At 30.4% G+C, this 72,089-nt stretch overlaps 2 protein-coding genes, 1 long non-coding RNA gene and 1 pseudogene across 4 annotated transcripts; 1 reads left to right on the forward strand and 3 right to left on the reverse strand.

Moving 5' to 3' along the window:
• Positions 1-25,346: 25,346 nt before the first annotated feature.
• LOC111302767 (protein EMSY-LIKE 3-like) lies at positions 25,347-30,661 on the forward strand (annotated as a pseudogene). The gene is made up of 11 exons (XR_016327152.1): positions 25,347-25,856; positions 26,728-26,864; positions 27,375-27,580; positions 27,675-27,784; positions 27,893-28,127; positions 28,239-28,433; positions 28,511-28,579; positions 29,264-29,509; positions 29,595-29,663; positions 29,745-29,808; positions 30,360-30,661. The product of XR_016327152.1 is annotated as a protein EMSY-LIKE 3-like (transcript).
• Positions 29,867-30,888, reverse strand: LOC149515294 (uncharacterized). The gene is made up of 2 exons (XR_016327153.1): positions 30,752-30,888; positions 29,867-30,074 (listed from the first exon to the last, which is right to left on the reverse strand). It is a non-coding gene; the product is annotated as an uncharacterized LOC149515294 (long non-coding RNA).
• An 8-nt stretch (positions 30,889-30,896) lies between these two features.
• On the reverse strand, positions 30,897-34,445 carry LOC111302768 (uncharacterized). Its single transcript, XM_022898583.2, has 2 exons — positions 33,952-34,445; positions 30,897-31,339 (listed from the first exon to the last, which is right to left on the reverse strand). Exons 1-2 carry the CDS (start codon positions 34,295-34,297, stop codon positions 31,017-31,019), a joined length of 669 nt encoding a protein of 222 aa, XP_022754318.1. The 5' UTR covers positions 34,298-34,445; the 3' UTR covers positions 30,897-31,016.
• Positions 34,446-38,191: 3,746 nt separating this feature from the next.
• Positions 38,192-41,408, reverse strand: LOC111302769 (uncharacterized). Its single transcript, XM_089742836.1, has 3 exons — positions 40,946-41,408; positions 40,242-40,845; positions 38,192-39,262 (listed from the first exon to the last, which is right to left on the reverse strand). The coding sequence occupies exons 1-3, from the start codon at positions 41,260-41,262 to the stop codon at positions 38,327-38,329; spliced, it is 1,857 nt and encodes a 618-aa protein (XP_089598962.1). The 5' UTR covers positions 41,263-41,408; the 3' UTR covers positions 38,192-38,326.
• Positions 41,409-72,089: the final 30,681 nt, after the last annotated feature.

Consider the following 72,089-nt stretch of genomic DNA (forward strand, 5'->3'; position numbering starts at 1 on the left):
TTCCTGCATTGCATGTTTAAAATCATCCACAAGAGCTAATTTGCTACATGTCACCAAGAGATCATCAACATGCAATGACACATTCAATAGATCACTGCTGCCATTAACCTTAATGTACAATGTAGCTTCATTAAGGCACTTCTTGAATCCTAACTTCAGCAAATGATCATCAATTCTTGAATTCCAAGCTCTTGGAGCTTGTTTCAGTCCATACAAAGCCTCTTTGAGTGGCTAGACTTTGTCTTCATCTCCCTTGGCAACAAAACGTTGTTCAACGTAAATCTACTCCTCAAAATAATCATTCAATAAGGTAGATTTGACATCAATGTAGTATATTTTCCAACTTTTTGGAGCTGCTAAGGCTAATAGCAACCTTATGGCGCCCAGCCTTGCAACTGGAGCATTTCATTACTAAAATAACTAATCATGAATAACTCGCGTGCTTCATGTTGTTCTCCCAGGGCCTAACATTAAAAATTTGAAATAGTAAAACCATTTAAACTATTATTAGCTTATTTGAAATGAGTGCTGATTGCACTTCATTACCTTACTAGAAATAATTTAAAAAGCGAGGGAGAAAAAATGATGGCAGACCAATGGGGAAAACTCGGAACAATACCCATCAGATCCACAAAAGGGAAAATAAAGGGAAAAGTGAAAGACTGATTACTTGACCTGATGTCTCCTGCATGCAAAAGCTTTTTCCTTTATGCTTTTCTGGTCAATTTATTGGTCTGATTTCAACAGTTGTCACCTTCTTCAACTAACCACATGGTTCTTCTTCAGTAACTTGGCGGCATGGTGCAGCATTTTAATTTTTCAATGGGTAGCAAGACCATCCAATTTGGCAATTGGTTTCTTGAACCATGAAACGGTCATCAAAGTACAGACTATTTGGCGATGGGGGCGAGTAGACGTTGATGTAGGATCTGATAGTGAAGGAGGAAATGGAGGTCGACTGTTTCGAATTCTCATTTCTCAAATAAAATAACTGAGTCAGAGTAACATGTGAAGATTATAAATCAATTATGTTCCCTTGGAGGAAATTAACTTCGGAAAAATATATTTTTTAAAATGTTTATAATTTTTTGAAAAAGTAAAGATTTTTTATTATTGGTAGAGTCAAACAAAAGATTGATTTTTTTTTAAAATTTTATTTTTTAAATAATATTGATATAATTATTAAAGTACTAAAAATTATATATGATAAAAATCTATTGAAATTATTTAATATTAAATTTATTAATATCAAAAAATTATATTTTAATAAAAATGTTTAATATTAAAATAATATATTAATATAAAAACTTCTAAAACAAAGCTACTTATTATTTATATTAGTATTTTAAAATATTTAAAATAATATTACTATTCTTAAAATAATATTTTTATTAATACAATAATAAAATAGCAATATTTATTTAAATAGTTATATTTTATATTGAAAGTATTTATTATTAAATAATAAGAAAAAATATTATTTATTTATATTTATTATTAAAATAATAATATAAGTATATTAATAAATAATTTAAAATAATAATAAATTATTAAAAATATTCATTTTGTGATAATAATAATATTATAATACATTGCTTTATATTAATTATTAAGTAATAAAAATATTATTTAATATTTAATATTCATTATTAAATAATATTATAATATTATTTATTGTTAAAAATATTAAAAATATTTATGTTTAATAATATACCAAATAGAAATATTTAAAACTAAATTATTAAATGACTTTTAATATTATATATTTATTAAAATAATAATATTTTATATCGAATTAAATCAAATTTAAACTTAAAATGTCAAACTGAATATCTTAAGTGAGTATAATTATAAAAATATATTTTTAATTAAAATATTAAAAGATTTTTAATATTAATAGTTTAATTATTTTACAAAAAATTAAATAAAAATATTTTTATTAATATAATAATATTTTGAGTCAAGACGTATAAGTTTGAAAAAATTCATGTTTAAGATCTTACTTAAATAAAATTATATTTACAAGCTTGATAAGCAATCCTACCCATATAGACAACTCTTTTACCAAAATTTATCTTTTTCTTAAGGAGAAAACAAATTTCAAAAAAGTGACTTTATTTTTTATTTATTCTTAAATCATTTTTTGTTGATTAATTACTTAATTTTTTATCAAATAAATATAAAAAAATACAATAATTATTTTTCAAAAGTAATTTTTTACATAAAAAAGACTAACTCTTTAAACAAAATAGTAAATGATGCTATTATATTAAGACAAAATACTTAACCTATGAGCATTTTTTTAATTAAAAATATATCTTTTAATTAATTTAATATAAAATTAACTTTTTCAAATTGATTCAAAACAGAATTTCATGACAAGAGTACATTGCACATGCCGCTAAATCGTTTTGTCGTTAAAATCTTTTTTTTTTATCAGAAAAAACCTAATTACTTTAAGTTTTTTTAAAAAAAAAAAAAAAAGAGAAAGAAATTAGGGAAGAAAATAAGCAAAATCTTCATGAAAAAAAAAAAAAAACCCAAAAACTACTTTCTCATCTTTTAAAATCAACCCGTTACTTGCATCCTCCAGGTTATCATTTGTTTCCTGGGAAAAAAATTATTAGAAAATAAATATAATCCCACAAGATTATACCCAAATTTCAATGAGGGATAAAATCAGAAATTTTACAGTAGAAAGGGGAGTCAGAATAGTTTGTAAAATGGGAAATAAAGATAATATTTGCAGTTTGGTCGGATGCAACAAAAAATTAATTGTGATCAAGTTTGTATATTCTTCATGGGATGATGCCTATTTGAACTATTGTAATTTTTTTAATGTGATATTTAAACTAAAAAATTTTTTAATTACATACTTAAATTTTATTTTTGTATATCAAATTATTTCATTCTCTTAATACCATTAGATAATACTAATGTGGCTTTTAAATTTTGATGTAGATGACATGTAACTATTATGTGACAGTGATATAATTATTATGTATAACATTTAAAAATTAAAAATTTTTTAAAAAAAATTTATTTTAAAAATATTTTTTTATTTTTTAAAAATAGCATACAATACCACATCTTAAATCATATGATAATCACGTATAATTCATATTAATATTTAAATATCACATCAACCTTATCTTATGGTGTTAAAAAGTTTGAATAATTTTATATACGAAAATAAAATTTAAGTATTTGAATAAAAAAAATGTAATAATCCAAAAATCAAATATGCACGAGATTATTCATATTTAATTTTAATATTTTATACATATTAAATATTAAATAATAAATATTAAATTATCAAATCTACCAAAATGGCATTCGGTACTTAGAAACGTAAAAATAATGCTTAGAAGTTCTTTTTATATGTGATTAGAATTGCATTAAAAAATTATAAAATGGTAAATTTGTATAAAAAATAAAGTGATAAATATGAAATCTTAACCTAGTACAATAGTACATTTGACACATTTCCCAAACAAATATTAAATATCAGAAGTCATGGTATTATAAGCAGCACACTTCTAAATCTTTCCTAATGACTAAATACTTGAGATCTAGATGAAATTTTGCTGTATGCATTCTCCTTTTTTTTTTTTTTTTTCACAAAATTTAATTTATGATGATACTATTGTCTCATTTTATTCAAAATTTTATCATTCCATGATATGAGAAATTCTCTTCAGTTGTGTGATTATTTATCAGATTAGCACTTTCAATCCTTGGATGCTATTGTTCATTAAATGAAACTTCTACATCATAAATTTTGATACTCTGTGGTTATAGTTAAGTTATAATTACTCGTGATCAATTCAAGACGAACTTTGACTATATCAGATTACGCTCACAGTTCAAAAGAACAAAAACTTGGTACTTGACTCAGTTTATTAATTTGATTGATTCATATAATTATCTTGAAAAGATAATATTAAATTTAAATTCTAATATCTATAATATTTTTTCCTATTCTTAGGTGCAGCATGCATTTCATACCAAAAAAATCTTATGCGAAGAATCGGCAGGTTAGATCCTTTACAGCCTAGCCCTTTTTCCTTTAAAGTAGAAAGAATAACTACATTTCCCCTAGTGGCCAAAGCAGGAAAAACAGATCAACTCTTACTGCAGGGGCAGGAGACCTCCATCAAAAGATTGAACAGGGAGAAACAATAAATCGTAGCTGAGAGGATATTAATAAACTACTTGAGGAACCTGAACACAAGGGAAGTGGACAATAACTTGGAAAGAAATTCTCGTGTGTGTGTGCATGAGAGAGAGAATCCACATACACTTTTGGCTGTAAAGGTTCTATTCACTACCTAAAAGGATTTCTAGCAGCATTACTATTATTTGGAAGGTAACATGTTTAGCTGACTTTATATGAACTTTCTCGTGGATCATGCTACCTAGAAAAATAAACAAAAGAATATAGTACACCAATCTTGTTTTGTTCTTCACATGAAACCACATGTAAAGAAACTAGGAAGACCAAGAGAAAAGATGGTTCAAATTAGAATGTTGCGATTTCTGCAGAAAGAACCTAAATAATTCAGGCCAAAAGTATCAGTGGAAAAAAAAAAGAAAAGAAAACGAAACCATGATTAGCACAAATATCACCCGATAAGACACTGGTGATCTTTTGGAAGAAACTATACTATTTCGGATGTTATCTTACAGGGACTGGATTTTGTAAGTACACTCTAATATCATCTCTAAATCTACTGCAAAACAAGAATTGCAGAAAAAATAAATAAATATTGAATAATTCACTGATTCATAGCAAGAAAAAAAATAGAGATTCAACTTTCCTATATATGCAACAGTAAAAGTACGCAAACTCCAAAAACGTTGAAAGAGAATTGAGACTCAATATCTCTTTTTCCTCAAATCTCTAGACAAACATTGGAGTTACTTGTTTTGGGTGGGATTCGAAACAGTCGGTGGTGCTTTTATTAGACTTGTCTCCACAGCTTTCTTGGGATCTTGAATGGCTCCAGTCATCTTGTTTAGATTTGCAGAAATAGAAGCAAAAGAACCTAACAATCTCCTTGGCTGATTTCTAACTCTTGGATGAGTGTTTTTCCAACAGTGGAGGGACAGTGGAGAACATATGAGTAAATGAAGGAGTATCAAGGCAAAGACAGCAAACAAAGCTCTATGAACGAATTTCATATTGTTGTTCCGTTGGAGAAGAAATGGAATAGAGATGACTTTGGAGCTAAAACATTCAGAGATATCTTCAGGAGAAGTGACAGTGCACGTCTTACATGTTTCCACTAAAGTCTTAATGTAAGTGTAACATATATATATATATATATATATATATAACATTAAATGGACAATTACTTCTTTCCTAATAAAAACACTGTTTGGAAGTTGAATATTCCTATCCTGACTAGGTATCATGTGTTTAGACTAAATTCAATACCATAGCTAGTTAACCAAAGGTTATGGCATATATAACTTACCTGGTTTTGATCGACAGATCTAAACTATTTCCAATCAGGTTTTAAAATAACTGGAGCAAAGATAATCATAAGCACAATTTATTAGCAATCTGGTCATAATTAGATTTAAGAATTTAAAACATTATAAAAACCAATTAAAAAAAATGCGAAAGTGATATAATTCAAAATTTAAAAAAAATTATTTATGAATTTAGCAAAAATAAAAAATTATATTTCGTGTTTTACATGTTAACATGAATTATAGTATTATATTTTTGTGCAAAACACAATATAAATTATCAATATTTTATATGATATAAATACATAAATTATAAATCTAGTCATAATCAAACATTAGTTTAAATGAGAGAAAATTAATGACAACAAATTAAGTAGGCAAGGCCATAAATTAAACATAAAGTGCATGTAGGGTTTACACTAGTAATGCAGATTAGAATTTTATAGATGCACAACTTGGACTTCCTACAGTCACGATAACATCATCTTGATTAGATATATTCTTATTCATTTTCTTTGTTTCTTAATGGGTTGGAACTTGGAAGCAACTGATCATGTGATACTGAATTGAGTAGCATATTTCTCTGACTTCTCTGCAGTCCTCAAATATTAGATAACATGATGTCTTATGTGACCAATCAATCAGACCAAATCAGTTGCATCATTTGTCTGTCCTACCTAGTGTATCAAGTTTTGAAAATCTATGTGTGACAAAAACAGCTAAAGTTAGCTGGGTGTAATCCTGCTTTCTGCAAAACTATCACTCATCATTTTCTAGGAAAATGCCTTCCAATTGGGATCCTTTCTATTTTGACTGGGGTTCTACCAGGGTCTTCTCCTGTTTGATCTTTGCTATGTTTTTACACATAAACATATTTAATCATTTTTTTGGATTAAGTTTAATAGACTTGTCAGCCGCGATTAAGGACTGATACACTTATTTTAATCTGAAATTTCTTCAAGTCTATTTGCTTCCCTAAGATTTAAGAACTAATTGAACATAGAACAAGGATTTCAATTGGCACGTCACCTCCAAAGAAAAAAACCTATATCATGTCACATTTGTTGGGTCTAAAGTGACAAACTCAACAATGTAGAAATAATATATTGTAGTAATAGATAACAACCAACAATGCAAGAAAAATAAAGCACACCAAAATTTATGTAAAAAACCCTTTAGTGTAAAAGAAAAAAACTACATACTATCAGAAAAATCTCCACTATTAAATAATAGATATACAAAGTTCTCTTCTAAGTAAAATTAGAGATAGCCAACAACTAGAGAGATAATTGGAGAAATCTCACCAAATAGATAACTTAACAAATACATCCTAGATTTGATCCTAAAGAACTTCAAACCCGATTTTCACCATTCAAAATGTAGAACACTAAATCACAAACTTGCTGACAAAATTTCAGCTCAATCAAACCATGGATCAACATCCGTTCAACCAACTCTTCCTTCTCTCTTTTCTCTATATCTTTTCTAGTTTTCTTTTCTTTCCTTTTCAATGCCACCACTCTTTCACACCTTAAAACAGCCCCCAAACTCTTTTAATATGCAAGGCTCTTTATTTCTTGGTCAACGATAATAGGCAATTGGCTTTTAATTTGTGGAAACAATGAGGCAAGACCCCACATTCCTAATAATCTCACCTTCTAGCCCATTAGGAGGAAATTCATCACCACGGTAGTCTCATTTAGAACTTACCTTGGCCAAGGAATCTATTATAGCCAAGTTACTGTAAAGCATAAGCTTTTCTCTGAAAAGTGTCTTAATCAACATATTTGTTGCATTCTTATCAATATGAACCTTCTTTAACTGAATCTACTATTTCTCAATCCGAACGTGACTAGTGATATCTAATATCAATATACTTTGTTCAGCATGGTACATATCACAAAATACCATATACTCTTTTTTATTTAACCCCAATTCAAGAAGAAAATGCTTCATCCAAATCATTTCTTTACCTATTTCAGTTACTGCAATATACTCAACCTCTGTAGTTGACAAGATAACACACTTTTGCAACTTAAACTACCAAGACACAGCTTCTTTTGTAAAAGTGAACAAATACCCTAATGTAAATTTCCTACATCAAGATCACATGCTTTGTCAGTATCAGTAAACCATTTTAGAATTGGTTGTGAAACTCCATAACCCAAACACATTTTTGAAGTGCCCCTCAAATATCTGAAAGTCTATTTCTCTACTTCCTAGTGAACCTTTTTTGGAATATAAAGAAATTTGTTCACTACACCAACTACATGAGCAATTTCAAGCCATGTGTAAATCATAAGATACATCAAAAAATCGACTATAAAAGAATAAGGAATACAAGACATAGTTAGTTGTTCTTTTTTAGTCACTAGATAAGATTTCATACTCTAATGAAAATGGTTGACAAGTGGAGTGCTAATTGATTTAGTATGATGCATATTGAATCTACTAAGTACCGATTCAACATACTTTACTTGTGATAATCACACCTTTCTAGCTCTCATATCCTGGATAATGTCCATACCAAGAATCTACTTTGCTAGATATAAATCTTTCATGTCAAAAAATTTAGAAATTGTTATTTCAATTTACGAATCATACCAGTATCTTGTTCCGCAATTAATATATTATCAACATATAATAAGAGAATAATGAAGTTACCATTAAAAAATTGTCTAACATATACATAAGAATCCGTTGCCATTCTTTTATAGTTATGGCTTACCATAAAAGAATCAAACTTTTTGTACCATTGTCACCGAGCTTGTTTCAAGCCATACAAGCTTTTTTTCAGTTTGCAAACTAAGTGCTCTTTCTTTTTCATTTTAAAACCCTTAGGTTGATTTATATAAATATCCTCTTATAAGTTACCATGCAAGAATGCAGTCTTAACATCAAGTTCTTTAAGCTCAAGGTCCAAACTAGCTGCTAATCCTAGTACCACTCGAATGAAACTTATCTTCACAACTAGAGAGAAGATTTCATCAAAAGTGATACAAGGTTTCAGAGAAAAACCTTTCACCACCAATTGAGCTTTGTACCTTACTAGCTTGTTACCATATTTTTTTCATCTTAAACACCCATTTATTCTTTAATGGCTTTCTCCCTTTCAAAAATTTAACAAGATCATATGTACCATTTATTCACAATGACTCCATTTTTTCTTTCATTACTTTTAACTAATGCTTTTTATTCGAAGTAGTCTATACATCTTGAAAGCTCTCTGACTCTTCTTCACTGGTAACTAAATATAAAATCTAAACTTGGATATCTGGTGAATGGCCAATGCTCTCGAGTAGATCTCCTAGGTTAAGACTCGACATTACTTAATTTCGAAGGTAACTCCTCTTGGTCAACATTCTCTAGTGAAGATAGCTACTCCATTTGCTCAAAACTAATTACTTTTGGCTCATTATTAATTGTAGCTAACTCATTCATATTTTTAAAATTTTTCTCTTACTCATTTCCATCATTTGTTGCTTTTTTAGGTGAAAACCCTGTTGGTGTTGAAATATCACACTTAACAGTAACTCGTGTAATCTTTTTATTTTTCTTAAGGTATGATTTTTTTTATGAAAGACATATCTCTGCTTTTGACTATCTTTCTCTTCATTGGATCACATACCTTATAGCTAAATTTTTCATTACTATATCCTACAAACACACATTGTGTGACTTTACTATCAAGCTTTGACCTCTACTCTTTCAGCATATGTATGAATGCTTTTATACCTAAAAACTTTCAAGTGAGAGTATGAACATCTTTTTCTGTCTAAACTCTTTCTAAAATGTCAAAACTTAAAGGAACTGATAGTGATTTGTTAAGTAAATAACAAGTTATGTTAACTATTTCACCCCATAATGGCTTTGGTAAATTTGTCATCCTCAAAATATATTTAACTTTTTTCACAATGGTGTGGTTCATTATTTCAGCTACACCATTATATTACGGTGTTACAAGTTTTATCATCTTATGCTTGATCCCATGCTTTGAACAATATTCTTTAAAACTTTTAAATGTGTATTCTTTACCATTATCAGTTCGTATACACTTCAAGGGTAACCCTGTCATCCTTTCTATTATAACATAAAATTTTTAAAAATACTGCAATACTTAGCTTTTATTTTTCAACATATACACCCAAGTATTATATGAAGCATCATCAATAAAAGTAAAAAAAAAAATCCACTATCACCCAATGACTCAATCTCAATGAGACCACATACGTTAGAATAAATCAATTCTAATCTTTTTTTTCTCTAAGAACGCTTACAAAAAGAAACTTTATGATGCTTACCATACAAATAATGGTCACATGAATCGAGAGAGATATCTTTGGTCAAGAAAATAAGAGGCTATCTTACCAAAACTTGTAACCCTTTTCTCGTTTATGTGTGCTAGCCTTTTATGCCACATATTTACTGAAGCATCATCTTCAACAACATTTATCTAGTTGTCATTCAATTACATCAATGTCTTGTACATTGTGCAGCATAATTTTTTCTTTGTAACTACCATAGATCCTTTTAAAATTTTCTACTATCAATTTTTTTTCAACTCTTATATCCTTCATTATCAAGGACACTAATATTAAGCAAGTTCATTTTTATATCCAAAATGTGTTTGACATCTCTTAAAGTCAACATACAACCTATACTAGTTTCTATAATAATATCATCAATCCCAATAATCTGTGATACACTCTTATTTTTCATCTTGGTGTAACCAAAGTCTTTTGCTTTATAAGTTGTAAACAATTCTCTCTTAAGAACACAATGATATGTCGTTTCTATGTCAACTATCCACTTAATATTGGGATCACTAACATGATTACAATCATCATGTGTATAAATCAAAATAACTAAATCATTATTTGTATTCATTGCTATAACATTGCCATCATTTGCACTCTTGCCTTTATTAGTTTTTGCTTTTGCTTTAAGATTTTACAATATCGCTCTATATGACTTGATTTAACATAATGGAAGCACTTCACTTTATCTCTAAACTTGGATCTATGTTTAGATTTACTATGGCCTTTTGAGTTTTAACTTTTGTCGATATTTCTATCCTTATTCTCTATGATAAGAGCTTGATTTCTAGGGTCTAAATCTTTTTATCTTACTTTTTCATTAAGTATACTATCTTTTACCATTTTCAATGTTACCTTGTAATCAGAAGTTGAATTAAAAATAGTAACAACTAAAATATTCCAGTTATCTAGCAATGAACCCAAAAAAAAAAATAACATCTTTATTTTCTCATTCATATTAAACTCCATGATAGTCATCAATTAAATATAGCTTGAAACTCACTCAAGTGCTCTATAATCGATCGTCCATCTATGTACCATAAAGTTGCAAGCTTTTTAACAAGCATAACTTTATCCATGCCTATTTTTCTCTCATATAATGCTGTAAATTTTTTTCATATAATATGAACATTTATCTCTTGTGCTACATGATGGAACATGATGATATCAACTTATTTTTTAATTATGTCTAGCATCTTTCTACCTAACTTCTTTCATCTTTCATCTTTCGTATTTGCTAGTTTAGTCGAATCACTCAATACCGATTTATACAAATCTTTGCAGTATAAATAATATTCCACCATAAGCTTTCAAATTGAATAATTTGATGCTATCAATTTTATTATAAAGCCTGTATCACCTTCAATGATCTCAAACATAATTTACTTCTATCTTAGGCTACTTTTGTATCAATGTCTCATAATAACCAATGCTTTGATTCCACTTGTTTGGCCTAAAACGATAAACTCAACAACACAGAATTGCAATATAATCTATAGTAACAAACAACAATCAACACTCAACAACATAAGAAAAATAAAGCACACTAAGAATTATGTGAAAAACTTTCAAGTGTAGAGGAAAAAAATTACGGACCACCAGAAAAACCTCTATTATCAAATAATAGATATACAAAGTTCTCCAGCTAAAATTAGAAATAACTAACAACTAGAGAAATAATTGAAAAAATCTCACCAAATAAGTAACTCAACAAATACACCCTAGATTTATTCTTAAAAAGTTTCAAACACAATCTCTATTGTTTAGAATGCAAAATACTGAATCATAAATCTGTTGATAAAATTTTAGCTTAATCAAACCATAGATTGACTTTCATTCAACCAACTCTCCCTTCTCTTTTTTTTTTCTATCTTTGCTGGTTTTTTTCTTTCTTTTTCAATGCCACCACTCTTTCACGCCTTAAAATAGCCCCCACACTCTTTTAATATGTTGGGTTCTTTATTTCTTGGTCAACGATAATAAGCCTTTGAGCTTTTAATTGGTGGAAACTATGGGGCTGTAACTCAAATTCTTAACAACATCAATGATTAGGTAGCAATCAAATTCAATAGAAGTGAGGGAAATTTACATGTTTATTGTAATCACATCTCCTTATGAATGGTTATGAAGATAGAATAGGAAAACAATTAATATAAAAAAATTTGGCCAAATAATGTCGAATAGTTGTATTTAAAGGATATAATATATATATATACATGAAATTTGAAAAGCATATATGAATAGATTAAAAGAGCTTTTGTTCTGTAAGAAACCATGTTCATTTTGTCAAAACTAGAGTAGATGCCACAGTATAACCTTTTTATTGTTGATGTCAGACATTGTTATATTGGTCAAATGGTACTAAAATTACTTAAGTAGTTTTTCATGTGGGGAATAAAATTTTTCTAGGGTAAAACAACCTGGACCAAAAGGTAGAGTTACTTTTACTTAACAACCCTAATATGGTTATCAAAAATCATCAGTTTCCATCCATGTATAAAGTTTTCAACTACCTAATAACACACAATAGGGATGTATAAGGTTTGGTTTAGTTTTATATATAAAAAGGAAAAATATAATTTGTAGTTTTTTTATTCTTAAATAAAATAACATGAACAAAACCAAATTGAATTTCATCAAAATTTGAATATTGATTTAAAGATTTAGATTTGTTGGTATCGAGCTCCGATATGAAGATACCCTTAGAAGGATAAGAAAAGAAAAAAAATAATTAGGTGCAAAGGTAATGAGTGTTCTCTACCTTTTCACTCCAACGCACGAGTCAAAAATTAAAATGAAAAAAGGGTAAAAAAGGATAAGAGTAAAAGGTTGGGGGTAAGATGGAACTTGGATGATAATGCCTTTATGTCTATATATATAGATGAGAGACAGGGGACCAATAAGAGACAACGATGATGTGGTCAAGCTAATATGGCACTAAATGTGTTAGGTCAAGTTGGCTCAAATGTCTGAAATACCCATGGTTGTCTGCCAGAAGTCTTAATGAGAAAAAAGATCATTATGCTCTTTGGATCACTAAATACCTCTAACATTTTATTTTCTCACTGAGCAATTTGAGTATCAAACTGTTGGGTGTAAGGTTAATTCATTTAGCACAAGTTGGCCAACTAAAAGAGACCATGAGGAATTTGATCTCTTGAGGCTAAGATTGATATAAAGACTAGCATCAAAAGACTATTTGTCATTTATTTTGACCAAAAGTGCCATGTTGTATATCAATTTGATGTGAGTTTGATATTACGCATGTACTTTAGGTGAAATATATAGCTAGTTTAAAAGTTATCGAGGTGTTTTTTTATTTGGGATGATCTAAGGTCAATATGAAAGGTTAGAAAGAAAGTTTGTTTACTCGATGTGAGACTTAAACATTTTTTCAGAAGCTTAAACTTGAATCTTTGTTTAAACTTTAATGATGAGCCAAATACCAGTTTAATAGATCAGTTCGACCTAAAGACCCATCCAATCTAGTCAATTTGATCAAATTAAGTGGTTAAGGTCACATTAAATGATGTGAGAAGTAGTTTAGGTGACAAAATTTAGAGTGAGAAAGGTAAAAAGAAGCTTTCCAAAGGTGCTCTAACACGTGGCACAATATGGGTCATCCATCTTATCTAAGGCACAGCTATATAAAAGGATGTTGGGCCTTTATTTTTCATCTTTCTATTTTTTTGCTCTCCATCTGACCTAAATTTTTTACCTTAAAGGGTATTTGTCTTTTTCAACCTTATAGTTCTCTTATTTTCATCTGTTTTCTCCATTTTTCAGTACGTTCTCTCTTTATCATGTCTTTTAGTTTTAGCTCTGAGAAAGTAAAGAGTTTTAAGGTAGAGCCTAGATAGGTTAATTCGGGCAGAATGATGACGGCCCACTGCCACCAATCATTAAAGGTCGAGATTATCACAATATGTCTTACTAATTTAACCCTATGTTTAAGAAAGGGCAATGACAGATATATGAAAATGCTCGATAAAAAAAGAATAGATTTTGAGCATAAAAGAACTACATGTTCAAATAGATTTCAATTTAGAAAATTTACCTCTTTTTTTTTTTAAGATCAACATGTTTTCTACAACCAATCTTCTCTTATTTTCAGATGTTTTACCTTTTGGGGTCCAAGCTTATCAACTTTATTCTTCTTTTGTTCTTTTTCTTATAAATGCCCTTATTATTTTTTCTATTCTTTCTTGGTCAACCCTTGTTGATATCATTTTTTCTTTTAAAGAGTCCATTTTTTCTCTCTGTTCTTAAGGTCATAGTGCTATCTACTATTGCTCTAACTTGGAATTCTACTCCTATTCAAGAGTCTAAGTTTGAGTCTTCTGACGGTGAAGGCTCTAACAATGAGAAAGATTTCAAAAAAGAACAAAAAAGTGATGGCAAAATGATACCTTCATTGAAAAAGGTGATGGTAAAGAGAGGAGTTCCTCAAAACAAGATGAATTGATCAAGGTTTTTGTATATACCCCTTACAACCTAAGTATGATCCCTAAGGATCTAATGAGGGAAATAAAAGGTAGGGCTAATCTTAAAAACTACCCTAATATGTGTTTAGCTCATCATGTCCGTGCTTTAGGAATGAACTTTTCACTTGCTCGAAGAAGGGTATAGTGTAGTAATGCTAAACTCTTCATATCAGATCATAGATAAACTAGAGCAACATTGACTTTAGGTATATTAAAATTTATTTATGGCTAGTCTAAGGTCTTCATTCATTCATTATTTGTTTTAATTTTTAATTTTTATAATTTAACACTGACCCAACTCACCTCAAACTCTATATAATACATAATAGGTTTTATTATCCTTTATCAACATTTAGATATTCTTCTCGACCTCTCTTTATTTAGAAAATTCTTTTCTATTAAAAAATAAGCATCTAGTAATATGAGGTAATTTTACATCACAACTCAGTCCAATAAAAAACTATTCATCGATTGCCCAAGTTCCATAAAAAACTAGAAACTACTCTTCTTTTGCTTTTAAAAATAAAAAAAATAAATAAAGATAATTAGACCGAGGTCAAGGTCGAGGCTTGTGAGGTAAAAAAATGAGCTTGATAATTTTGTAGATGTACTTGTTGCTATCTTTATCCTGGACCTCTTTGATCAGAATAAAATAATGGAATACATTTGTAACGAGAGCTTGTTATAGATGCCTATAAGTTAACCTCTTTCGAAGTAATAAACGAGATGAAGTATTAAGATAAGTGTGAGGTAACCTCGTAGGATTTTTATTTTATCTAATTTTTTCTCTAACTCTTAGACTGATTTTTCAAAAATGTCTACCAATAAAAATTTTAACTTTCCCTATTCTAATAAAAGCCTAGGCCCAATAAGGGCCAAAATAAAAAGATTAAGCTTGTTGCCCCCTCTTAAGAGGGAATAAAATCATCAATCTAATAATAAATAAGCAATCGAGCTCCTCATCTTAACATTCTGCCACTAAAAAGCATAAAACAATTGTAGACTATAAGCATTCTTCAGTAGCTTTCCCTCTTACAAATAAATCGAGGATCAAGGCCTCTTCTTTTTTCTTTCCTAGAATCTTGAGTATAAGGTTTTAATGCCTAGCTTGAAAAAGGTTTGTACCAACCTAGAGTAAACTTTAGGTGACAACCCACTAGAGAACCCTAATGTAACTAAGAGGTTCTACAAAGTCGTAGTCCCTCCCACTAGTAAGTATTATCTAACTTTAGCTCAACTCTTCCCTTACTCTTTGTTCTTTTATTTTGTTAAGTTTGAGTTCATCATATGCAGTTTATCAAAAAACTTCTTTCTAAGCCCATTGACAACATCAGCCAAGCTCTTTATCATGCTTACTTAGCTATGGCCTATCTGTTTAAGGTCGAGAAAAACATGACTGTCTTAGGTGAGAAGCATAAGAAAAACTTAGATGCCTTAAAAAATGTGAAGTCCAGCCTTAATGCTTTTAAAAAAAAGGTTAAGTATAGAATGAAGATCGACAAGGTATCAAGCATGAAAGCATACACATCGAGAAAAGTTCAATAGAGTCTATAAAAGAATAGCCTGAGCTAAAACTTAATGATGTTTAGGTTGAAATTGCAAATCTGAAGTCCAAGCTTGAGATTGGGGATAAAGAGAAAGAAGAGCTAAAAAAAGAAAGTTGTCCAAGAGTTAAAAGTCTCTGATGAATTTTTCAAGCTCTAGGTGAAGTTCACTAAGAATAATATCTTTGATGCCTTAAGCTGGCCAAAGATAAAGTGCAATTCAAATTTGTTGACCTCAACATCGACTTTTTTGTTATTGACTTGAATAATATTATATCAAAACCCCTTACACACCATTTGATGAAAATGAAGAAGAGGGAGAAGATGAAGGTGAAGCACTAGACATTGAACTAGAGGCTACCCTGGGCCCCTAGGCTAAGAAGGAACCAGCTAATATTGCTATTAGATGTGCTAATGCTACTTCTACTGATGTTTAGAGTTTTTTTCTTTTATTCATTTTTGTTAATTTTTGTTTAATGTGTGAGGTAGGGTTTTTATTATGACCTCAATTTGAATCACTTTACATAACTTTTGTCATTTAACAATTTTTTGTACTGACCTAGTTGTTATCAATGAAAAGTTTAACATTTTGTTTCAAGTTTTAGTTTGATTTTACCTCATTTATTTAGCTTAAATTATCAAGTTTGAGGTTAGGTAATTGTTTAAAAGATGACTTTGTGGCTTAAGTTCTATGGACTTAACTCAGATAATTCAAAATAACTTAGCCAATAGTTGATTTAATTCAAAATAATCTAAAGTCAAGTTTTAGCTTGGTTCAAGTGAACTTAAAATTCACCTAAGTGTTTAAGAATATCTCAAATTAACTTGAAAATCCATCTTGATATAACTCTCAGGTTGGAATGCATTAGGTCAGTTAAGGCTTAAACCCAAATATTAAAACAAACATTATCATATTTTAACTTTAAGTTTTAGGTCAGACATATCAAGTCAAAGACACTATTTTAGGACTGGCAATAAACATGATCATTGTCAAGTAAACATAATCATTATGACTTTATTGATTTGTGAATTACAAGTATGAGCTCAATTTTGTTCGAGCTATTGATAATACACTTTTCAATTGTCTACGTATGCCTTCAGTAAGGGATTACTATTCATGTTTTATAATATATAAGTAACATCATGGATCACTTCCTTAACCACATAGGGTCTTTCTTAGGTTAAAGCTAGTTTACCACCTCAGCCCTCAACTCTTGAAGCTTTAATCTTCATAATTACTAGGTTACCCTTATTAATATTTTTATGTTAAACCTTATTGTTGTAATAATTAGGTACTCTCTGTTGATAAGCCATCTTTTTGCTACATCTCTTTGCTCTTTAACTAAATCTAAGTCGGCCTTTAAGGCATTTTTATTTTCTTTCTCTTACCCTAGTTTAACTCTCAAACTTAGGAGACTGATCTCAATAGGCACCATGGCTTCTATTGCTAATGCTAAGTAGAAAAAGGGTTTCTCTTATAGGGACTTATGTGGTTATCCTCAAGGCCTACAATACCACAAGGAGTTCATTGACCCATTTTCTCTTCACCTCATCTAACCTCTTTTTCAAGGCCTCTAATATTGTTTTATTTACAGCCTTTACTTGTCTATTGGATTGAGGGTAGATAACTGACGTGAATCTTATATCAATGTAAAGGTTCGAATATGATTTTTTGAATATTAATTTTTTAAATTATTTACCATTATTCATTACTATTTATCAAGGTAAGCTAAACTTATAAACTATATTTTTCTATATAAATTTCTCGACCTGGACCTTCGTTGTACTAGTTAGAGCTTTAGCTTCAAGCCACTTTGTGAAGTAACCTATTATTACTAAGATAAATCTCCTCTAGCTTATGGCCAAGATGAATGGTCTAAGGACATCTATCCACACTGTATAAAATGCCAAAGACTAATGATAAATATGAGCTTGATTTACGAAAGGTGTTGTAAACAGGTGAACCTTTGGCATTTGTCACATCTTTTCACCAAGTCAGTCACATCCCTTTTAATGGTGGGCCAATAATAGCCTTGCCTAAGTACTTTGTAAGTAAGCAGTTAAAGTCTAAGGTGATTCCCACATATCTCTTCATGAATTTCCCTTAGGACATAATTCACTTTTTCATCATCTATACATCTTATGTAGGGTAGGTTGAAAGAGTTTTTGTAAATTTTTTATTGATCATCATGTATCGAGAAGCTTTCCTTATTAAGGCTTTAGCACGGACCCTATCCTTTGATAGTTTTCCTATATTTAAATATGTCTTAATCAGAGTCATCCAATTTTTTTTTCCTCGATCTATCTTACTAGTTTCTCATCGATGCTTTTCAATTTCAATTTTTCCACTAGAACTTGGCTCAAGTTTCTGTTATTATCCTTGAATCCTATTTGAATAAGGAATCTGCTAATGAGTTTTCAAACCTTGGCTTTTTTTTCAACTTGATTTTTAGAAACCAATAACGAAGGCCAGTGCTTTATCTAAATATCTCTAGATTCTTTTATCTTAAGCTTTGAACTCACTATTTATCTAACCAACCATTAAGTAAGAGCCATTGTATATGATTATATATTTAACATTTAGCTCGATTACTAGACTTAATTTGGTTATTAGTGCTTCATACTCGACCTCATTGTTAGATATCTTAAATCTAAATTTTAGGGTATACTAATTTTACATGCTTTTCAGGCTGATCAAAATGAGGCTAGCTCTACCAGTGTGGCTGGTGGTTGATCCATTAACAAAAAGTTTTAACCTTTTTTTTCTTATAACTTTCTTATTCTTCTCGAACTGTTTATTAAGATGAGCCGATGTGAGCTCTACAATGAAATTTACCAGCACTTGGGATTTTAAAACTGATCTAAAGAGCATATGTAGGTTAAATTCACTAAGCTCTATCACTCACTTGATTAGTCTTCTTGTTTTGACTTTTATATGACCTGTCTTAATGGTTGGTCAGTCAATATGTGAATCATGTGAGCTAAAAAATATGGCCTAAGTTTTTTAGCTAACATGACAATCACATAGGCTAATTTTTCTATCTTAGTGTAGTTTATCTTTGACCCTGTCAGTACCTTGCTAACAAAGTAAACCAATCTCTACCTTTTTTCTTCTTTATAGGTCAAGATCGAGCTTATGGCCTAGTTAGTAATGGCTAGATATAGGTATAAGGTATCATCGAACCTTGATTTGAAAATGATGGTGAACAGGATATGAACTCTTTAAGTTCATCAAATGCTTTTGACATTAAGGGGTCCATATGAAATCAAAGATATTTCTGAAGATTTTAAAAAATGACAGGTATCGTTTTGTCGACTTACACATAAATCTATTCAGGGCGACTATTCTTTTAGTTAACCTCTGCACTTTTTTCATCAATATGGTGCTTTCATGCCTAAGATTGCTCGAACCTTCTCTAGGTTTGCTTTATCCCCCTCTTATTAATCACATAGTTAAGAAATTTACTTGATGTGACTCTAAAAGTGCATTTGCTTAGGTTAAGCCTCATTTTATGTTTTTTCAAGATGTCAAGATCTTCTCAAGATCCTTCAAGTACTTGGCTAGGCTCTTACTTTTTACTATCATGTCATCCACATATACCTTTCTATTACAATTTATTTAATTTTTTAAGATCTTGTTGACCAGTCTTTGGTAGATCACCCTTACATTTTTCAAGCCAAAAAGTATTATTTTATAGTAGTAAAAACCATTATCAGTGATAAAAGCCATTTTTTCTCATCTTTTTTCAATATTTTAATTTAGTTATAGCCAGAGTAGGTGTCCATAAAATTGAAGATGTCATGCTTTACACTATCATCCACTAGTTAATCTATGCTAGGAAAAGAAAAACTATCTTTTGGGCATGCTTTATTAAGGTCAGTAAAGTCAATGCATATATTTCATTTTTCATTGTGTTTATTGACCATGATCACACTGGCTATCCATTCTGGATAATAGACCTTTTTAATGAAACCTACTTATAGTAGTTTATCGATCTCCTTTTCAATAACCTTTTATCTTTTCAGGGTGAAGGTCTTCTTCTTTTACCAAACTAGTTTTATGTTTGGGTTAGTGTACAACCTATGGACCATTACCTTGGTGTCAATATCAGGCATGTCGGATGGTATCCTAGCAAATAGGCTAGCATTGTTCATCAAAAGTTGGATTAACTACTTTTTATGTTCGAATTTAATTCCAATATGTATATATTTTTCAAGGGTGTCATTTCAAAATAAGATTGATACAAGATCTTTTATTGGCTCAACTTAGTTATCATCTACCTCGGGTCTTTAATCAATTATTTTTTCTATTTAGTTAGGTTGATTCTCATTTGCCTTAGGTCTTTGATCAATTATTTCTTTCATTTAGTTAGGTCAAGATTACTTTCAGTGGAAATGGTCTCGATGTAATAGTTAATATATTATTGATAAAATGATCAGAATGTAAAATTAAACAAAATATGCATATATTTCATTTCAATTTTTCAAGTTTTTTTTGGCTAGCTTGTTAGCTCGATCCCAGTAACACATGAACATTTATGCCAACCAAAGAGCTCGATACTTTCAACATCTATTTAAAATTACAAAAAATTATTATGTATCTTTGGTTAGAATAGAGCTTAAGAATTCATGTGACTTAAAAGCACACTTTTATCGGGTTAATTTTCTATTGTAGTGGGTGCTTACTCTTGTTTTCCTGTTTCTCTTTGGTTTTTATTGCTTACTTCTTTTTTTTAACCTTTTTGGACTCAATCAAACGCCAATCAACTTTTCAACCCTTCATTTCATTGTTGTGACATAACATTATCATACCATGCATTAATCTCCCCTTACTTCTCTAATCCCATAAGGGGTTGGAAACTTTATTTTCAGATGGGGTGCTAAGCCTATAATCCATATAACAGACTGATTAGGTTAGTCCAGTATTATGTTATAAGTAAATGGGATGTTTATAATTGTAAAGTCTATAATTGATGTAACCGTCCTCGATTCTATCCCTAAAATGATTAGTAGTTTGATAGTCTCTTTAACTACTGCTTGTTCATTTCCAAATTTGATCAAGGTCGTGGTGATTGGCTATAGCTACTTTTCTCTTATTCTCATATTCTTCATAGTGGCTGGTACAAGACATCGATTGAACTTTCATTATCAAATAAGATTCTTCTGATCGCTTAATTTTACACCATAACCATGATCACTATAGCATTATTGTAAAGGTATTGGATTTCTTCCAAGTCTTTTAAACTTAATGAGATCTATTTATCCCTCTAGTCTCTTTTTTTATCAAAGAACCAATAACTATGACCATATCTTGGTCAAATTTTCTTTTGGCCAAAGTGAAGCTTTCCTTAGTGATCACATTGATTACCCTGACAATTGATCTATTATCTGTAGCTCGAACTTTCTTTTATCTTTGCTCATCTTTTCAAACTTCTCTTCTCTTTTTTTTTTGTTTTACCTTTTTCGTCTCTTGCATGTTCTCTTCGATCCCTTCTGTAGTCTGGCCTATTTTGCCCTTACTTTCATCGATCTATAAACCTCCTTAGCTAACCTCTTTTGATTAGAGCTTTAATCTTATTTTTCAAGTCGACACAGTCTTTGATGTTATGACCTATGTCTATATGAAAAGTACATTTTTTGGTTGGATCCCTCTTTATATTTTCCCTTAGTGGTTTCAGCCATCTAAGCTTTGAATTCTTTCAATTTGCATTAGAATCCTCTCTCATGAAATATTTGGTACTATTTAGTTTCTTTCTTCATTAGGGATCCTAGCCTTATGTCGTCTCTCTCTTAAAGGAAGATTGTAAAAATTTTTACCCTTTTTATGACCAAAAATAGGGGATGAGGCTCTTTCACCTCGACCGCTAAGGAAGAAGGATGAACTTTTTTCACTTTGACTATTTTTCATCGTACCTTCAGTATTTATGTATTTCTTAACTACAAGTAAGATGTTAACCAAAGTCTTGAGTGACTCTAAGGACAAGGTTAGCTTCAAATGGTACTCTCTATCATTGTATCCATTCGTTAAGGTGATAACAGCAATCATATATTCCAAGTTTTTCACTTGTAGAGTTTTTACGTTAAAACATGTGACATAATCCTTCAAAGACTGGATCAACATCAGGCTTAATGCCTTTTTCTTCATTTTACGCTACTCACAAATTGGAATAGGAAAAAGTGGTTAAGTTCTTTAAACATTATGATCGACCTCAACTTTAAGCTACTATGCCAAGATCGAGCGTGCCCTGGAGGGAAGTAGTAAGGCCTTTATATATTAAAGCTTCGTTTGCACTCTGCATCATCATATTAGTTTTATAAAGTTCTAGATGATCAAAGGGATCAAAAATACCATCATAAGTTTCTAAAGTCGACATTTTGAAACCTTTTGGAAGAATAGATCTATCAATTTCTTTAGTAAAGGGTGAAGTCTCCAAAAATTTGAGTTTGTCCTCAAAAGTTACCATTTTTGCTTTTAGTTCTTTCAACATAGCTTGCATTCGAGCTTACAAGTCTGTTTGTTTTAATCATTGGGCTATGACGTGTGTCAAGTTGTGACTCAAGTAGTGGTGAGTAGTTGGAATATCATTTTCTTTTTCCCTGGAAGCCGAAAAGGCTTCCACCTTTTCATAACTTTGTTGCCTTTTCATGACTTATCGACGAAGGGTGACTAGGTTAAGTACCTTTGAGACCTGTGGTGGGGTTATAGTTTGTAACATTTGCTTAAGGGCTTATATTTGCTCGGTTAGAGCCTAGAACTACTTAATGGTCGAACTAGCCTGTTGTGGGGTAGGTCGATCAAGTGTTGGCTATTGTATGTTTCTATCTCAATCAAGATGGCCGTCTCTCTTTCCTTCAAAGCTTTTTTCCTTGGCGGCATTATCTTATGCCTGGTTAATAAATAGAAAGCCCTTACCTAGCATACCAAATGTTGTTGCTAAGCTCCAACGTGAGGATACCCCTAGAAAGACATGAAAGGGAAGAGTAGTTAGATGCAAATGCAAAGAGTGTTTCCTACATTTGTATTTCGACGCGCAAGTTAGAAATCAAAATAAAAAAGGTTGAATGGAAAGAAGAGTAAAGGGTTGAGGCAAGATGGAACTTGGGATGATAATGTCTGGATGTCAATATTTATATATGAGAGACATAGGACTAATGGGAAATAATGATGACATGGCCAAGCTGATGTAACACTGAACATGTCAGGTAAACCTGAAAAATCAAGTCGGTTAATATGTTTGAAAGACACCAGGTTGTCTACCAAAAGTCTCTAATGAGAAAAAAAAACCATCATTCCTTTTAAACCATTAAATACCCCTAATAGGATTGATTTAGTTACCCATATTTACATACTATAAAGTTTATTATTTTTTAGCAACTATTTTGGTTTCTCTATACAAATTTACTAAAGTTAAAAATTTCATTGATTTAATGAAAATTTTGGTTATACTTTGTTTAGATTTTTAAAAATTTTCAAAGTCGGAATAGAAAATCAAACCTATTGGATATCCATGTATACATCATAATGAATTTTGTGACTAGTGATCTGTGCAATAAAATGTTAATGGACTAAAATTACTTGTTTAATTAAGGCAGGTATTAAAATATAATTCCTATTGGTCAATAAATACGCATCTTGAAATTGATAACACCAATTTAGATTACACGAACAATACTTTGAAAGAGAGAATTCTTAATTAGCGAATTTCGTTGATTAATTTTGGCTCAGAGTTTTCTTTCTAATACGTAAGATTTAGGCCGTAAAAACCAAACAACTGTTGAATATGATTTTGTTCTAAATCGATAAATCAAGTTCAAGGTTTCAATCATACACTTATAAGTATAATTTTTTTTAATTCGATAAAATTTTCGCTTCATGTTCTATATTTTATGTAAATATATATATGTTGTTTATTTCGAACATGGTATCAAATCGTTATTAAACTTGATTTCTAGTCTATATGTAATATATATGAAATACCTAAAATAAATGTGTTACAAGTTATATATTATTGATTTTATCTATGGTCACTAATAATATATTTTTTATTTACAATGATATATCATGAATTACTCATGAAAATTTAATGTTTATATTTTGCTCGACATAAATATGATATATGGACATTTTGTACCATGAAACTTATTTATTTTATCATAATGCCAAAACTTTGATCATTATTGGATTCATCATGATTAGTTCTTTATGAAATAAAATTGGTATGGTTGGGAAGATTTTTTCTTAAACTTTGTAACGGTATATCATATTAATTTTTTCATTAAGAATTGATGAAATGAACATAAAATCAAGAAATGAAAAAGTTATAGTTCTTGTTTGTTTTAATGTTCAAATTCGAGAACTTGACCGTTTAAAGGCTGAAATTTGTTTTGTTTGAAAAAATAATTTTTATTTTTATTTATTTTATTTTGTAGAAAATAATTTTTACTTTTTATCTTTTGTTTTTTAAAATATTTATTTGGTAATTGAAAACAAAATTCTTTTAAAAGTACAAAATAAGAAAAATAAATAATTATGGAAATAATTATTATTAATGATATCTAATTATAAATACATAATATGTATTTATTAATTAATAACTTTCAAAAGTGTTCAAATATGAGCCAATTTTTTTAACTTGCAAAGCATAAGATGATGAGTATTTCTTATTTTTATAATTGAAAATATCTTCTTTTATTTTCATATTTGAGCTTATTTTCATTTTTGTTTCATTTTTCATTACCAAACACGTCTTCATTTTTATTTTTATTTTTAAAAAAATAAAAAATAAAAAATACTTTTATTTTAAAAACAAATACTACCTAAAATTTTTAAAATTAAACACCTTAATTTTATTTTTACAATAAATAAATTCTTTCACAAATGGAACCAAACATTGGACTCGACAATGCCTTCTTAATAAGGTTTAGAAGTCCGCAAATAAGGCAAAGATGGTGTAAGCTTAGGGTGCTTATTCGATCAATTTTATTAATTTTTAATTAATTTATCAAAAATTAAATTAATTAAATTAAATTATTTTATTTTCGTTAATTAAATCAAATATGTTAGTTTTAAAAATTAATCGACTAAATTAAATTTGATCGGTTTGATTAATTTTTTCGATTAATCAAATAATAAATATATTAAAATTAAATTATATTTTAAACTCTTAAATTTTTATTTAAAACAAATTAAATAAAATAATCTAACAAAATATCTAAATACTAAAACATTAAATTAAAAATTTTAATAATTTATTTCATATATTTTTAATTAAAATTTTAATTAATTTAATTTTTAAATCTAATTAATAAAATATTAAAAAAATTTTAAATTATAATAAATTAAAATTAATTTAATAATTAACCAATCAAATAAATTAAATCAATTCAATCAACCAACTCAACTAAATTTCAAACACCCGTGCGTGAGCTTCAATGCAAAACGTATGACGCAGCGTCTTTACAACAACAAACAAATTAAACAAAACGACGTTACATTATGGGCGTCGAGGGCGGAACTCAAACTTAATTATTAAATGAACAAAAAAAAGCGCCATAAAACAGATTTCAAGTCCGCCTTATTCTCTCTCCTCTCTCAAACACACACTCTGTGTCTCTCGCAATCGAAACCAAACCTCTTCACACAAAATTCACTCTTTAAACCTTAATTTTATCCTAATTTGCATTTCCAAATCTATGCTTAATTCCTCGAAATCCCAATCTTTGCTCAAATTTCAAGCAGAATTCGAAAGTTTGAAACAGAAATTTTCTCCATAATTGAACGAATTTGTTTATCAAAATTTGACTTTTTTCCCAGCTTATTTGATTCAATTTTTCTTGGGATTCGAAGAATTTTGGGCGAAAGTTTCGTTCTTTTTCATCGTTGGAGCTGCTCGGAGTTAGTTTTTGGAAAGAGTTTCGTTGAATTTTATTGCTCCCGAAGCTGATTGGAAGTGTATTTTGGGTGAAATTTGAAGAATGTTCGGTGAAATAATTGGATTTCGATCCTCAGAGTAGGAGGGCTTTGGACGGGCAAGGTGAGCTTGTTAGATTTTGTGATTTTCTTTTAGTAATTTTAGGAGCCTAATTTTGCGAAGTTAGGGTTTCTATTTGATGAACTTGACTTAAAGTTGATTGTTAATATATTTTTTTTGTTTGGTTTTAAGACGGCGAGACTGGTTAAAAGATTGGGAAGCTTAATTTAGAATAGAAAATTTGTATCTTCGCATTATCTTCTTAGTTAAGATCTTACTTTTAGGAATTAGGGTTTTGTTTTATCGAATTTGTTTGAATTCTTTTTTCTTTTTTTTTTACTATTTGCTTTCAGCCTCATGAAAGCAAAATAATAAAAGCAAAATCGTAGTTGTGCTAAAAATTAACACATGAGTAAAATACAATGCCCATTCTAATATAATTGTTTTATATAAAAGTAAAAATCATGTATTTTCTTTTTCAAAAATAGTTAAATTTTTTAATTTTTCAAAATATTATTTGCTTTTGTATTCAAATGTGCTTATGCAAGAAAAAAGCAAGTAACAAAAGCAACAACCAATAAATACCTCAATAATTGGCGTTTTGATGCATATAATTAGGAGCAGTAACTAAGGCAAATTCATTAAGCAAAATCCTAAATTACAAAATCTAACTTGTAAAACACCAAAAACGCTATCGCATTGTTTCGATCTTACTGATTTCATAGCTAGTTTGAAGCAATAAATTACAAGTGAAATTTCCATGCTTAATATTTTAATTTAAAGGCATTTTTTTAAGGTTATTGGGTTCTGCTACGGTTTATTTTGATAATTTATTGTTGTCCATTCTTCTAATGCAAAAAATTAGAATAGCAAGTTTATAGCTAGTTGGGTTAAATTGAGGTTTATGACTTCATTGGATTTTTATTCTTTCCAGGTATTTGTACCTCGTCTTTCTCAACAACTTGGCAGCTAGCTTCTGGTGTTTGTCTTGGTTCAAAGTGTCTTCATAGAGTTTAGTGAAGATTAAATTTCAGGAACCTGTCATGGAATATGGGCTTTCTGATAGCAGTGGTGAGTTGAGTTAAATAGTTTTGTTTCAGTTTGTCTTTTCTTCTCCCCCCCCCCCCCCCCCCCTAAATTTGATGATTTTGAGATGGAAAAAACTTGGTTTCTTCAGCTTGGTTATTTGATGCACACATTATGTTGCTTTTCTTGGTTAATTTGAGTGAATATTTAGGGTTCATGAACCCTTGCTATTCAGTCTAATTATTGCTTGTATTCACAAAAGGTTCAAGCACCCTTTTGTCACACCCCTTTCTTTCTTTCTTGATGTTGCAATTTCTACATTGTCTAGAAGTGTTCTGTAAGGTTTTAGATGGGTGATTTGAAGAAACAATATAACTGATGGTAACTTTATTAAAGGTTCTGTATCTAATCAGATTTATTTATTTATTTATTTATTTTGGTAATAAGGGGTACAGAAATGTTAAAAAGATTTCATTATTACTTCTGAACCAGATAGATTTTCCACATCCTAGAAACTTAACTCAAATAATGAATCTTTCTGATCTGAAACTACAGGAACAGATGATGACCTCCCTCCACATCAGAATAGGTTTCAACGAGGGGGTCGAGCTGCTGCGGGCAATGGAAGATCAGCAGTTGTAGGTTCTGCTCCTTTGCCTAGGATGCATGGCGACATGGAAACTCAAATCCATCTCATTGAGCAGGAAGCATACAGTGCAGTCTTGCGGGCCTTCAAAGCTCAATCAGATGCTTTAACTTGGGTATTTGTCAAAATTTTATTCGATAATTTATCCCATAAAGATTATGTCAAGTAGGTTTTAAAGCTATTTAAACCAAATGTGTTTTCCCTCTCAGGAGAAGGAAAGTTTAATTACTGAACTCAGAAAGGAGTTGAGAGTATCAGATGAGGAACATCGGGAGCTTCTATTGAGGGTTAATGCTGATGACATCATTCGGAGGATAAGGTCTGTTTATATCATGCCATGCTCTGCTGGGCAGCTTTTATTAATTATCTAATGACTTATTGTCAACTCTGCATTTTAATGGGAACTATGATCAATTGTTGCTGTTAGGGAATGGAGAACAGCAAATGGGATCCAGCCTGGAATGCTCAGTACCAGTCAGCCTGTTCAGGACCCTGTACCTAGTCCTACAGTATCAGCATCACGCAAGAAGCAAAAACCGTCACATTCTGTAGCTTCATTATCTATGGGTGCACCGTCTCCTGCATTGCATCCATCTATGCAACCATCTTCATCGGCCCTGAGACGAGGTCCTTCTGCAGCAAAGAGCAAGAAGTCAAAATCAGTGAGTTAATTCGTTTCAAGAGACATGAGAAAATTTGATGAATGGACTATGCGTATTCTATTTTCATTATTTATTGATGATTTATGTTATTTTGCTGCATCCTCAATGAAGTCGATGCAGTACCCTTCTGCAGGTCTTCCTGGCAGACCACAAGCTCCTAATCATACATCTTCAGGGGCCTTTGTGACAAATGAACCTGCTGAAGCAGCATCACATGTTCCATTACTTGGAAGGAAAGTTTGGACAAGGTGGCCTGAAGACAACCATTTCTATGAGGCCGTTATAACAGACTATAACCCAGTTGAGGTATATTTTGCAGTTGTTTATACAGTAAGCTGTTAATTAATGGAGCTCTTTATAATCCTATATTTCCATATTGATAGGGGCGGCATGCTTTGGTTTATGACATTAATACAGCAGATGAAACCTGGGAATGGGTCAATCTCAAAGAGGTATCATTTTAATGCTATTTCATGCAATGTATTATTGCTTTTTTTTTTAACTGATTTACCTTCAGTTAGTATTTTATGTAGAATTTTTAACAAAATCAACTTTTAATTTTGTTGCACATGTTTCGTGGGAACTTTTATGCCATTCATCAGACATTGCAGAATTTATATGCATTTCTATCCTTGTAACTTGAACCATATTTTTCCATATATCTGGTTTATACCTCATAGAATTACGGACTTAACAGTATATTGTCAAGCTTACCAGTTAGCCAATGATCAATATGACTTTGTGAATTTGTGTGCGGTTAGTCTGGGAATAATAAATTTAGGCGGTTCCAAGTTACTCTTGCATGTATTTTGGTATATCTGTTAATACAAGCAAGGATCATGTGAGGCAGTAATATATTTCATAGTTGTTGATATAACTATTACTAAATTCAAGTTACATTACCAACCGATTTCATCAACTGTCTGCATATCTTGACAATTTGCTATTGTCATTCTCGCTCAAACTTATTAAGAGTTGTGTATTATATTCCAAGCATAGATCTATGATCACCATGCATTATACATAGCTTTGTGCTAAGTTTGTAATATTTCATGCTGAAGCGGTAATTTTTTCAATTATAATGTTTTCAATTATGCTTTCTTGCCACTCGCTGATTGTTATATATATAATGGTAGATATCTCCTAAAGATATTAGATGGGAAGGTGATAATCCTGGAATATCCCGTAGAAGTGGTCGCCCTGGACCAGGCCGTGGGATTAAGAAGTCCATGGCTCGTGGTGGCGGGGTTGCCGTAGCAGGAAGAGGTAGAGGCAGCTTAAAGGGTCAGTCCAAAAAAGATTTCCCTCTGGCACAAAATGGTGTTGGTAAAAAGGTTTTGGGTGATATTGAGATACTTCATACAGATACTCTAATTAAGGAGGTATAATTGCTACTCAAAGATCATCTACTATACCGCAATTGTCAAATATGGTGTGTACTTCACTAATTGTGGAAATTTTGAACAGGTGGAAAAAGTTTTTAGTGCAAGCCATTCTGATCCCAGAGAGATTGAGAAAGCAAAGAAAGTGTTGAAAGTAATTACGTCTAATAATTTTCTTGTGATGTTCTATATCAGATATTGCAGCAATCATGATGGGTATTCGTTGTCATTGCAGGAGCATGAACAAGCCCTGCTTGATGCAATTGCAAGGCTTGAAGATGCATCTGACGGTGAAAGTGGTAACAACTAATTACATATAATTATGTTATCTAATAGTTAAAATAAGGATGCACCATCTTCTGTTGTATAATCTAATTGTAGCTTTTGGATATTCAGTTCACCCGTGGCAAAGGCATACAAATTTCCAATTAATTATTGTTTTCCTCATTATCATTCTCATAAGAATGAATGAAATGATACAAAGTTGTGAGAATGCAGCATGTATAGCATAGCTTCTGTCTTGAGCCTGCCTCATTATTTAGCTTGTCCGTTTTAACTGCGGTTCCTGCAACTTCAACAGTAGCAAGATGAAAACATACTGTTAAAAAAAAAAAAGGGGGGAAAAGCTTATTACATGTTTCCAAGGGAGTTTTCATTACCTAAATTTTTGGGGTATTATATGACTATAAGCAGTTCAAGAGGTTTTATAGCTTTATTTGTGAAGAATGCCATTTTGTTATCTCAAGTATTGATCGGAATGACACCTGCCATTTTTATTTTGCAATAGATGTCTGAACCACATCGTTTTGGGTAGTTTTAGTTTTTATTTATTTGTTTGGCTTCAAAGCAGATGGAGAGCATCCATTATCGCAAGGACAATCAATGGATCAAGAAAGAGCATGGAGAAAACGGCAGTATAATGAAATGGGTGAAGGTCGAATGACTGAAGGATCTGATGGCAATAAAACGACGAGAGATGCACAACAAGATGTGGGTAATGACATGCGATTTTAGCCACCTTTGTATATCCAGTAGCAGTAGTAGTACCAGTAGCGTCTGCCTGTAGTGTTCTTGTATCTTGTTTTATCCTTGAATTTCTACCAACTAGGCTAGTGACCATTTCTTGGTTCATAATCATTTTAGTTTGCAGCCTATTCGGATTTAGTCTTACTATTGTAACTTTAAGTTGAATGTAAGCTATGAAAATGCTTGTATAAATTTTTTTAAATGCTAGTGAAATACCTGACCATGTAAAAATTTATTTTCATTTGTGTTTTCTTTATCCTCTCTCTCCATATTCATTTGGTTGCGGCTAAACTTAGCAATTCCTGTATTCATAGATTGTTGTCATCAGCAGGACCCATGGTCACTTTGATCAGACAGCACGGAAACCAAAGGTCTAATTTCCTGCAAATTACACGTGTATATACAAAACAATAACAGACCTTAAGGAAGCAAATGTCAAAGCAATTCATCAAGCAGCTGGTCTAAGAACTGGCTGCGTGTCCTACAATGAGGAAATAAATTCAAGGATACGATTCACCATCTGAGCATCATAAGCAGGGCCTTCCATTTCAAAGTGGCTTGCTCCTTCAATTAAATGTGTTTCATTGCGTCCTGTTGCAGAATTCAACTTGTTATTGAGCTGTTTCACGCTTGTAAATCCATCCCGAGTTCCCATGACAAAGAGTTTCGGTTTGGGGGATTGCAGGATGGCTTTGTGGTGTCGTCCGAAAAGGATCGAGGCCATCATGCCAAAAGGGTACCCCAGACTTACATAGGCCACAACTTGCTCAACTTGATCAACAGCAGAACCAGCAATTGCTGCCCCTATAACAAATTATGAGTTTAACTGCCATTATATATACTTTTGAAGTCCCCAAACTATGCTAACTGGGAAAATATCAGACTGAAAATTTCATGCTGGTGTATAAATCCTATCAATTGACATAAGATGTGATGCAATAACGTATAATGGTTTTACATGCTTAATACAAATAGCGATCATATGGCTCAAGAATGATAGAGAGAAACTATGAATCCTTCAGCATATTCAATTGAACATAGCCACTGAAAAACAGCATGTTTAGAACATCTTGATTAGTCCCCATTGCAAAACCCAATGTTGAGCATATAGAACAAGTTTAGCAGTCGAGTCATTTCTTCTGCTCCACAACACACATTTTTCAGTTTCTTTCTTCTGTGAACCTAATGTTTTCATTTTTGACCCAGCTCAAGAAATCACTAACCAGCACTAAACATATTTCATGACTATCAACCTTATAAGAAGGATGAAAAATGAATATTGACCCGTAAACAAGCTTCCATTTATCTCTGACCAGCAAGACAAAATGTGAAAAAAACAAAACATATTTATTTTCAGCACATCAGTTTTATGGATCCCTACACACTCTGGCTAAGTGATTTACCAGGATACACCAAGCAATTCATGCACACAAAAAATATATATATATAAGACCATGTGATACATCAAAATGATCATTTCTAATATCTAAAAAGCATGAGACAAACTCAATGGCATGATTATCAGACTGATTCTAAAACAAATCTGCTTTTCAAAAACTAAGGGGTTGTTAGTTTTTGTTTCCGTTTTCTGTTTTCGTTTTCAGTTTTTTTGAAAATTGAAAACAAAAACATGTTTGGTAGGTCGTTCTTGTTTTCTATTTTTGAAAACTGAAAATAATACTTTGGAAAGTTTTGGAAATTGTTGAAAACAGAAAAATGATGTTTTCAGTTTTATGGAAACAATTTGGCACTGTTACCACATGTGTGTTGTTTACAAAAATTACAATTACACCGCTAAAATGACGTTACAATTATTATATTAATAAAATAATATTTTTATTATATAAATATTATATTAATAAATAATATATTATTTATTTACTTATTAATATACTATATTATTTATTAATATAATATATTAACAAATAATATATTAATAAATATTATTATATTATTAATAATAAATGGAGTCTAAAAACTTTAACCATTTTATCTTACATGTTTTTGTTTTCATATTTCTAAAACAAAAACATTTTATCCAAATATGTTTTCAAATTCAATAAATTGAAAATAAAACAAAAATAAAATAACACAAAATTTTCAAAAACATAAAATATAAAGCACAGGACAATTCCAAATGACCCCTAACTGAATCTATCACCTAAAGCTTCTCCCCCAACATCATTAATGGAATTATCTCCAACATAAACAGTCGATAACTAAGACCAATACTTTTCAGTGGACTTGCACCAGCAGCAAGCACAAATACCACACAAAGCCATAACACATCAGAACTTGTCTTTACTGAAGAAAAACTGCTTATCTAATTGTTCATTTACCACTCAAGGAAAAACATTAGTCAAACTTATCCAATAAACAAGTAATTTTTCAGCTATTTGAAGCATGGAGGGGAAACAAACTCACTAATTAGCCTTCAACTTAGCCTGTAATAAGAATCTAGGCAATCGTTCACTTGTACATATAAAGCAGAGCATAGTGGGGAAAACAAAACTCGTCAATTTGGGTTAGAACTAGCCAAAAATAAAAACTCAAGTAACCTTCACCTTTAAAATAAATTGAAGCATATAAGAAATAGAGCTCCTCAAATTGCCTTAGGCTTAGCCAAAATAAAAATCCAGCCCCCGTCCCCCCACCCCTCTACCTTATAAAGCTAGTGCTGATACTACTCTTCATACTTCAATATATCTGAGGGACTAGGCCTTTGATCATTGACAGTTGTTTTTACATCCACATCATACTCAGCGAAGGGGAGATGAATTTAAAAACTAATTTTTGATGGTGATGGGAATAACTTCGGAGAGGCATGCTTTTTCAAAATTTGAGGAAAAAATCAAAGTTCCCAACAAATCATTTCCTAAAACAACTGTAAACCAACCTCTAACATCTACTATGCTCATCTACACATCCGTTGATTTTTCCAAATTCAGAAAGTGCTGATCATAAAATCAGGAACCATTACTAAGCAAAACAAGAAGATAACAAGTGACTCTGAATTCATCCATAGATTTTAATAAAAAAAAAAAAGGCAAGTAAAAGTTTTTATCAACAAATAACGCTGAAATCATTGATAAGCCTGAAACAAAAATATCCATTTTAATCAAATTACTTGATTAGCACTTGACCAACAAGTTAGACTTAAATCTGCATATAAATCAAGAAATAGAACTTCTCCAATCAACTTTCCCTTCAATGCTAGAAAGAAGTTAACTTTATTTTTTTCTTCCTTTTTAAAAGTAAATTATGCACATAAGAATCTAATACCTATTTAATGGGATCTAAATATAAACAAACAATCTAATCACTACCCAAAACCCAACAATAATTGTCCCTACCAAAATCGAGATATCTGCAAAAAAAAAAAAAAAGAAAAACCTAAGAGAATAATTATATTATACCTGCAGAAGAACCCACCAACAAGATCTTGTCAGAAGAAAGATTTTGAGAAACCCAATTGCAGACAGCAACAACATCCTTGACTTCAGCAAAACCTGTAAGAGAAGCTCTTCCAGTTGACCTTCCAACTCCTCTCATGTCAAAAGTAACAGCCCTGTAACCTTTGCCGGCCAACCCAGAAGAAATCCCCCTCAAAAGAGCCTGACAACCACCCAAGATGGAGTATGGATGGACAAGAACTATTACTATGTTATCTTTAATCTCTTCTTTTGGTTTGAAAACTCTTGTCCTCAGGTTGACTCCATCGGGAGTTTCAGCTGTGCATGACTCCACTGTGCAGTTCGACATTTTTTGAGAGAGCTAAAGGGAAGGAGTGAGAATGGAATCAGGGGGAAAAAAAAAGTGTTTGTGTTTCGAGAGAAAGTTAACAAAGAAAAAAAAAATCATGAGATTTACATGTTGGGAGAAGTTGGAAGTTCAGTGTTGTTAGTTGGACAACTCAATACCTATCTGGGGGCCACGAGAGTTTTACTTGTTGGGTGGGTTTTTTCGGTGAATTAAGAGTGGACAAACTGTTTTTTTTTTTTTTCCTCTTATTTTTTATATGAATACTAAACACCTCAATTTTAAATATAACACAAAAATTAAAAATATACGAAAGAATATATAAAATTAATATGATTTAAATTTTTAGCATAAATTATAATAAATTTATTAAAAATAAAAAAATATATTTTATATTTTATATTATCATATGAATTTGATACAATAAATTTTTATATTTTACACATCAAATAAACACAATATAAATTATTAAATTATTAAATTCAATTAAATACTTTTCAAAGCACAAATAAAAAACAAAGTAATAAATAAATTGAAATTATACTTCAATAATTTTTTGGATTATTATTCAACATAAAATTTTTTGAATTCATAATAAAAAAAAAAATTGCCCTTTAATGCTATAAATTCTCTCTTTAAAATGAGAGCTTTTCTACAAGACAAGTCCTTTTAGGTTTTTAATCAAATAATACAATTTATATACTTAAATTTTATAAAGAAGGGGAAGGAGAGGTTGTGCATGTGGTACCTATCCTTCCTTCAAATTTTTTATTTTTTATTTTAATTTTTAACTAAATAAAATTTGTAAAAAAAATTGATGAAAGTATGAATGATAATATAATTCATATTTAATTTGCAATGATTTAATATAAGTATATTTAAGAAAAAAAAAAAAAAAGCAGATCAAGGTTAAGGTTTTTTTTTTATTTTTAAATAGAGTCAAATTGAGATAAATTTAAAGTATTCAACTTGTCTCGGGTGTCCATGTGGCACATCCGTTTTTTTATTTTTTTTCATTTTTTTAAAGCTTTTATATTTTTTGGGTTTTCTTTTTTTTTTATTTTTTTTATATTAGATAAATTTTGTAATAAAAAAATCAATTTAAGATAAAAATAACAAAATAATATATATTTAATAAGTTTCAAATCGTTCAGATTCAATTCGTATGTTTTCTCTAATTCAAAATAATTTGAGTTGAGTTTGTTTTTTTAATCGGATTTGGATAAAAGTAAAATTTTGGGTGAGCGTTACATTTTGACCTTAATATATATATATATATATTATTTAATTATATATTTATATATATTATTAAAATATATTATTTAATATTTTAATTTAATAAATTTACGTGTTATCTTATTTGACTTCTTTTTTTGTAATTTTTTTTAATTTTTAAAAATTTATATATTAGATAAATCTTGTAAAGAAAAAATCAATAAATATAGGAATAACAAAATAATTTATATCTAGTTTTGATTCGTCGTGATCTACTTGATACAATATTTTTTTAATTAAGTTAAGTTTTACCATTTTAAATAATTTAAATTAAACCATTTGAAATATTCTACTCATCTCTCTTCCTCATATATTTTTTGACTACAAAATGCTTCTTTCAAGGACCTCATTTCCTCCCTTTTCTTATATCGGAGATTTATTCCCTCATCTGCATCAACTAACCTTTTCTTTTCGTCATCAAGAATTCAGGTTTATTTGGTCCTTCGTTTATGATACAGATCACCGCTTCACTTGAGTGAGGTAAGTTCTATGTTGGTCTCGCCAAATCTAATCCTATCAAAATTAGGATTGGCAATGTGGCAAATATTCATTATTTTTGAAGTATTTTTATTTGAATTTATTTAATTTTTATGATATTTAAATTTGTTTAAATATTTAATTAAATTTAATATTATTATCCGAATTTGAATCGATTTAAAAACGCATTATCCTTTAAATATTCGAATCCATTTAAATATTCAATCACTTAAATATTTTTGTGAAAGCATAAAATAAATAAAAAATAAATTTAAAATTCAAGTTTATTTTTAATTAATAATAAATAAAAGTTGTTTATGAAGGTTTAAACAACAAGCATAAAATTTTATATATTTTACATTTGTAAATAGGTAATGGATTTGAATATTAGAAACTATCTATTAAAAATTAAACAGATTTAAGTATTAAATCTTCAAATAATACTATTCAAATTCTATTTGAATTTGTCATAGATAATAAATTTATTATCCAAATTTATTAATTATCTATTTATAAATATTCAAATTCTACATAAACGAATCGTATAATATCAAATATCCGATTATTTACTACCAATTGTCATCACTAATCAAAATAAACCTTAATAAAATAGTAAATTGTAACCAAGCTTTCCTCTTTGTCATCAAGGATTAAGGTTTATTTGGTTTTTAGTTTACGATGCAGATCACCGTTTGATTTTTCTCCCTTCGATGGAGTAAGTTCTATATTGGTCTTGCCATATCTAATCTTATCGAAATAGACCTTATATAATAAAATAGTAAATTCTATAATTAGAAATTTAAAATAGTAAAATTTATGATTAAAAATTAAGGTTCATGAGGTCAAGTTTTCACTTAATTCAATAGCTGACCAAATTAATCAATGTAATTAATCAATAGCCGGCTGAATTAATTAGTTATGACAATTTCAATTAATTCAATTAATTAAAAAATTAATTTCATTAATAGAAGTGTTCAATTGATTCAATTAATTTCGAATCAAATTATCTTAAAATCGAATTAATTAAATTAGTTTATTTATTTTATTAAATGAACCAAATTTATTAATTTAAAAAGTTAATTGATTGAATTTAATTTGGTCAGTTTTGTTAATTTTTTAATTAATTGAATAATAAAAATATTCAAATTAAATTATATTTTAAATTCTTAATTTATCGTATTTAAAACAAATTAAATAAAATTGTTTAAAAAAGTATTCAAATATCAAAATATTAAATTAAAAACTCTAACATGAAATAGGTTTTTTTTTTTTTTTTTTAGTTTTATGTAAGCTTTGTTATACTTAGTTATTTGATTATCGAATTAAATTAATTGAAAATCAAAATGTTTTAAAAATTATTTTTCATAATAAATTAATTAACGGAATTAATTTGATTCGATTGAATAATTCAATTTTAATTGAATTAAAAGTACTTGTATAGATAATAGATTAATTCAATTTTAAAATTTTTTAATTGAATTAATCAAACTATAGATTACTCAACCTTAAGTCCAATCTAATGAAGTTGAGTTAAGCTTGCGAGTTTGGACGAGTTCACCAAATCTTAGAGACCTTTAGGTAATAGCTAATCACTCAATTTAAAAATAAAAAAAAAATTGCTAGGTAATTTTTTAAGGTATCATTTGATCATTATAAAAACTTGGGCGAGGGAACCCTAGCTTTGCAGGATTTTGCTTCTTTAAAATGGAAGATGACGAACCATTTAAGTCAAGCCTAAGTTCAATCACGCCTAAAAACTCCTCATTAAAACCTTCCCACAAAAAATCCTTTATTGTTTTAGAATTCAATTGGAAATTTTTTATTATCTTTTTCAAATAATAATAATAATAATAAGATTATTTTTTTTTATTTATAAATGGAATGGTGTTTCCGATAATCTAAAATTTTTTCCATTTTTCCCATATATAGTGGATGGAATATCAAATTGCTGAAGTGTAAAATGAGTGTTTATTGTATGCCAATTCTAAGATGAGTTCATCATTGATTCAGTCAAAAATCAAAGGAAACAAACAAAATTCAAAACCCTACGATTCATTTGCACATGTGCGTATACCAAATGGCTGGCAACCATAAAAACATTCTACGAAATTGCCACAACATTTTCTTTACTCTTTTTAGTTTTCTCCGTTGATTCTTTCCTCCCTCTAGTTAAGTAAAAACACTAGAGTCTAGAGACTTAGAAAGCAAAAAGCCAAAACAAAAACACAATCAATACTATACTATATACATATATAAATTATACAACATAAATAATCAGTATCACTTTGTAGACCGTTTCCTAGATCTTCCAGTACCCCCCACTCCCTCCTTATTCTCAATCTTTCTCTTTACCCGAGACTCTGCTGCAGCCCTCTTCGGTGGCCTCCCAACCCCTCTCTTCATCCTCCCACTCTCCTCCCACGCCCCTCTTCCTCCTGAACTCCGGGTAACCCTCTTGACATCATCTCGCTTCCTACCGCTCCCTGTCTCGTCTTTACCATCTTTACTCTCTTCCTCCGAATCATCATCGTCTTTCTCTGTCACTTCACTTGGTGAATTTTGCCTCATTCTTTTCAAGAAACTTGCCGCGTATTGTTTCTTTCTCGCCATGTTTTCTTTCTTGTCAACCTTGAGCTCCATAGCATCATGAGAGCTAAGCTCATTACCACCATACTCATGCTTCGTCTCCCCACTCTTTTTGCTTGTTCTTAATGAGTTTCTACGGCCTGAAACCGGTCTTTCTGTACTTCTCTTCTTCCTTAAGTCTTTTTCATCGATCCCAACAAAAGAACTAGTATCAACCCTCTTCACATTTGCCTTTGGTTTCTCTCCAACCTCTCTTTCCTTTCTGTCTTCTCTCCTAGTAGCATTCCCGCTTAATGCCTTGATAGAACTGCGTTTACCACATGCAGCTATAGTAGAATATTTGTTGGGTTTCGAGAGAGATACGGGGGGCTGGTCAGTTTGGGGTTTCAATGTCACAGGTTGAGGAGGTTGTTTTGGAATCATTTCCTTCAAGACCAAAGCCCGAAGTTCTTGAGCAGCAATATATTCTGGAGAAGTTTTTGGGTGGAAAACAATGATATTGTTGAACAAGAGAAGGAGATCCCTGAAGAACTTTGTGGTGCAATCAGAGTAGACTCCTTTATCAAGCCTGTATTGAATTCTTTGGAGGTCCATGTGTTGCCTGATCAGGCTTTTGTACCTTTCTGGTTCCTGCAATCATAGTTAAAAGGTATAAATAATTAATTAATAACGATTGTACAATAATATAGCAGAGCTTAAAAAGGTTAATTTGACGGAAACCAGGATATGCTACTTAATACTACTATGTTAATTAATTAAATAAATAATTCGTATTAAAACATGACAGATTAGGTTAAAAATAAAAATAAAACTAAAAACCCTTCTTGAGATTGTAATTTTTCTATTTTCTTTTAGTGCCAAAAAATACTACCTTATGAATATATCTTATAAAAATTCCAATTTTATATATATGAAAAAAAAAATGAAACTAGAAAATATACTGTCTCAAGCAACACTTATCAATAAGAAGTAAAAATCGAATTTTATTCAAAAAATACAAAAAAAAAAAAAACAGTTCTAGTGAGAGATTTTCAGAAGAAAAATTAATTTTATTAAACACCTCAGCGAACATATATATTAATGTATTATATTAATCCACAATAAAAGAAAATAGAAAAGAACTTTTAATTGAGTGAAAAAACCAATCAAGGAACGCTTAAACCAACGAAAGTGTCCAAATGAACAGTACCAAAAATTAGTTATTTAGGATTTAGGATTTTGTCCACATTTTCATTAAATTAAAATTTGTAGACCACATTTCCAGTCCACATTCAATAAAAGAAGCCTAATCTAGTAAACCGAAATGCCCTGTTGGTATTCTAGAACCGTCCACAACGCGCCACGTCAATCCAAAGACTGGTCTAAATTACTTAAAACCCCTCAACGTTTTTGTCATTCTACCATTGAGATTTCAGACAAGTGACGTGGCAGGTTATTTGGCTCTAGCCTCTTTGCGGAACCGTACAGGCGACAAGCGTCATTTTCCCTTGATCGCGTTTTCAATTTTCTTATTAATCTTTTTTCCTATTTTTTTAATCATAAACTTTTTCTTTTTCTTTTTATTTTTTAGATAAAAATATTCCTTATTAGTTATTAGTTAAAAATTTACCTGGCTCCGTTGGCTGCGGTCGAAAGCCGAGCCGAGCCGATGAGAGCGGATGATCCCGAGAAGCCTAAGCAAGGACTCAAGCTTCACCGCCGAGGCTCTCTTCTTGGCGGGAGAAACCTCATCTCCCTCACGCTCCTCTCCGCTGCTACTGCCGGCCCTGCCATTACCACTACAACGTTTCTTCTTCGACAAACTTGCCGAACTTTGTACGTCACTCATCTGCTTCTTATTATCACGCTCTTCGCCATTTACTAGTTCATTTGCCGGCCCTTTCCCGGTTCGAACCGGATCAGTCTCATTTTCAGTTTCCGGTTCGACCGTCTTTGTTATAACTCGTGCCCTTTTTTCTCCTATTACTTCCCCGGCATCGTTTTGTTCGTCTTTAATGATAATCGTCGTCGTCGTGGCCTCCTCATGTTTTTGACTCGTGGAGTTGGACTCGTTGAAGGATGGGTCATCAAGATCACCGTACGCATCACCGGCGGCGGATTTACCGGCGATGACCACCGGCCAAAGCTTATTCCTTCGGTTGTCCAGATCTGTCTCCTCGTTCAAACGCCTCTCTCTTTCTTCAACCAATCTCTTGACCTTCAATTCCAGAGACCTGTAATCACAGAAAAAACCACCTCTCAGATCTCACAACCAGGCGAGGAAACCATGTAATCATTGGAGAAAGGGATCGTCAATTGAATTCATTTATTTACACAATCGAAACGTCACGCCGTTGAACCTCCCGACGAAGCTCTTCCACGCGAATCCTCCGCAGCTGGTCAACCAAACTAGATTCAGAAGCGGCGTCGTTGGGGGACATGAAGCGTCGTTTAAGATCAAAAAACTTGTCTTTACAGAGTTGAGGAGTGAATGAAGGAGGAAGGGAAGAAGAAGAAGAGATTCTCCGGTTTTGCAGTTCCAAGGCGATGGAGTCCCAGCTCTTAGTGCCGTGACGGTTGACGGCACAGGCTAGGAGGAGCTCCTCTAACGTACCCCAAGGTTGCGCGTTTGTTTCGTGTTCCCTAGCCATGGTACGCTCATGTCGTCGTCATCATCATCATCGTCAATATCATTTTGTTTTGAAAAACTAGGGTTTTATTTTTATTTTTTTTAACCTTTTTAAATTTTCTGCTTTGCCGTTTTGATTGGGATCCTTCTATATTCTCATCGTCGTATTTTTCTTGCTCAGTAGTAGATTTATTACTAGTGGCTTGTGTTGTTTTCTAAAATTCTTTTTATTTTCCTTTTTTCGTGTGAGTATTTATACTAACTAGTAGCGTTGGGGTGGGCTCTGTGTTTACGCTTTTGCCCCATGGAATTTCTGACTTCTTCGGCTTTTTGGTTTCACACATCAAGTTTGGGCTGCTGGATCTTCTTCTTCGGCTGGTCTAAAGGACTGATAACTTGTTTTTATTTTATATTCCCCTTTTTCTTTTGAAAAGGCGGCTCTAAATGCATTCTATTTTTTTTCTTCACACTTTATTTTTTTCAAAATTTTTTAATTTTTTTAAAAAATAAAATTTTAAGAAGTTATATAATTTTTTGAAAATAAATGTTTGAAAAGTAAAAAAAATAAAATTTTAAGAAAGATTTTAAAAAATTTAGTAAGAACTTTTAATAATTATTATAATTAAAAAATTATTATTAAAAAAATAATAAATTTTAAATTAATAAAAAAAATTAATTTTACCATTTTGACCTTTGTTTATGCCTAGTTACCTGGTCAACGATCGAAACTTAATCAACATAGTTATATTCTTGAGTCGTCTAAAAAAAAACATCTGACACATTATCTGTTCCCAAAGAAACAGAGGCAAGGATTCGCCTAACATCTCATTCACGTCCCATCAAGATAATTATTTCAAAACTGACCATTTAGTCTCCAATTTGTTTGGGCTTATTAAATGCAATCCACGCTTGTCTGGGATTATTAAATGCGATTCATAGCTACCCACATTGACTATTCTCGAGCTCTACGTATACATCTCATTAATTATCAATTGTTCTGGTCATATCACCATCAATTATCTCATACATAAAATAGTGAAAAAGTTTAAGTACGCAAGACAATCCCGTATTTCAAACTTAAGCTTTCCTTCCCTAAAGCTTCATACACACATCTTTACTTTCTTTTTCGCTCCTCCTTGGACACTCTATTGACTTGAGCATTGGAGTGTGTCTTGAAGAAATAACTCCAACACTCCCAAACCGCACTTTCTGACTACATGTTCAAGCTTTATAACCTTCAATAACCTCATAATAGTTCCCTCTAGCTAAGACACCAGAAACACCATCAACAATTGGCACCTCTATGGGAATGACAATTATGTCTCACCAACCTCATTTTTCTGAAACATTAACTCCCACCATTAATGTAACAAACCAACTTGCAACTATTATTGATATAAAAACAATGATAACAACTCTCTCACAAATCCCATCACTAAACATTCTTTCCTATAACTCATTACTTCCTAACAACTCTCTCTCATTAAATGCTTAGACCTCATATGCACTGGGTTTTTACCAAAATATGATGGGAGTTTTATCTCTGAAACAACATTAAACCCACCATTGGTCTACATTACTGCAGCTAGTTCCTCAAGCCTAGTATCCCAACCACCCATTTCATAAAACCCAGTCTCTGTAGCCCATAAATGCCACTCATTGGCAAAACATTCTTCCTGCAACTTTCATCATGCATGTCTCCTTCCCTATATCGCAGATCCTAATATATCCACCCAACATGCAACTACTTTCCTTAAACTTTTATTAGCCATTGATGGCCCAGATACAACTCTTGAATGTCCATGTAGCCACACAACAAAGGCTATTTCAGCAATACTAGTAAGCCACCCAACAACAATAAAAAAAACTTGACCTTAAGGAAAGCTTAGTTTCATTTTTCAGGGAACCATTATCGCCAAAAAACCTTACCCACCATAAAGAAACTTACCTTGCACCTAAACAAAATAACATCTACCACTATGACCTTACTACACAAAACCAAACCTACACAAACCCTAATTCTAAAAATAAGGTTTTCATGCAAATAATTGCCTTGCACAAGGAATTGGCTAACCTCAATAAAGAGAAAAACAAGGACCTCCAGTGACTTAAAGACGACCATAACCCTTTTACCCCTACCATTAGATAAGCAAAAATCCTTAGCTACCTAAAACTTTTAAAAGACACATACAACAAAACCATAGATCCAGAGAACCACTTAGATCATTTTAAAACTTTTATGGATCTATATAATGCACTAATGTAGTTAAGTGCTAGGTTTTCCCCATCACCTTATAAAGGAGAGCTAGAACATTGTTTTACTACACTGCCTTAGCTATCATAGGTAGTTTTGATACCCGCAACAAGCAATTTTTGACCCATTTCCTAAGCAACAAGACCATAGTACGCTCTTTTGTAAGCTTACTTACCATAAAATAAAAGCCAGACAAAACTTTTTGATAATATTTAAAAAGATTCAATGCCACAACACTAAAGATCAATGACCTTAACACTGAATAAGCCATTCAAGCTTTTACTTTTAGAGTCAGACACGACCATCTCAGATATTTTATAATTGAGAATAAACCAGAATAGCTGTATTAACTCTATGAAAAAGCCAAAAATTTACTAAGGCAGAGGAGATCATGACAGCAGATAGAGTTGAAAGACATGAACGATGCTTAAAATGTCCTCAAGGTGCTAGTAGGCAAACTGATTCTTCAAGCTAGCGGTTCCATGATAATCGCCAGGCTTATAACTAGCAAAGAAGAAAAGATTGGCAAATCATAAAACTCGTAGTTCCCAAACATAGCCCAACTATCACCTAAACCAAAGTAAAACCCTTAATGCTATATCCTAGTGCCATGCTCAAAGACCTAACCAAGCAAGACCCTCACCAAGAAGTTCAAATAATAAACCTCTACCAAAGAGACTTTGCAACTACCATTCACCTAGGAGATAGTCCACTGATGAATGCATTGTCATTTTCTGTAAGCGCATAGGTCGTTTAAGTAATAATAGAGACTTAAAGTCTAGATATTGTTTCTATAAGGGTTAGCTAAAGAAATTTTTAGCCTAAGTACCTTTGATCCCCACATTTCCTCTAAAGTTTATTCAATTGAAAAGTTTACACAAGAGTAAGCTAACATCAACAATTAAAGAAAATCATAAGTAATGCGTGTAACTTACAAAAAGTAAATCTACAACATGTGAAGTAAGTAAATTAAAAAAAAATCTTCAAAACAATAGTTAAAGTAACTTGATTGAAATTTAACATGCTTTGAATATAAATCTAAATTAAGAAACTGAAAATAACAAGCTTAATTAACAACAAAATAGTAGCTTACAAGTGAAAACTAAAAATAACTACCTTAACCACTTTTTAGTTACCTTTTAACTTCCAATAAGAGAATATCTAGAAATTTCTTAAAAATGGATCCAAATAACTTGTAAATTGCAAGAACAAAAAGTAAACTAAGATCAAAATGCAATTAAAGTGCAAGTAATGAAGAGAAATCACAAGAACTATAAAAAAAAGTGAAAATCGAAAACTAAAATTTAAATCTAAAAAATAACCAAACTTGGAGAAAAAAATTAGATCTATAACTCTATAGATCAAATGAACTAAAATTGAGCTAAAATAATCTAGATCTACAAGTTTACTATCTAAATCAATAAAGAAATCATAAGAAACAATGAAAAAATCTAGCTTAATGAACTAAATAAAAAACTGAGTGCAATTAAGAACAAAACAGAGCATTTAATAGAAAACCATCCAAACAGAATTGAAAAACATGGAATTAAAGGCAAGAAAGTGAATCTAAATAAGCAAACACATGGATTAACAATAACAAAGTGAGAAAAGAGTAAACCAATTGTAAACACCTAATTTTAACCTAGTAAAATCCTGACCATTTGTAAAGTGCTTAAAATCTTATCCAGTTCAAATCAACATCTCTCTAATTTTAATAAGTTTTTAAAATAAAAATTAAGACCCATTTGACCCAAATGTCCCAAAGTCAACTTTGATAAAATCTGATCAAAACTGGTCAAACAAAGTCAAATTTAGTCCAAATTGATCAAACTTAGTCAAAATGAATAGAACACGAGTCAACTTTCAAATTTCATAACCAAGTTGGAATCAATGTAGTTTAAAATTAAAATTTTTAATTTTTAAAGCACTAAAAAGTTTAATTGCATTTTGAAAAGTACAAAATTACTGAAATGCCTTTAGATGTATTTTTGTAATTTAGTTTTTTCGAAGTTAAATTTTTGTGAAAACTTTCAAAGCATAATTGAATATATTTAATGATTTTTTATGCATTGAAAACCTAGATCATACCCTGAGAGATGTGAAATTACCAAATGCCCCATAGAGATAATTTCGTAATTTGACCTTTTTAAGGTCGATTTTTGTGAAACTTTTCAAATCATGATTTTATAATATTTTATGATTTTTAGTGCATCAAAAACTACGATAGTACTTTGGAAAGTGTGAAATTACCAAAATACCTCTTAAGGGTAATTTCGTAATTTGACCTTTTCGAGGTTAGATTTTCACAAAAATTTTCAAGTCTTAATTTCATATTATTTAATGATTTTTGGTGCTTTAAAATCATAAAAATGAATGTGGGATCAGTGATTTCAAAGAAAATGGCATAAAGATTGAAAATTTTGTATTAGAGGCAAAATGGTCTTTTTACTTGGTTTAATGATTGTAAAACTCCAACCTTTGTAATGAACAATATGGACCGTTGGATCCAATGAAGAATCTTGATTCAATGGCTACAATTTGCTTCTTGAAACAACAACAAGAGAGAAATTTGAGCCTTTGGATGAACTTTTGATCCTAAGGTCGAGATTTATTTTTAATGGGATATTTTTCCATCTTCTTCAAGAGTAAGGGGGACTTTTTTCATGAGAAAACCAGATAAGAGCTCGAAAAAATAGAGGAGAAAAGAAAAAAAAAAAGAAAAATCATGAGAAAAAAAAAAGAAAAAAAATCTTTATGCTTAAAAAACTTGAAGGTAGATTTTTTCAACATCCATTTTTTGCATCCTCATCACATTTTCCATTATGTTTTCATTTTGTTTCATCCATTTCTTTGTTGTTTTTCTTGAAAGTTTCTAGTTTTTATCTTGCTTAAAGTTTGAATCAAACTTCATTCAACTAATCAATATTTGGAATGAAGCTAGAAAACAAAGAAACAAAACACAAATCTACCATAGAAAAACCAAGTTGAGCTTCTACCATGGTGTCCCTCTTGTTGGCTAAACCTCTTATTGGTCCTTTTCATGTTTTCTTTGTCTTTAAATAATGCTATTGATAAATATATGTATATATATATATATATTAGGTTTGTTAGTGTTTTGTATGATTTTTTAATGGTTGGATATATATATTGTTGTTTGGTTGATATTTTTGTTCATGTGAATTCTTTGCCATTTTTGGATCATTACATGTTTGTTAAAGTTATTTTAATGCCATGAATCTCTTTATAAGATAAGTTACAATTGAATAATGCATGTTTGGCTTGAATGAAGTGAAGATTACATGATAGAAGTCTTAGTAAGGTTTGGCCATGGTGATTCATTGTTTGGCCAAACCATGTTTCTATGATTGATGATTGATAGTTCTTTGATTCATGTATGGGATTATGTTTTTGTGATGATTGGCAAGTTTTGAAGTGTTAAAACAAATTTTCAATGGAAAAAATATTAGTTTACTAGGTTGTTTAGGTTGATTTTTTAAATTGTTTGATTAGGTTTAGTGATGAACAAATGGTGGAACATTCAAACTAAATTCAAATTTTTTTTTTCATGTTTGATCCATTTTGTTCTTGAATTTTCATGCACAACATGTTTGTAATTTAATTTTGTAAATACCTTGGCTTATAATTATTTTTCAATGTCATGCTTTTGTCACATGCATTCATTAATGACATTTTTGTAATTTGCTTTTGTCATATGTCCATTTCCATGAAACCCCAAATTTCAAACCCTAAACTTTAAATCATAAACATTAAAACCTAAGCCCTGAACCAAAAACCAAAACACTAAACCATAAACCTTAAACCCTAAATCCTAACCTTAAATGCTAAATCCTAAATCAAACCCTAAACTAAACCCCAAACCAAAACTCAAAAACCAAATTAACCCTTAAACCCAAAAACCAATCATGCATTTGCATTTTGTTTTACCTGGTCATAAAATGCATTTTTATATTATCATGCATTCGTACTTTATCATTCAAGTTATATTATCATGTGTTCATCATATTTTATTATGTTCATGCATCTTATGTATTTTATTTTCAAAAAATATGTTTTCTTTTTTAAAAAATATTTTAAAATAAGATAATATCTCAATTAAATATAGTCATCGAGACCTAATCTAATTATAAAAGGACTCTCGGTGATTATTATTTATGGGAGATGTTATCTAGATTTTAGTAGGGCAATTTGAAAACCCTTAAATCAAAAATATTTTTAAAGCTCTACTTAATTATAAGAGAGTGAAAAAGGTGTTTTGATATTTAAGGAGTTTTCATCTTGATAAAAAAAAGGTTTTGTTTTTAAAATTTGATTTGTTTTTATTTCAAAAAAAAAAAGAAAAAAAGGAAAAAAAGTAATTAATTTTTAAACATTAAGAAAAATATGACCATTTTAACCAAAATTCAAGTATAACATGCAATCAATTGGTACCGTTTTTAATAGGCACTGTAGGGGTGCTAATCCTTCCCTACATGTAATCAACTCTCAAATCTAACTCTGATTTTGCAAACCATAAAATTATTCTTTTCATAAAACTTTTAAACCTGTTTTAAATGTTTTATTGAAGGGACAAAATTTTTGGATGGCTAATCACACCCTAAAAAAGATTGGTGATGACTTTTTATTTTGTTTTTATCAAAAAATTTTCAGCCCCCATTTTTCAAATTTCCTTATTCATTTAGCTTTCAGGTCACTTATCCCTGGGTCCCAAGACGTCATGATAGCTTGGTGACTCCATTGAAAATACATTTTAATAGTTAGGCCAAAGATTGATTGCATGTTAGCCTAAATTTTGGTTGAATGATCTTAATTAGAGTTTAATCTTAATTCCTTAATTTTGATTTTCTTGTTTTCTTAACAAAGTGGACATTTTGAAAAAAAAAATTTAAATAAAAAAAATTTTTAAAAATAAATAAGTGTCTTGATTTTAATTTTATTGTTTTCAAAAAAATAAAAAAATTGAAAAGAATGAAAAAAAATGTTTTGATTTTAATTTCTTTGTTTCTAAAAAAAAATTCAAAAAAAAGTGTATGTGTGGTTTACATTTCATTCATAGTTTAATTATGTCATTTTATGCATATTTTATTTATGTCATTTATTGTATATTGTTGTTCTTTATTTTGTTTGTAATATTTATGGGCATTTAGGATAAGGGTTGTTTTTAGGAAAATGTAAAAGGTTTATTCCTTTGGAAACACTTATATATGCATATCATGTATAAGCTTTATACCCATATTTTAACTCTAATTAGGAAGAAGTAAAGTAGCTACGCCCTTGTGAGGTGTAAACCTTTGCAATGGCTAGTGAAACACTCTCATTCAAATTGAACCCTTTTCGTTTGTGTCCTATAATTGGTGAGGATCGAGATACCACACTAATTTGTGATGGAAGATAATGTGAAGAACAATTTGAAAACCTTTAGATGTGTTAGTTCCTTAACCCAGCATATAATGAACTTTAGGGTGCCAACTTAGGTAAAGCCATGCTGCACCCTCTCTATAAAAATTACCCTAGTTAAGGCACTTAAAGGAGCGTTTCTCACCTTTCTCATTTTCGTGTTGCTATTAATTTGATAATTCTATAATTGTTGCTTTTAATAAAAGACATAGGAAATCATCATAAATGAAAAAAAAAAGGAAAAAAAATCAAAATCACTAAAAAATGAAATAAAAGAAACTACTTGTTAATTTAATCTTTTTGCATTGAATTCTCTAAGTATTTTCATACTAATTTTTCTATTTTTTTTTTTGTGTTTTCTTTGTTTGTTTGATTGTTGCATTGATCATTCTTTAAAACAAAACATCAGGGATATACATTCTAGATAATTTGTCAAGAGAGGTTCTCATGGCATCTCAAGAGTTTCAATTAGGGTCTTTAGCAAACAAGACATTATAGGAAGTGAATGATCAATTAGAAAACAAGCAATAAATAGAGGGGGATTGTTTGACAGATGGGTATGTTTCAAAATTGCCAAAGTTAATTTATTTGGATTTAAGAATAAATAACATGATAGATTTAAAAGGTATTCAGAATTAGTGGCATCTGAAAAAGAAGTCAGCCTTCACAACAAAGTATGGAGATATTGCTTTGTTGGTGCTATTAAAACTGAATGATTAGACGCTGAAAGCCACTATAAGGTTCTACAATTCAGTATACTGGCGCTTCACATTCAATAAAGAATACTTGACACCTATTATAGAATAATACTCTGCTTTATTATCCTTAGAGCTCCCCTAGCCCAATAGAGTATATTGGAAGGCACAAAAGTTGATTGGGTATAAGAAAAAGTTGGCAAAGATAATAGAGGTTGAGGTTCAAGTGATTGAGAAGAAAAAAGAGTCCGATGAACGGGTACCATGGATTTTTCTATGAAATGTCATGTTTTAGAGTTCGAATGAAGATCGCATTATGGATATGTTTGCTTTGGTTGTTTATGTTTTGGTGCTTTTCCAAGAGCCTTAGGACATATAAAGGCCTTTGTGGTGGACTTCTTTTTGTAGTTGGGACAGAATATTATCCCTTCACTGATAATTTTGGCAAAAACCATTAGATCCTTGAACTATTATCGAAAGAAAAGAGAAAGAAGATTGATATGTTGTATTCAGCTATTGCATATGTGGATTTAGAGCCATTTTTGAAGTACTGATCAAAATCTATTGTTGATTTAAACAAAATCTTTAACACAGTTAGTTGAGTTCAACATAAAAGAGTGGCCTAGGAATCTTTCAAAGGAATAGTGGATGGTTTTCTTCTTAAGCTTAAAAAGAGACGAGGTGACTTGGAAAACACCATGGATACCTTAAGTTTCTATTTTGTAAAGTTATGGAGATCACCATTAGGTTCCATTGCTTGCTATTTGGAGAGCCGTCAATTATGTGCCATTAATGGTTAGACAACAATATGGGTCCTAGCAATTTATTTCGATGACTCAAGGATTGGATCAGGTAGAGTTTGACTATGACATAAAAGGCTGCATGGCTAAAGCACACATCATCGATAAAGCTTGAAGGCATACATTTAGGTCAAAATTGGAAAGAAATACAATTGATGTGACTCTCGGATACCTAGTTTGGATAGCCAAGCGAGTTAATGATTTGGTGCTATCGATAGATAAAGAGATAATATAGCTAGTGAACTTATGGGTTAAACCACCACCGTACATTAGAGATTGTTATAAGGGAATTCAAGATTGAAAGAGAAAAGTTAGAGACAAAAAACTAAAGACTGCAAGAGAAAATAGGTCAGGTGAAGTATGAAAAAAATGTGCAAAAAGGATATGTTAGAAAAGATAACAAAAGAGAGTGATTTGGCTAGGAGTGACCTCAAAGAGTTACATTTGGAAAACCAAAGGCTAAAGGCTCAGTTAAAGAACAAAGCAAAAGAAAGTAAGTGTCAGGATGAGATAGAATAACTTAGATAAGAAGTTCATTTTTAAAGGCATATAGCTTGAGATAATGATGAAAAAGTCATCGTAATACTGCAAGAAAAGAAAGATTCATACAAAGCCCTCATAGCACACAAAAGGGAATTAAGTAAGACACAAGAAAAGAAAAAAAATTGAAAGAAGAGTTAAAAAGTGAAAAAAAAGAGGCGTATGGATACTTAAGGGGAAAAAGATGCACTTGGAATAGAAATCAAGGCCATGGAGATACAGTTGCAAGAAAACAAGAATTACATTGCTTGTTTGGATAGAGAATGGCAAGAAAAATAAGTTGAATGGAAGCAAGTGTGTAACCAAGAGGTAGAAGCCCTCAAGTATTGAAAGATTGATAGTCAGGAGAGACAAATGTATATCAACCACCTTAGTACTCAAATCCGAAAGCAATCAGGCAAGCAAGGTGATAATGGAAAAGGCAAAAACTTTAAAGTAAAAGGTTATCCCTACTAGCAATCACAGTAAACTTCTATTACACATTTTTCATGAGGTAATGGAATAATACAAGTAAATTCAACACTTTTATGATTCTAGTTATAGAAAAGTCCATGATGTATAGGACTTGGAACTTTTGGAATGAATGAGAACTTCTATTGATTTAAATTATCTTGAAAATAATATTTATACTTATATTTAAAAGTATGATTAAAAGTGCTAATGAGAAAAGAATGATGATCATAAATATGCTTTAATCAAAGTTTTTAAGGCGAAAGAAATGTCTTTAAATAACCTTGCCTAAATATAAGAGGGAATTTAAGATCTTTCTTAACAATCAAATAGACAAAATGGAAGGGGCCTAAGAAAAGATTAGGGAAATAGTTATAAAAATGCAACAAAATATGGACAGACATATATGAAAGTTGAAACAGATGTTGGCTGGTCTGGTTAAAGGAAAATGCATTGTTGAGACAAATGATATGAAGGAAAAAACTGTAGTAGAAGAGCCAATGTATGCTAGGTTTACATATCCTTATCCATATGTTACTCAAGCACCGCCAGCCACTTATCAATCACATGTTGGTAATTCTATCAGGCCATCAATAGTTCAAATGAATATCAATCCTAAATCCATTCCATTTGATCCCATTATCCTGCCAAACCTTGATTACCCAAAAGAGCAAGAAAAGCTAAAAATGGGTATCTGATCATGTAAAAAGTACTAAAATGAAAAATAAGTATGATTTGTTGAAAAAAAGATTGAAAGTCATAGAAGGATATAATATGTATGGAAATATGGATGTCCAAGAGTTGAGTTTAGTGCCTGATTTGATAATTCTATCAAAGTTCAAAGTTTCAAATTTTGAGAAATATGATGAAACGAAGTGTCTTTCTGTGCATATCACAATGTTTTGAAAGAAGATAACTGGTCATACACACAATGATAAGCTGCTAATATAATATTTTTAAGACAGTCTTACTAGATCTATTGTAAGATTGTATGTCCAACTAGACTGTAACAAGATACATTCTTGGAAGGATCTGGTTATGACCTTCATAGAACAATATAAGTATGTTGAAGATATGACCCAAATAGGTTGTCATTGCAAAATATAAAAAAAAAAGGTAATCAAAACCTTCAAAAAATATACACGCAGATGAAGAGATATGGTTGTACAGATCTAACCACCATTGATAAAAAAAACCATTGTTTTCTTTATCAACACCTTGAAAGCCCTTTACTGTGACAAGTTAATGGGTAATGCTACTAAAAATTTACCTGATATGATGATATCAGGTGAGATGATTGAGAATATTATAAAAAATGATAAAATTGATGGTTAAAAGGCTTCAGGCACCAAAAAACCCCAGCAACTAAAGAAAGAAAGAATTTAAAACCTATGAAGTGATAGTTTCTAGCCTACTGTTCATTCCCTACCATCCATAACCCATATATACACCTTACTACCCATTTGTCAACCAAGTATCCTAGACATCATACCTATATACACCACCACCACCATCAATATATCAACCTAACTTTTGACCCCGAGCACCCCAATTGATTCTTACCCTAATTATGCGACCTTTATCCCCATCAAGCAATTCCAACCTTGAACAAAAAATTCTCATAACACTAACACCTGAGAAAGAACTCCCATCAACCTAATTCTCATGTCTTATACTTATCTTTACCTTCAACTCTTAAAAGGCCACCTCATAGCTTTGGCCTCATTGAACCTTTTAAATCATCATACCCTAAATGTTATAACCTTAATGCTCGATGTAAATATCATTTTGGTGTTGTGGGCTAATCTTTAGAAGATTGCACTATTTTGAAGTATAGAGTACAAACTTTGGTAAAAGATTGGTAATTAAATTTTAATACTTATACAAGGCCCAATATTGGAGAAAACCCATTGCCTAACCATGTTAGGGGTACAACCAATGCGATAGAGAAAGGTAAAGAAGTCAAAAGGTGGATAAGAGAGGTGAAAACTCTTTTGAAAGTAATATATGACTGCTTGGTCAAAACTGATATAATCCAAATAATGGTTTTTGAGATTGATGACAATTGTCTAGATTTGATTACATTTAATCTAGGATTGTGAGAAGTTTAAGCAAATAGTTCAAAGATTAATGGATGTTGGAATCATTGAATTCTACAATAAAGAAGAAAAGGATGAAGTAAGCATGATAGCAAATTATGGATCTGGTGGTTTGTTTATCCCTGAGCCTTTAACCATTTTCTATGATGAATTAGAATCGACAAACAATTTCATTCCCTATTCCTAAGCAATTGCCACTATATATACACCTAGTGCTTTTCCTTATAAGGATGACAAAACGGTCCCTTAGAAATATGACTGTGACTTAATGATCCAGGCATCAAATAATACAAATATTGGTGATGCAACTAATATATTAGGCATTGGAGGAATAACCTAGAGTGGTCAAATTTATACTCCTAAAGTATTAGAGCAAACAAAAAGAGAAAAAAGATAAGAGGTGGAAGGAAACATAAATGAAGAAAGAGTCTTTGTTGCAATGAACTCGATAGTACAGTACAAAATGTTGGTAATAGAAAAAAAAACTTGTGAATTTCTAAAGATAATTAGGCACAATGAATACAATGTGGTGGATCAACTCAACAAAGTGCCAGCCAAAATTTCATTGTTATCTCTATTGTTAAACTCTGAGCCCTACAGGAATGCACTATTAAAGGTACTGAATCAGGTTTTATGTAGATCATGACATTTCTATTAAAATGCTTGACCATTTGGTAGGAAGTATAGTGGCTCCCAATTATATTACCTTTATGATAATGAGATTCCACCAGAAGGACAAGAAAGTGTGAAAGCCTTACATATTACAATAAAGTGTAAGAAAGCCATCATGGCAAAAATATTGATTGATAATGGATCTTTTATTAATGTGATGCCAATGACCATGCTCTCCAAGTTATCGATCGATCCTTCTTACATGAAAAATAGCCACAAAATAGTCAGAACCTTTGATGGATTAAGGAAAGAAGTGATTGGAGATAGAGATTCTATTATAAATAAGACCCTGCATATTTAATGTTGAATTCCAAGTTAAAGAGACCATAGATTTATACCATTGAGGCAATGCCATCATATTTGCATCAAAAAGTAAAGTTTATGGTTGATGAAAGATAAGTATTTATTGATGAAGAGAAAAATCCATTGGTTATCAAGACTTTCACGACCCTTTATGTGAAAGCTGTAAAAGAAGTGCTTGAATGCTCTTTTCGTGCCTTCAAGGTTGTTAACACCAGATATGTAGGAGAAGGCTTAATTATACCTACTTCTCATTTATCAAAGACTATTGTCATGATGGTTAAATAGATGTTGGGAAAAAGATGGTAGCATGGTCTAGGTCTGGGGTTAGCACTATAAGGAATGAAAAAAATGCTAGAGATTATAGAGAACAAAGAGAGGTTTGGTTGGGATACAAGCCAACTGTTGCTAATAAAAAGAGAGCAATGCAAAAAAAAAAAGGAGAAGAGAATGGCCTACCTTAAAGGGTAGAAGACAGATAGGGGAAAATGGAGTTTCCAAAACTTTACGACCTTTTTCATTTAGAATGGTATGTTTACCCAAAAGTTTTAAAGGTAGGAATGCTAACTAAAAAAATTGAGGTGGCTTTCTCGATATTGAATTTGAAAATGAAAGAGATGGATAAAGTGATGATAACAAAGGAAGAGATATTTTTATTTCTTTTCAATAGTGGAGTTTAGAAACCAATTTATTTACTATAGTTATCCTTAAACCAAATCCAATTACCTTTGCCCAAGGGCATGTGGATAATTTGCATGGGCTTATTTTTCAGCATCATCAATAAAATGTTGAATGTAACACATTTTTCATGTGTCAAGATAAAGGGTGAAAGTAAGGCTATTCCATGGAGTTTTCTACGAGATTTCATCCAAGGGCATATAGATGATGATTAAGGATTAGTGGCTATAGCTATAGCTTTATATGGATTGGTGATCTTTCTGAAAGTCATCAGATATATTGATGTCGCAATGATGGATTTTGTTGATTAGTTAGCATATCAAGTCAATGCACACCAACCATTTTGGTAGAAACCATCCGATCTCTAAACTTTTGTCACAGAAATGGTAAAGGTCGATTTAATGGATGTTTACAATTACTTTATGTATGGATCAAGAGTCACATGGAATGTAGAGAAAGTTAATTTCGTAAATCATACCTTCGTTCCAGTATCCCCATCAAGAAATTCTGTTACAGCATATGGCCTTAAGTAAAATTAAAAGAAAAATAGGTTTTCTATTTTCGAGCCTTTGATAGTCAAAGATAGTTTGAAAAGCACCTTGGATGTGTCATGATACAGTATTATATAGTTGTGGAAATCAGCCATGGGTGTTCTTATTAGGCTTATGGGGTGTTGTTACTTATGTCCCAACTTTGGTGAGAAGACAATCCAAATGTGAGCAATTCATTCTGAAAACTTATGGACTTAACCAGTGAGAGTTCTCATTCACTAATAAAGAGGCATATGGAATGGTTGAAAAGATCAAGAAGACATCGAAGTAAACCACCAGGTTTAACCAAGGGAGGTTTACTTACGACGTCACCCCAGAATATGGTGTGTGGCATGCAAAGAGGGGAAAAGACATTGTGTTTCCTAGTGAACAAATAGGGCATTCCCCAAAACCCATTCTTCAGGATCCTTTGCTTAAAATGAAAACAGCTAAGAGAAAACTCCAATCTGAGAAAGATGAGTTGGAACAAGAAAATAAGCGATTGAAATTAGAAATGAAAGAGAGTCTATGACTTTAATAACTGAAAATCCAGAGCTTGACAGAGCAAAAAAATCAATGAAGAGCTTTATTTAATGATCTAGATATGACACATTCATCAGTCACACCTGAGCTTGCTCGACTTTTAAAAGAAACTGAATTGTTAAAGCAAGGGTGGAAGAAAAACAAAAGGCCATTGCAAGAACACATAGACATAGCCAGATGTTACAAGAAATAGTGGATCGATGCACAGCACAAGTAAAAGCCTTGTCTGATGAGTGCAGAAGACAAACTCAACAGAGTGGGCTATGGAAAGATATGTGCACAAAAAAACAAGTGCATTTAAGGCATTTGTTTGATCAATTATGCGTTGTCGCAAATAAATCATCAAAAATGGAAGAAAAAGTAAAAGATTTGAAGGCTGTGGTGCAATCAGTGGGAGTCCATAGACAACAATTGCTTGATTTCCTAGATGAGGCACAAAATCATTATCAGCAAGCTAGAAAGTTTATAAAGAGCCATTAGAAACAAATGATGATGTTTAGGACTTTAGAATATTGCTTTGACTTTATTAGGATATAATTTTGAAATTTTATTTAATAAAGTTTTGAATGGAGTTTTTTTTATCAATATTGGTGATGTGGCAAATATTAGTATATTTCATGCATATATTTGCATATCATACATAGAATACATAGTTTTTAATAATCCTATGATTATGGTATTCAAAGTTCAAGGATAGCTTCATCCAGTAGAAACCCTACCCATCGATATAACACCAGAGCTAGAGCCAGAAAAATAGAGCAAAAAAATTCTCACTGATTTGAAAAATTGGAAAAAACTCAAGAAAAGATTGAGAGTGAGTTGGCTAAGATTCTGGATGCTCTCAACAAATTGAACAAGGGGAATGGGGTAAAAGAGAGCACAAGCCAACAAGGCCCTCCATCATAAGAAGTGATTGACCCCTTATATCCACCTGATTTTGGTCCACCTCAAGCTCAGTCCACACAAGAGGTTCCACCACAATAATTCACATACCCTACATATCTTGGAATGCCATCAGCCTCTAATCCAGGGTATTTCTATAGCTATGTGAATCATGTCTTTATTGAAAAGGTAGTAGAACTAATCCATGTCCCTGATCTGGATGAACTGAAAGAAAAAGACAAGGAAAAGATAAAAGTGGAAGCTCATGAAGACTCTAAAATTAGTATACTAGAACAAAGGCTACGGGTTGTGGAAGGAATTGGTTTCTATGGTTCAGTTGATGCTACTGAGTTTTACTTAGTCTCTGATGTAGTCATTTCTCCTAAGTTCAAAGTATCAAAATTTAAAAAATATGATGCTACAAAGTGCCCAAAAATTCATATTATCATGTACTGTCGGAAGATGACAGCTCATGCTCATAATGAAAAGCTACTAATGCATGTTTTCTAAGATAACCTTACTAGTTCTGCTATTAGGTGGTATGTCCAATTAGACAAAACTCGCATCCGTTCCTGAAGTGACATGGCTCATGATTTTATCAGTCAATACCGACATATCATGGATTTGGCCCCAGATCATTTATCTTTACAAAATATGGAGAAAAAGGTAAATGAATCATTCAAAAAATATGTTCAGAGATGGAGAGATGTAGCTTCTCAGGTGCAACCTCCTCTAACTGAAAAAGAAACTACAGTGTTATTTGTTAGCACTCTAAAATCTCTTTATTCTGAAAAAATGATAGGGAATGCAACAAAGAATTCCACCAACATGGTGATCTCAGGTGAAATTATTGAAAGTACCATAAAAAATGGTAAGTTAGAATGAGGGGAAGCATCTACTAAAAATGCCTCAAAAAAGAAATAGACTGAAGCTCAGGCTGTGAGCTTTGATAGACAATAGTTCAAGGGTTATCAACCTTACGCACTATAGAGCTACTCTCAAAATTATTTCACTGTGAATAATGCTTACCAATACCAACCAAATCCATAGCCACTTTATTCTTTAACCCATCGATCCCTTTTTAGACCATAGACTGCCATACATGGTTCTAATGCTCAACCTTCTCCTAGACCTCAAATTCATCTGACTGGTCTTATGAGTGGTTCACGAGAGCAACGAATTATTCGTGAAAAACTCACATTCGATCCAATTCTCACGATATATATAAAATTGTATCAAGAGCTCTACAATAATCATCTAGTTGCTCCTAATCGAGTAAACCACCTAAGCCACCATATCCCAAATGGTACTATCTCACAGCTCATTGTGAATATCACTATAGGGTTGTTGGTCATTTCACTAAAAATTACGCTGTCTTGAAACATAAAGTACAAAGATTAATCAACGACAGAATGGTCAATTTTGATACAGAAAGTGAAACTCCACCAAATGTTAGTGGCAATCCTTTGTCTAATCATCATGTGAATGCTCTAAGTGACGAACGATGGCATTATTTGAAGGAAAAAGTGGCAAAGGTTAAGACCCCTCTTAGTCAGTTGTTTGATATTTTATGGAAAGCTAACATGATACAACTAGTCAGTCCATATATTTCTCATGAAGCATGTATAGCTGATGAAGGCTGTAAGTACCATAGTAGGGTATCTGGTCACTCTATTGAAACTTGTGTGTAATTTTACCAATAAGTGCAAAAACTAATGGACTCACACCAGATTAAATTCTATGAAGAAGATTGAGATTCAAAAAATGTTGAAGTCTTCATGACTGACCAGCCACTAAAACTATTTTTAAAACCATTAACAATTTATTATGGGAATAAGCCAAGGTCGACTGTAAACAAGTTCACCCCTAGACGAGTAACTTTCAAAGTCTTTGCTTTATTCCCTTACTAGAACAATAGAGCCATGCCATGGAAATATGGTTGTGACATAATAATTTAGGGGTAAGAAGAGAATGTTTCTAAGCCTGATACTGCCAATATAACTGGTGTGAGAGGTATGACCCAAAGTGAAAGATGCTATACTCCAAAAATGTTGGAAAGGGCTAGAAAAGAAAAGGTCAAGGTAAGTGAAGAAAGGAATAACCTTGAAGTGGTGCCTGAAGAGGATTGTCCAAAATCGTTGTCGAAAAAAAAAGCTTGTGAATTCTTGAAACTGATAAAACATAGTGAATACTCAATGGTGGAATAGTTAAATAAGATGTCGGCATGTATCTCATTATTATCACTGTTATTGAATTCAAAACCACATCGAAATACCCTACTAAAAGTGTTGAATCAGGTATATGTAGCACATAATGTGTCTTTGAATATGTGAACCATTTAGTTGAAAATCTGGTCAGGCCAAATTACATATCATTCGGTGATGATGAGATTCTTCCAGAAGGAAGAAGAAGCACAAAGGCTCTGTATATCACTGTTAAGTGCAAGAGCCATATTATAGCCAAAGTCCTAATCGACAACGGTTCTGCTATCAATGTTATATCTATGTTAACTTTGGTAAGGCTACCTATTGATTATTCTCATATGAAAGATAGTCAAATGATTGTTAGAGCATTTGATGAAACTAAATGAGAAGTTTTGAAAGATATAGAGATACCCTTACAAATTGGGCCATACACCTTTAATGTAAAATTTCAAGTGATGGATATCTCTCTGTTTTATAGCTATTTGTTGAGAAGGCCATGGATTCACATGGTCAGTGATATTCCTTCTACCTTACACCAAAAGATCAAGTTTAATGTGGAGGGGTAATTAGTAATAGTGTTTAGAGAAGAAGACATGCTGGTAACTCAGCCTTTGAATGCTCCAAATGTAGAAGCTATTGAAGAAGCAATGGAATGCTCTTACCAGTCATTTGAGTTAGTCAACTCTGTGAGTGAGGGACCTAAAAGTCAACATTATTCAAAGATAGTGAGGTGTCAAGTCATCAATAAAGGCTGGTATCCTGGAATGGGATTGGGTAAAATTTTATAAGGGATAAGGGAGCCTCCGACAACAATGGACAACAAGGAGAGATTGGGCTTTGGTTATGAAATGAAAGACTGAAAAATTGAGGGAAGACAAGCTAGCAAGATAGCAATGACTATCCCATATTTATATAAGACTTTCAAGCCTGGAGGGTTCCTATACCCAGCTGCAGAGGAAGATTTAGAATGAAACATGGAAGAAACATTTGCTGATTTGTTCATCCATGTAATTGAAAACAAAAGTGGGAATGAAAATGAAACATGGGTTCGTCCTTGTCTACCAAATTACGAGCTGAACAACTGAAACGTTATTAAGATGCCTGCTATCTTTGATACATGTTCAATGTAATTAAACATCTCCATAGCTTATGCCCAAGGCTTTGGGATGGTCTTTCTTGTTTGGGCCTTTTATCTATTATTATTTTAATAAAATTAAAAAAGATGCATTTTCATTCATTTCTTCTAGTACTTTCATTTTTTTTTGTTTTTCCATTTTCCCATACATTTTACCAACACATCCCATTTCGTTCGATTTCAGGTTCTTGAATGAACAGGAAAATAATCATGATAACGATCAAGGGGTTAATTTTAAAAAATCAAATAATATAGATGCACTTGATAATGAAGATGATTCTGAAGAATATGTTATTCCTCTAGACCTAATGAGATTGATTGAGCAAGAAAGTAAACCAATTGAGCCCCATCAAGAGATGACTGAATTGGTGAATTTGAGAGATGAAGAGAATAAGAAAGAGGTTAAGATTGGCACATCGCTTTCGTCGACAGATAAACAATAATTGAAAAATTTACTTCGAGAATTCGTAGATATGTTTGCTTGGTCTTATCAGGATATGCCTGAGCTCAATACAGAAATAATAGAGCATTAACTGCCTTTAAAGCCAGAATGTAAACCAGTCCAATAGAAATTGAGGTGGATGAAGCTTGAAATGTTACTAAAGATCAAGGAAGAGGTGAAAAAGCAATTTGATGCAGGTTTATTGCAAGTGGCCAAGTATCTAGAGTGGGTAGCCAATATAGTACCAATTTTTAAAAAAGATGGAAATGTACGAATGTGTGTAGACTATCGTAATTTAAATAAGGTTAGCCCAAAGGATAACTTTTCTTTGTCTCATATTGACACATTGATAGACAACATGGCCAAGCATTCAATGTTCTCTTTTATGGATGGGTTTTCAGGATATAACCAGATAAAGATGGCTAGAAATGACATGGAAAAAATCACTTTCGTGACTATGTATGGGACCTTTTGCTATAAAGTCATGTCTTTTGGGTTAAAGAATACTGGGGTAACATATCAAAGAGCCATGATGACGTTTTTTCATGACATGATACATAAAGAGATTGAGGTGTATGTAGATGATATGATTACAAAATCTTGAGAAGGTGAAGATCATGTCACCAATTTCAGAAAGCTATTTGAGAGGTCAAAAAATTTTTAACTCAAGTTGAATCCAACTAAGTGCACATTTGGGGTAAAGTCAGAGAAGTTGCTAGGTTTTGTGATTAGTGAAAAAAAATTAAAGTTGATCTAGATAAAATACGGGCCATTCAAAATTTGTCACCTTCCAGCACACCAAAAAAAGTTTGAAGTTTTTTGGGTAGTTGAACTATATATCTCGATTTATCTTTCAGTTTACCTACAAATGTGATCTCATATTTAAGCTTCTTCGCGAGAACAACCCTGAAGAATGGAATGAGGAATGCCAAGTAGCTTTTGATAAGATAAAGCAATACTTGTTCCAAGAAAGCCCTTAATCTTATACCTCACAATATACGAGAATTCAATGGGATGTGTGTTGGGGTAGCAAGATGAGTCTAGCAAAAAAGAAAGAGCTATTTACTATCTGAGTAAAAAATTCATAAAATATGAGTCAAAGTACTCTTCATTAGAAAAAATATGTTGTGATTAGCTTGGACTGCAAAAGGATTCAGACAATATATGTTTTATCATACCACATGGCTCATAGTAAAATTGAATCCAATTAAATACATATTTGAAAAGCTCTCTTTGTCTGAAAAAATTGTTAGATGGTAAGTAATGCTCTCAGAGTATGATATTGTGTATGTAAACTAAAAAGTAATTAAAAGAAGTGTCATAACCGAGTTTCTCACAGATCGTGCTGTTGAAAGTTATAAGCCAATGAAATTGGAATTTCTTGATGAAGATTTGATGATTGTTTCTCAGCTAGAAAGGGAAGGGTATAAAGAGTACCATTAGAGAATGTATTTTGCTACCAATGCCTTGAGACATGGAATTGGGATAATTTTGATTTCTTCAGAGGAGTAATACTATCCCATAACAGCGAGGTTGAATTTTAATTGCACAAATAGCATCGTTAAATATGAAGTATGTGTCATGGGTTTGCAAGCTGCTATAGACAGAAAGGTTAAGGCATTAAAGGTGTTTAAAGATTCAGCTCTAGTTATTTATTAATTGAAAGGGGAATGGGAAATGAGAGATTCAAAATTCATTTTATATCGCAAGTATATTCTAGAGTTGATCAAGCAATTTGAAGATATTCAATTTGATCATTCACCTCGAGAAGAGAATTTGATTGCTGATGTCTTGGCTACTTTAGGAGTAATGATTCAAATTAGTGATAATGTTGACATCTAGCCTATCAAGTTAGATGTCAAAGACATGCCGGCTCACTACTCTAATGTAAAAGAAGAAGATGGGAAGCCCTGGTATTATGATATCTTACAGTACATTAAGAATCAACAATACCCTATCCAAGCAACAGAGAATGATAAAAGGGTCATCCGAAGACTAGCCATGAATTTCTTCTTAGATGAAGATGTTCCTTTATAAAAAAAGCCATTGCCAAGTATTGTTAAGGTGTATAAATAAGGCTGAAGCTAAGAAAATTATTGAAAAAGTACATGATGGAATATGTGGTGCACATGCTAATTGACATATGATGGTAAGACAGATCATGAGAGTAGGGTACTATTGGTTGACAGTAGAAAGTGATTGCATTGACTATGCTCTAAAATGTCACAAGTGCCAAATTTATGCTGATAAGATTCATACTCTGTCATCTGCGTTACATGTTTTGGCACACCCTGACCATTTTTTATGTGGGGCATGGATGTCATTGGTCCTATTACCCTAAAAACTTCTAACGGGCATAGGTTCATTTTCATAATGATAGATTATTTCATGAAATGGGTGGAAGCAGCATCATTTCTAAGTGTGACCCGATCTATAGTTTGTAAGTTTATAAAAAGAAAAATCTTTTATAGATACGAACTTCCAAAAAAAATCATTTCAGACAATGCAAAGAATCTGAATAGTAAGATGATGTAAGAAATATGTGCCTAGTACAAGATTAAGCATCATAATTTAGCGCCATACCATCCGAAAATGAATGAGACAGTGGAGGCAGCTAATAAGAATATAAAAATAATTCTTGAGAAGATAACTGAAATCTATAAAGATTGGCATGAGAAGTTGCCATTTGTATTGCATGCTTATCGAACATCAGTGCGTACCTTTACTGAGGTAACCCCATTTTCTTTGGTTTTATGGGATAGAAGCCGTATTGTCAGTGGAAGTAGAGATCCCATCTTTGAGGGTTTTAAAAGAAGTTGAGCTAGAGGAGGTTGAGTGGATTCGAGAGTGCTATGAACAGTTGAATCTCATTGAAGAAAAGAGATTGACAACGTTATGCCATGGTCAGCTATATCAAAGATGAATGATGAGGGCTCATGATAAAAAAGTCTAAACTCGTTGTTTTTGAAAGGAAGAGTTGGTCTTGAAAAGAATTATTTCAAATCAGTATGATAATAGAGGGAAATGGACCCCGAATTAGGAAAAGTCGTATGTGGTGAAATGGGTTTTCTCGGGTAGAGCATTGATACTAGCAGAGATGGATGAAAATGATTTGCCTCATCTTGTAAATTCTGATGCTGTGAAGAAGTACTATGCTTAAAAAAAGAGAAAAAAATATAAAATAATAAAATGATAAAAAAAAAGAAAAATATGAAAAAAAAGACTCAAGGCAAAAACTCGAAAGGGGCGGTTTAAGTCATAGGGTGTCATCTAACTTGAAAACCTAAAAAGACAACTTAAATGAAGAGAATATAACATCGAATTTAAAAGTTCGTTGGCATGAAGACTAGCATATTCTGAGGAGCTCTAAATTATTAAGTGCATCAGATGGTTGAGTTTTCAAAGGGACTTTTAGATGTGTTATCATGGTCGTTTGATTATTCATTTTTGGGCTTTACTTTCCCTATACCTATTTTTGTAATTCTTTTATTGCCCAGAGTTTGTCGACATTTTTGCTAGTAAAAGACATTCTACTTTATTCTTTGTGTGTCTCTGCTGTTGATTATTTCCTAACCATTTTTTATCTTTTTCTTTTTAATACCCTACAATGGAAGAAATGTGCAAATGCATTCTTACTTTTTGAGTTTGAAATAATGATTGATAAATGAATACTGGCATGAAAAATTTTTACATTACATTTAAGAAGTCAAGAGTGATAAAGGCAGAATTGAGATGTTCAGTTCCTAATAAGGACATTGAATTTGAAAAGAGATTTCTTACAAAAAGAATGTGAGAATTAAATAGAAGAGATGATTAAGAGTTACACTGGCTCGATCTTAAAAGAATAACGTAACTTGATCTTTGAAGAATCAAGGGTTCGAAACTCAAGAAAAGAGCTTGAGAAACTTGAGTACCATAATTGAATAAGGAATTAATTAGCCAATGTTTGCATAGCATGCATTGAATTTCACATGCATTACATAGCATATACTACATTCAAGAAAATATAGTGCATAAATTCAAGAAGCAGAAGAATTCCAAAATCTCACATGGAAAAGATAGATGTGAAGACATTTTTAAATTTGAGAAAAAGCTTGTCAAGTAAGTTTTTAATCCTTGAAATAGGATATCTCTTGGTATCAGGGTTGATTCGTAAGACCTTTGGGCATAATCTCCTGAAATTCCTTCAAACATTATTTTTAACTCCTTTGGACATGATCATCAATGAGCATTTATTTTTCAAAAGTCATTGAGCCTCTGATTAGAGGAGCTTTATTTATTTTTCCAAAATCGTTGAGCCTCTAATTAGAGGAGCCATTTATTTTTGAAAAGTTCGTTGCCTCTATTTAGAGGAGCCATTTATTTCTGGAAAGTTCGTTGCCTCTATTTAGAAGAGCCATTTATTTTTACAAAGTTTGTTGCCACTATTTAGAAGAGCCATTTATTTCCTGAAAGTTCGTTGCCTCTATTCAGAGGAGCCATTTATTTTTCAAAGTCCGTTACCTCTATTCAGAGGAGTCATTTATTTTTGAAGTCTGTTGCTTCTATTTAGAGGAGTTTTGTTAAAAAAGAAAAAGAGCATAAATTTGTTAGGATAACCATGAGCAGGGTGTCTACATCTTTACATAATTCCTGTTTCACAGAAAATGTGCAAAGAGGGGCAACTGTAGACACCCTAATTTGTCCAGGCCCATGCCCGAGCCCATTGGGCTTGATTTAACAAGGGCTGAGCCTAAGCCCATTAGGCTTAGCTCAGTTCTGGCCCAATTTTAGTTTTAATTTTTAATTTTTTTATTATTATTATTATTTATTATTTATTTTTATTATTTTATTATTTTCGCTATTTTATTTTTATTTTTTTATCTGAAAAGTAAGTTTTAATTTTTTTTTCCTTCTAGAACAGTTTTGGTAAAGTTGGATTGGGATTTAAAGATTGAATCCCAGTAAAATAGGGAATAAGTATTGATTAAAAACTATTTATAATCAATACCCATAAATAAATGCTCAAACAAGAATCAGAGAGGAAAGAGAAAAAAATTAGAGAGGGATCAAAGGGAAAAGAAACAGAGAGGTGAAACATAAGCTAACAGTGTTTAGAGGCAGTATAGGGATTTTAACAAGTTTTTTTTTTCAAATTTTTGGAGTTTTTTTTCTAGAAAATTTATGAAAATTTTTCAGAATCCGACGAAATTTTTTGGTGAACTTTGAATTTTTCGACGAGTTTTTCGACCATATTTGAAGATTTCGACGATTTTTTCCAGATTTTGATAAAAATTCAACCGAATTTTGGGATTGTTTAGAGAGAAAGAAGAGAAAATAAGGAAAAAAGAAAGAGAGGGAATGAGACATCTACGAAAAAAACAAATGTTGAAGCCTTTTACACTTGCTGAAAATGACGTCGTTTTGACATTACTATTTTCAGAGGTTCTACGTGTTTTGAAATCGGGCAACCCAACCCGAGCACCAACCCGTGTTTGACCTGCGTTGACCCGAGTGCTAGCCGACCCTTTGAGCCGAGTCGACTTCTTCGAGCCGTGTTTTCGAGCCACCTTTTCTATCTTGAGCCGATCCATTTTTCAGCTCAAGCCGAGCCGATTTCTTTTTTTTTTGTATTTCTTATTTATTTTATTTAAGCATTTTATTTATTTATTTCTCTTAGTTTTTTTATTAAATTAAAATAAAAAAGATAATAATAAAAAAATAAAATTTTGGAATAAATATTAATTATCCAATGATAGAATTTATAAAAATTTCAAATGATAAGTTTTTATAAAATTTCAGTGAAGAAATTTTATCTAAGTTTATCCCAAATTGTGAAATAATTTAGATGAAATTTCAATAAAAATAATTAATATTTATTTTCAAACAAAAAAAATATAAAAATATAAAAAATATAAAAATTTTAGAATTAAATACAAATTATCCAATGATGAGATATTTTTTAGAAATTTCAAATGGTAAAATTCTAAGAAATCTCTAGGTGAGAAATTTTCTCTAAATTTGGCCCAAATTGTGGAATAATTGAGATGAAAATTTTTAATAAAAGTAATTATTATTATTTTCTTTCCAAAGAAAAAATAATAAAAAGAATTTCTAAATAGGCCCAAATGGTGAAAATTTTAGAAATTCAAAAAAGAAAAAATATTTCTAATTTGACCCAAATGGTGAAATAATTAGATATATTTTCAACAAAAAAAATGATGAATGATAATAATAAATAATAATAATCAAATCTTTTTTCGATGATGGAGCCTCTTCAAGACATCAAATTGGATTCTTGAATATTCTTAAGGTGAGAAAATATTTTTAAGAGATTTACCAGATTGATGGAAGAATCTTATAAATTATTTCCAATATTTGACATTAAAATTTGAAATCATTAGACTCAAGTTCTTAGGATAAATTCGAAATAATATGGTACCATCATTCGGATAGGCATGTGGGTTTGCTATAACTTTCCTCATATGTAACCGACTCTCAAACTTTATTTTGGTTATTAGACCTGAACCTATTCTTTTAGAGACCCTTAGTCAAGCTTAGGGGTTTTCTAAGAGGATAGATTCTTCAGGTAACCAATCACACCTAATAAAAAAAATTGGTGGCGACTCCATTCATTTGTTAAATCTAGCTATATATTTTCGAATCTATATGTTATGACAACAGTTATGTATATATAGTATAAATGTGTAACGTAAGACTTTTAAATGAAAACTTTTAGGCTTGTTAATATGTCTTTTCAACTCCAGTATTTATTTATTTTCATTAATGTTTTAATGTTGTTAAATGAAAAAAATTAGAAGTTTAATGAAACTCATTGCAATATTAATGAGTCAAATATTAACGAATCATAAACTATTATAATTATTTTAACTTCTACAAAATATTTATTTTTTAATAATACATTACATAAATATACTAACAGGAGAATGTATTTTCATTATAATAACTTGTTGTTTAAATATTACTAATTTTGTAGAGTTCTTAAAATTAATAAAAAATATTTTTTTTTTTAGTGTTGGATTATTTGTTACTAATTCAACATTATCAATACTCAACTTTTTTAATTAAAAAGATGCAAAAAATAAATAAATAAACTATAAAAAAAATCATGATTTATTTGCATGAGTAACATCTATATTTTAAGTTTTCTTTTTTAATATATTAATTTGAATCTATATCAATTATTTACTTTAAATTTTTTTAAAATTTAAATAATGTTAACCATAAATTATTAAGATAATGAAGTTCTTTCTTTTAGCATTATAAAATGTTTTCAATATGAAATTGAAAAGTTTTTGCATCTTCTTTAAAATAAATCAATTTCTTTTGTATTAAGTAAATGCAAATTTTTATTAAAGATTATAATAAGTGTATCCTTTCACTCATTTTCAAATCTATATGGAATTTGACAAGTATAATTAAAAAATTATTATTTTATATGATATACATTTTAATATAAATGGCTCGATAAGTTACACTTAACATGTTTTTATAAAATGATTAAATAATAATTAAAAAAATATCTAAATTAAACTAATATTTAATTTTTATATAAAACTAACATATCTAGTAAATAAATGTGATTAAAAACTAAATTACATGTATCTTTGACATCACTATTGAAACCATCAATAACAAATGTAAATAACAAAGTAATATATCTAACAAATGAATAGATTCAAGAAGGGAAAATAATTATAATTTAAAAATCATCTAACCAATGGTAAATGGAAGGTCACTTATATAATCCTAAAAAAACAAGGAAAATCATAAGTCAGGAAAAAAAATCAAAAGTTTACAAAAATTCTAATAAAAATAATTTAAAAGAGTATAATTGCAAAAAGAAAATCAAAAGTCAAGAATTTATATAAATGTAAGGCAACCAAAAGTCTAAAAAATAATATTTAAATGTTGGAATCTTATGTAATAAAGTTAAAAGATTTAAGTTTCATTTGAAGTTTTATGTAATCAAATGCTACACAATTTAACATGACATTTATCGAAAAAATGAGTTTATTATTTTATTTCAAAAGATAGAAAAATTTTAAAAAAAGAGAGATATTAATAATCAATCGTACTTGAATTAAAATTGTAAAAATAAAAAAAATCATTATTCAAATTCACCTAATTCTCATCAAATAATCATGTAGATATAATATGAATGTATAATGGAAGAATTTCTAATGAAAACTTTTAGAAGTATTTATTAAAATGCCCTTTTCAACTCCAATATTTATTTATTTCTATTAGTATTATAATATTGTTATATGAAAAAAATAGAAATTTAGTAAAACTTAATAAATGATGAGTAAATATTAAATTATTATTATTGTTATTATTATTTCTTCTACTATCATAAAATATTTATTTTCTAATAAGTGGCTACATTAAGCATATAAAAGGAGAAATTATTTTAATTATAACTTATTGTTTAAATATAAAATATTTTGTAGAGTTTTTAAAAAGTGTTATGTCATTTACTACTAATACGAAATTACTCGTGCTCAACTTTTTTCTTTTTTCTATTTTTTAATTAAAAATATTATTTAATCAATTATAAAAAACATAAGTTATTGGCTTCAGTACTATCTCTTGTTTAAACTTTTATTTTTTTAATATTTTATATGAGTCGATATTAATTATTTACTTTAATTTTTTAAATGTAAAGTGTTAATCGTAGATTATTATTATAATGAAACTTTTTATTTTAACATTATTAAAGTTTGCCACATGAAATTAAAAGATATTTGTTTCCTCTTAAAAATAAATTACTTTTTGTGTTAAATAAATAATTAAATAAAAAACTTTATTAAAGATTATAATAAATGGATTTTTTTCCATTTTCATATCTATATAGAATTTGATATAATATAATTAAAAATCATTATTTTATATGATATACATTCTAATATAATGTTATCCACAACATACCTCTTATGTTTCTTTTAGAAATGACTCGGTAAGAATATGCATGATTTTTTTCTAATGAAATTATTAAATAATAATTAAAAATATATATTAAACTAATATCTTTTTCTTATAGTACTACTCAAACCATCAATAACAAATATAAATAACAAATTAATATATCTAATAAATAAATAATTTCGATAAGTTAAAAAACAATAATTATAATTTATAAATGGTACAACCAATGATAGTATAACCAATGATAAATTGAAGACACCTCAAACATTACCAATATTTAACTATAAACATTTAATCATAACTTGATAACAATAATGATAAAATTTCAAAAATAAAAATATATTTTATATTTTATGATTACTACAAAAAATAAAATTTATTATGTATGAAAATTAAAAATTTTAATTTTGATAGAATTTTGTTTGCTTACATGTATTGATTAAAATTATTTGAAATCTAACAATTAACACAAAAAAAGTAACTAAAAATAAAATAACAACTATATTGTGAAAAATAAAAAAGATGAACTAATATAATATCAAACAATAGCTTTAATATGGAACTTGTAAAATAACATGTGGGCAAAACTATACTTTTCTAATTTCTTGTATAAATTTACTTAACCTAATGTAATTCATATGAAAAATCATTAAATATAAAAACATAAAAATTAATATAAAATAATATAACATGGATTTTATAAGAAACTAAGAAATAATATAAAAACCTTTTAACCCTTTTCAAAATTCATCTATAGAAAAGGAACATGTTATTAATAGTTTTTTAGAAGAAAAGGTAATAATAACAGATTAAAGAATAAAAATTATTCCTTTAACTTTAAGAACAAAAAGTTCTTAAACGATGAAAATAAATAAAGCTGAAAAATTAAAGAGGTTAAAGCATTAATTTTATAAGAAACCAAAAAAATAAATTAAAACATTTAATCTTTTTTACCTTTATATTCATAGAAATGAATGCATTGTTGATAGTCCTATTAGGAAAATATATTCATACAAAAGCTATAAGCATAATTATTTAAATTAAAATCCTAAAAATTACTCTAAAAATCTTTAAAATTAAAATTAAAATTAAAATAATAAATAATAAAATTTTTAAGAAACCAAAAAATTATTTAATATCTTTAACCTTTCTCACCATTTCATTCATAAAAAGGTCAAACCCTAAAAATCACTCTTAAAATTTTAAAAATAAAATAAAATAAAAAATGAATTTTATAAAGAACATAAAAATAAATTAAAAATTCTTAACATTTCTTACCTTTCATTCATAAAAAGAATTGGATTGTTGATAATTAAGTTTTGGAGAAAGATAAAAACAATAAAAAAGAAATTAAATAATAAAATATTTAAATTGAAAATGGAAAAAAATAAAAAGATTAAAATAAATAAGATTAAAAATTTAAGAGATTAAGATATAGATTTTAAAAGAACAAAAATAAAACTTACACTATTAATTTTTAGATTAAAAATATTAAAATAAATATTTAGTTTGTAAATATATTTGTCATAAAAAAAAAAAACAATTTAACTCATGCATTATCATGAGCTTAAGAAAAACTAAAATAAAATTAACAAAGAAATCATTAATTTAAAAATCATAATATTTTTAAATAAATCAAATCATAACCACAATGAAAAACTTCGGAACCAACAAAATAATAAGAGTATCATAAAAATGATAAATAATATATATCAAAGAAGTAACTATAACAATTTAAAATTTATGTCGCAATTTATATACATTAACTAACTTTAAAACTCTTAGTTATTAAAGAAGTAAGTATAACAATTTGAGGTTTGTTTCCAAAACTAAATGCTTCTTTTCAAATTTAAGAAACAAACTTGTACCACAAAAGTTTATAAATTTTCGACTAAAGAACTAAAAAAGAAATTATTAAAATGACATTTACTTCCAATAATAATAAAACGTTGCTTTTTAAAACAAATCATCACTTTTATAATATTACTAATATAGAAAATATTTTAAAAAAATACCTTAAATCTTGAAGGCATAACATTGTGAAATTTACAAACTCACCCCTAATAGTTTGACAATGAGACAAATATATGACAACAATAACACCAATAATATCAAATTAAAAAATTAAAATAAAAACTATTTTAAAACAAAAACACAAAAACTCAAAATCTATAATAAATTATAAAAAAATGAAACTATTAAGCACTTAACTGAACACTCATCAAAATAATCATAAGCCATGAACACAAAAGAAACATATCATGGAATATTTAAACTTTCAT

Source organism: Durio zibethinus, chromosome 13 (genome assembly GCF_047325235.1).
Source record: "Durio zibethinus cultivar Kanyao isolate XHJ-2024 chromosome 13, ASM4732523v1, whole genome shotgun sequence".
NCBI lineage: Eukaryota > Viridiplantae > Streptophyta > Magnoliopsida > Malvales > Malvaceae > Durio > Durio zibethinus.

Excerpts from the sequence above, each read along its gene's own strand:
- LOC111302768 (XM_022898583.2), bottom strand. The coding sequence starts at position 34,297 with ATGTCGAACTGCACAGTGGAGTCATGCACAGCTGAAACTCCCGATGGA. Across the intron at positions 31,340-33,951 it reads GTTGGTGGGTTCTTCTGCAG|GGGCAGCAATTGCTGGTTCT; the intron begins GTATAATATAAT and ends AATTTGTTATAG.
- LOC111302769 (XM_089742836.1), bottom strand. The coding sequence starts at position 41,262 with ATGGCTAGGGAACACGAAACAAACGCGCAACCTTGGGGTACGTTAGAG. Across the intron at positions 40,846-40,945 it reads CGGCGTGACGTTTCGATTGT|GTCTCTGGAATTGAAGGTCA; the intron begins GTAAATAAATGA and ends CTGTGATTACAG. Across the intron at positions 39,263-40,241 it reads ACCGCAGCCAACGGAGCCAG|GAACCAGAAAGGTACAAAAG; the intron begins GTAAATTTTTAA and ends CTATGATTGCAG.